The sequence below is a fragment of the Meriones unguiculatus genome, chromosome 11, assembly GCF_030254825.1.
Source record: "Meriones unguiculatus strain TT.TT164.6M chromosome 11, Bangor_MerUng_6.1, whole genome shotgun sequence".
In the NCBI taxonomy this organism is placed as follows: Eukaryota; Metazoa; Chordata; class Mammalia; order Rodentia; family Muridae; genus Meriones; species Meriones unguiculatus.
The window spans coordinates 18,328,311-18,399,305 of NC_083359.1; the positions used below are offsets into that span (position 1 = coordinate 18,328,311).

The window sequence follows — 70,995 nt, forward strand, 5'->3', positions numbered from 1 at the left end:
ACAGGTGTGAGAAAAGTAACTAATCGGATAGGCATTGCCAGTCCACAGCCTGCAGCTCTCGGCACCTGGTTATCTCCCAGTCACAAATCCAAGACAGAAGGCGACGGGCCCAGAAGGCAGCAGAGGGATTGAAGAAGCTGCAGAAAAGAATCAGGGCAGGTGAGCATGTGACTTGTGGCCTGAATTGTGATCTGCTCCCTACCGGCTGCCCAGCCACGGGTGCTGTTGTGGAAGGCTGTGGAACCTTCGGAACCATAGCGTTGCTGGAACAGCTGGGCTACCGGATGTAGACCTGGAGGTTTTACATACAGTCTGGCCCCACTGTGAACTGTCTGTCTCTGCTTTCTGTCTGCAGAAGCTATTAGACCAGCCGCCTCACACTCCCGCCAGTGTGCCTTCCCCACCTTGAAGGGCTATTCCTTGTCATGACCATGTTTCAGCCATATGCATCACAGAAGTTGGTCAGCAGGCACCCAGCTCTGTGTGTGTGTGAGAGAGAGCGAGACCAATGAGTTTAATGAGTGTTATTACAAGAACATAAGTAGGGGGTTATTTACAGGAGAGGAGCATGGGCAACTTACAGCAGCTAGGCCACTGAAGAAAAGAATGTCTCTCCCTGCCTCCTGCAGCCATTATCTTTGCCAAGATTATCTTTGCTGAGGACCGGATACCAAAAACCTCTCCCCATGGAGAAATACGTCAGCCATCAGAGTCCTGAGCAGGCCTCAGTACTGTCACACACTTGTGTGGTGTTAGTCACACCATAAACCCACACCTGGAACTGGGCCGGAGCAGAACAGTCAGACTGAGTCCTGCCTCCTCCCATGGGTGAGAATACTGAGTCTGTCATCACCATAGTCCACCAAAACTCATTCTCTTCATCTCCGACGTGAGACCTGGGCACCCGGGCTCCAGGAAAGAACAGGATCATCCCACAGGCTCAGGCCATCTCAGGCTTGCCTGCTGGCCCAGCCACCTCAAAGGCCTGTCCCTCAATCATAGAGCCAATCCTCAAGGTCACGTGGGGATCCACACATCCTCAGTCTCTCCCTGCGTCTCTCTAAGGAAGCAGCTGTTCTCTTCATGAAAGCCAGTCAGCATCGTCAGCTGAGGCCAAGACACTTCTCAAGTCCATGGTCGTCCTCCACCCACGGTGGAGCCAAGGACAATTTGAGGGAGAATAATGAACTGACGGATCCCAGGCTTCTCTCAGGATTGGGGAAAGAAAGAATGGACCTGGGGGGTTCCTCTGTATGCCTGTCTGTTGTATACTTCAGTTCGCAGTGAAAGCCAGAAGCTTCATTCCAGGAGCTGGCAGAAATGCGAAAGCTCCCCTCTTCCTAAAAAAAGGAGAGGAAGTTTGCGCCATGGTGTAGTCACACTTCCCTCTGCTGGGCAAATTTGGTATGACAAGTGGGGCCTGCTTCTGTGGCCATTAACCGCTAACCAGAACACAGTAAGTGCTCTTTGTTGCTGTCTAGTTATTAATCATGAGCCACCTCATGAGCACCAGAGAAGGGGGAAGGCAGTTTAAGAAGCTGAGAAAGGCAAGGAGAAAGATGTTCTGAGCCAGGCCTAGGAAATGGCCAAGATCAGGCAAGGCTGAAGAAAAGAGGGTCTGGGCCCTGGCAGAAGAGCCAGAGGCACACACGCCACTTCCTGTTTGAAGAAAATGTGCGTGGTGGATGGGGAAGCTGCAGCCTGTGCCCTGTGGGCCCCTCCCACTGCCACGGCAAGGCTCTAGCCAGTCCCATCACCCCAGAGCAGACCCTCTGAGGTCCCAACAGCTCCCTCGCTGTGACATCAGCTCCTCTGACTCAGCTTGACTTAAGCTACAGTGGACTGAATCCCAAACGAGCCAACATGGCCTTGCTGTTTTCAGTTCCATCAAGATAAGAAAACACCACAAGAAGCAATTGACAGGGTTAATAATTTAACAATGCAATAGACCTTGTAATTATTAAAAAATGATAATAATAATAATAATAAGCTGAAGGAGGCCACCAAGTGATTACAGCTCGTTTCAAGGGCCATTCACATCAGAAGTGCCCCTCACTGAGTCAGAAGAGAGAAAACGTAGAGTGGGGCCCGCTAGGGCCCAGGGAAGACCATCGGCCACAAGTGTCACTTCTGGGCCATCCATACACATCAAGTACTGATGGCCAGCCCGGGCTGACATCTTTCTCCCCAAGGCACTTAGGAACTGCCCCCTGTCCCCTGTCCCTTCTCCCTTTTCTGGGAGATATTCTGAAATATCTCAAGCCTCAGCCCCACCCCCTTTTGGAGCCTCGGATCCTTCCCTACCCGGGGAGCTTTAGTGGGCATTATTGAATGGCTTTCTTGTTTTACGCACCACGACGATGAATAGCAGTGTTCTCCTCCCAGGCCTACGTTCATGCCCACTCTCGCAAGGGCAGAAGGTTGTCTTAGAGCCATCACCCAGGTCACGGCCCCGTGGGGCTCTGGGCAAAGTTTGCTCTGTCTTCGTAGGGCCAGCACCAGCCTCCCGTTCTACCCTCACAACATCCCCCCGGGCCCAAGTATTTGCCCCCGGAGGCTCTCAGGAATATAATTTCCAGACCTAATAATTTTCTTTCATTTTAATGCACCAATGTCCGTCATCTTCATTAATCCTGGTTATCATAGCACAGATAGTCTCTCCCTAGAAATAACTATCCGTTTTCTGACAAATCTAAGCTTCTCCATGCAAGGCACCGTGCATACACGTATCATCCTGTCACAAATGATGGAGAAGAGGACCGAGTGACACAGCAGGAGGTACCGGGAGCTGGGATGGGCAGCAGAGCAAGGAGCAAGGTACATTCCATACCAAACCCCACACTGATGGCTTTTTTCACCAATGTGGCCAATACAACTCCCTGTATGACAGCCCTGCCTGCTTTTCCTTTTTTATGCCAGAGCCAGAGGGCTCAAAGACTACGGCCAAGGAAGGAAAAAGAGGTGTAAATATACAGTGCAATGAGGATATCTCTGCAGACCTAGCAGCCTCCTGCAGCCTGAGGCAAAGGACCTTTCAGAGACCTCCCCCTTCAACAGACATTGAATTTTCAGAAAAACAGAACACAAGAGCCATAAGCCCAGTCCTGGTTCCTGCCCCAGTGTGAGGGAGCTCAGGACACAGGAAAGAGAACTACTCCTTCATACTTTCTAGAAACCTACCCACTGGCTCAGCAGTTAGGAGCATGTTCTACTCCTACAGAAGACCCAAGTTCGGCTCCCAGCACCCGTGCCGGGTGGCTCATGTACGATGCCAGCTCCAGGGGATCCATGCCCTCTTCCAGACTCTGTGAGCATCTGCACTCATGTTCACATGTGTAGACCTGTATGTATGTGTATGTGTGATTAAAAATAAATCTTACCTGGGTGCAGTGGCACACGCCTGTAATCCCAGAACTGGAGAGGGAGAGGCGGGTGGATCTCTGAGTTTGAGGCCAGCTTGGTCTACAAAACGAGTCCAGGACAGCCAAGGCTACACAGAGAAACCCTGCCTTGAAAAAAACAAAGGTATATAAATAGATGATAGATAGATAGATAGATAGATAGATAGATAGATAGATAGACAGACAGATAGATCTTACAGCAAGAAAGAAACCCGGAGAGAGACTGATGGATTTTGCAGATGCTGAGAGACCATGAAAGGAGGGTGCAGCCCTGAGCAACCCAGAGATAGGACCTAAGGGATACACCCAGGGCTACAGCAGGCTCTACCTCCTCCAGCTTAGACAGCTGATTTTCCGGAAGAGGAGGGAGAAAACCAGAGACTCCAGCACTCCAAGCTTTTTCATCTTTTCAGCTATGTGTGTGGGTTTGGTTTTGATTGGTTTCTTTGTTGTTGTTGGTTTTCAAGACAGGGTTTCTCCGTGTGGCTCTGGCTGTCCTAGACCTCCCTCTGTAGACCAGGCTGGCCTTGAACTCAGAGATTTGCTTGTCTCTGCCTATGCCACCATTGTCCGGCTTAGGTCCAAGCCACGGAGACTACTTTCAGAGGTGGAAGGACTAGGTGATGCTAACCAGGGCCCCCTCGAGGCAGCAGTCCCTTTCCAACTCTGTCCGCCCTTGCCCTGTATGTGTAACTCAGCCCAGGGCCTGGCTCAGTAAATGCCTGCCGCATGAATAGGCTGCCTATGGGTTCCTGGAGCTGGAGAAAACGCCATTACTCATTACTCTGTAGGTACAGTGTGTCTGAGTGCCAGGCTCTGTGCTGGTGTTTGGCTTGGCTGGAGCCACCTTCCTAACGAGCTCAAAGACATCCCTTCTGGGCCCCTTCTTCTGGAAGACTGTCGATACACAGCTACGGGCTTCCTGCAGGCCCAAAGCCAAGACTCCAGTTTATGTGGTAAAGACTTTCAGCAGTAAAGCATCCCAGCAGGCCATAGAAAGGGCTGCATTCCCTCCCACCCACAGCCAAGCAACAGGCCAGCCTCGGCTTCCTCGATGTAAACAGAGACAAACTGACTCTCTTTGTCGGCAACACTAAGGCCAATGACTTCTTCAGGGATCCCAAATAACCTTGCCACCAAAGACCATGTGGGAGAACTGCCTTTGCTTGGGATATGACTGCAAGAGATCACACACCCACACCCCAAGCAGCCTAACAAGGCATTGCATTGTTGCTCATGAGGACCTCACTCAGGCGAGGAGCCAGGGAGAGCTGCTAGCTCTGCCTCATGCCTGTCTCAGCTTCTCTACCAACACATGGTTCATTTTTATCAAGAAAGAGCCAGCTAAAAGGGGTTGGCCAGGATGCTGGGAGGTAGCTCAGTTGGAAGAGCGCTCGCTTAGCATGGTGCCTTGGGCTTGACCACATAAACCCAGCCAGGAGGCGTGGGCTGGTTGTGCCAGCACTTAGGAGGTAGAGATAGAAGCAGTAGGATCAGAAGTTCAAAGCCATCTTTGACTACATAGAGACCAGCCTGGGGTACCTGCCTCAACAGAAGGGAGGGAAGGGGGATGAAGGGAAGAGGAGAGGGGGAAGAGGAGAGGAAGGGAGGGGAGAGAGGTCTCTAGCTCTCATGGAGCATAGCCCTTCCACCATAAACAGTTATAAAGTAGCCAATGAAACGGTTTACAGGAAGAGACACTTTTCATGCAAGACTGGAGACCAGAGTTTGGTCCCTGAAACACACACAGAAGCGGACAAGGCGAACCAGTTGCAGAGCTGCCTCTGATCTCCACACACGCCTACAGCACATGCACATACGTGTGCATGCATGTAAACAATAATAAACTAATTTTTTCTGGTTTTTCGAGACAGAGTTTCTTGGTGTAGCCCTGGCTGTCCTGGAAATCACTCAGTAGACCAGGCTGGCCTTGAACTCAGAGACCCACCTGCTTCGACCTCCTGAGTGCTGGGATTAAAGGCAGACGCATGCCACCACCGATCAGCAACAAACAACTAAAAACAAAAGTAAGCTGGGAAGCAGTGGTGGTGCCCACCTTTAACTCCAGAACTTAGGAGGCAGAGGCAGGTGGATGGATCTCTGTGAATTTGAAGCCAGCCTGGTCTATAAAGTGAGTCCAGGACAGCCAGGGCTTCACAAAGAAACCCTATCTCAAAAAAAAAAAAAAAAAAAAAAAAAAAAAAAAAAAAAAAAAGAACAAATAAAGTAGAAATAAAAAATAAACAGAGCTTACAGGACCCATGAGGGACATGAACAAGCACTCTGATAGAGGCATTATGGAAGCCCCAGAACCAGAGAGGCAAAAGGGAGAGAAGGAATATTTGAAGAATGACCAATAGGTTCCCTCTCTAAACTGAGAGTGTGAACCGGCTGGGTGATCTTTTATCTCAGTTCTCAGGAGGCAGAGGCAGGAAGATCTCTGTGAATCTGAGTTCAACCTGTCTACATAGCAAGTTCCAGAACAGTCAGGGCTACATAGAGAGGCCCGTTCTTAAAAGCAACAACAACAAAAGAAAATTTAAACCATGAACCCACAAATCAAGTCAGCAGCTCACCAAAGTCCAAGTAGGATGAACTCAGGAGGTCCTCACCATGACCTACTAGAACCAAAGTATGAAAATCCAAGGATTCTTGACTTTTTCTTTTTCTTTTGGTTTTTTGATTTTCTGAGACCAGGTTTCTCCCCTCTCTTGGAACTCACTCTGTAGACCAGACTGGCCTTGAACTCACAGAGATCTGCCTGCCTCTGCCTCCCGAGTGCTCAGATCAAAGGTGTGCGCCACCACCACCACCTGGTGCATATTTATTTGTTTTACGCTACTTTATTGGGGTCTTATACCTCTACCTCCCTTCCAATTCTTATGCACCCTAATCTCTTCCAACCTCCCAACACTAGGTAGGAGAGAAAGAAGGTTAGAGAGGAAAGGAGGTGTCGGTCTCTTTATATACTACTTACAGCTCATTAGGGTGGCTGATTCCTTGGGGCAAATCCAAATCTTCGTAGTCAGGTTATCTCCAACTTCTTCTCGTCAAACTGCAGACAACAGCAGCCAGGAGCAACATGGCGAAGCAATAGCCGCCTTCTTCAGAGCCCCGCCCCCAGCCCCTCTCCAAACTCTGGCAATCGTACCCTCTCTAGAATCCCCAGAATTAAACCTTTGCAGCTGGCACACATCACAGCCCTGACAAAGCATGAGACACATCGTAGTCAGCTGCTGTGGACTATCCGAAGCAGCCCCATATCCCACATCTGGGATCAAAACAGAAACATAGTCACATAACATAACTGGGTGTTTAAAGAAATTATCACCTCAAAGGACCTTGAAGAGGCAAAGCAAATCATCACACGCAAGGGGTCCCTGCAAGACCACGGCCGGGTTCTCATCGGAGACTCGGGAGACTGAAGACAACGCCACGACTGAAGTACCGAAGGAGCTGCTTGTGGACACACGTCTATAAATGCCAGCACTTGAGAGGCTGAGGCAGAAAGAGTGCTCTCAGGTGAACGTCAGCCTGGGCTACCTGGTGAGCAGAAAGACAGCCGGGCGGGACTGCATAGCCAGATCCTATGCTCAGGGCTAAAAGCACTTCCAGAGAAGCCAAGTTCGGTTCCCAGCCCGTACATCAGGTGGCTCACAAATGCCTGTAACTGCAGTCCCAAAGGCCTGGTGTTCTGAGTTCAATCCCTGGGACCCATATGAAGGAAAGAAAGTGACTCAGAAAATTTGTCTTCTGCTGTCCAAAAATACAAACACACAAAATAAAATAAATCTAAGGAAACAAAAATAGACTTTTTTTTTTTTGTCTTAATAAAACAAATTGAGAAAGAGAGAAAGGGAGGTACAGAGGGACAGAGGGAGGGTGAGGCCCAAGCTAGCCTTGAACTCTCAATCCTCCTGCCTCAGCCTCCAACATACTAGAATTTGTCATATGCCACAAACCTTGTAAACCCTTTTTAAAGATGTTTTAACTTACTATTTTGTGCGTACAAGTGTTTGCCTCCATGTTTTTAGCACACGCATGCTGGTTCCCACAGAGGTCAGAAGAGGGTTTGGATCCCCTGGAACTGGAGCTACAGAAGCTGGTGAGCTGCCATGGGGGCGCTGAGACTCGAACCTGAGTCCTCTGAAAGAGAAGGCAGTGCGCTTAACCACGGAGCATCTTCCCAGGCCCATTCATCGTAACTATGTGTACTATTTTTAACTAAGTGTGTCTGCCTGTGTGGGCACAGGCGCCTGCAGAGTTCAGATGAAGGCATGGGGGTCCCTGGAGCTGGAGTTCCTGACAGCTGTGAGCAGCCAGGTGGATGCTGGGCTCCACCTGCAAAAGCATTAGGTGTTCTTACCTGCTGAGCTGTCTCTCCTACCCCAGTGGAAGACACTTGCGTTCCGATATGCTTATCGTATACTGAAGACGTGTGTGTATGACAGGGAATGCATGCCATGACATGTGTATGGAGGTCACAGGATAGCTTTAGGGAGTTAGTTCTTCCACCGAGCAGGTCTTAGGGATCAAACTCAAGTTGTCAGACTTGACAGCAACCACTCTTACCTCCTGAGCCACCTCCCCAGCCACCACTGAGCTTTAATACTCTTTCCCCATAATCTGCAAGTTGAGTATCCTCATATGTTACCAGCATTAGAAGTCTTACATCCTTTCTTTTTTAACTAATATTTTTATTTTATGTGTATGGGTGTTGTGCCTACATGCATGTCTGTGCACTATGTGTGTGCAGTGCTGGTGGAGGCCAGCAGAGGGCATCCGATCTCCCAGACCTGGAGTTACATGGACTCTTGTCAGCAGCCATGTGGGTGCTGGGGACTGAACCCAGAGGAGTAGACAATGAGCCATCTCTGCAGCCCCGCCTTGCATCCTTTCTACAAGCCACTTTCTTCATTTATTTGAACTTAATTCTGCCCTAACAATTAAAGTATGTCAAACATTAAAAATAAGGACATAACCACTATAAACAGATGTAAACCAAACAACAGAGTCTCAGAACGTATGAAGCAAACTGGCCCTCAGACTTACAGGAACTAGACAGCTCTGTAATGATAACTGGAAACTTCCATAGGCCACATCACAAGGAACTAAAGAGAAGAGCAGAAAGTGGGCTGGAAGATGGCTCAGAAGATAAGAAAATGGACTTCTTAAACCAGCGTAATGCCTAACTACATTCTAAGTGTTTATCCTTATAACCACAGAAGTACCCGTCCCACTCTCTTTTAAGAAACACCTCCTAGCAACAGAGGGAGACCATTACAGAAAAGCCACCACAGATCAAAATGCAGAGGACAAGTGACTGTGTGGTGCCCAGCGAGGGTTATCAGATTCCCTAGGGCTGAATACAAATGAAGCATCCACAACACAAGTCCTGTACCTAAGGCTCGATGATGACTGTGGGAAAGGGGCACATTCCCCCTCATAAAAGTTGCTGTGGTCACAGTGTCTCTTCACAGCAATGAATCTCTAAGACAGGGCGGAAAGGCTGTAAGAGCCAGAAGAACAGAAAGTTTGCTCTCAGGTTGTACCTCCTAGAAATGTCAGAGAAGCTACACTTGAGACTCTTCATCAACATGGCTGCCTAAACATGACCCGAACAAGGATTCATGAATAGACATGCCAACGTGGAATGGGAAGATCTTATAGGGCCTCAAGCCTAAACAAAGAGCGACAGGCAACTAAAGAATGCTGAGCTGGACAAATACGTCTCCCCAAGTAATGGCAGGATGTGTGCATCTGAGAGCAACGCTGGCTCAGCCCTCACTCCCCGAGGAGAGGGCAGGCATGCTGTACAGCCTAAAGTCAGTCTGTGTGTGTGTGTGTGTGTGTGTGTATCTGTCTGTCTGTCTGTCCCCCTCCCCGTCCCCCCCTGCCCTTGGCCCCCTGGCCTTGTTTCAGGACAAGGACAAGGATGGAGAAGAATGAGGTTGGAAAGCTCTAGAAAACCTGTCATCACCCAGCAGGGCTACACATGCCTGGAAGGCTCAGCACAGACCTAACCCTGACCAGCTGTGCGCCTCAGAGGAGCCCCTGGGAGCTGGAAGGCTGCCCCAGGACTGTAGGCCGTTCCTGTACAGTTCCCCAGGGAACTGTGGTGGATCCAAGACTTGTGCTGCCGCTTCTGTGGCCAATGACATGGTAAGAAATTTCTCCATCTACAGAGTCCCTTTGGAAAGATTAATCCATTTACTCTTCACAGCAGTCTCTGAACTACTCACTTACCCATCTCACAAAGCAGGAGGCTGAGAGACAACTCAAGATCACCCAGTTCTGGCTTTAAACAACACTCCTCCTTTCCCTCCCTTCCTTCCTCAGTCTGAATTCCCAGCAGACGAGCCAAGAGCAGCATGGACCGGGACTCCCTCGGCTCCAGCAAGGATGGAACATTTAAGCCAGCCCTTAAGATATCTCTTCCTCCCAAGAAACAGACGTGAAATGTGTTTGAGTCTCCCCAAGACTTTGAATGGAAGGACTCGGGCTGGAGGATGTGAGGGAATCTAATCCAGGCCTGTGACTCCAGGGCACACGGCAGCTCCCACGCAAAGGGTGCTACCTCCCCGGGGAGTCTCAGGTGTCAGTGCTCTCCACCTAGGCACCAGGGAGTGGCACAAAAAGTCCCGAGAGAAGGGTGTCGGGACAGGACAGAGGTTAGCAGAACACAGTGTCCCCAGAGTTCTCTACAGAGAACAGGACTAGGTCTCACTACAAAGGTATGTGAGCAGTGGTTCTCAACCTTTCTAATAGCTATAATACAGTTCCTCGTGTTATAGTGACCCCAACCCTAAAATTATTTCCATTGCTACTTTCTAACTAATTCACTGTTACGTAATGTAAATATGTTTTAGGTGACCCCTGTAAACAGGTCGTTTTACCCCCAAAGTGGTTGAGAACTGCCATATTAGGGCAACAGATGGAGCTGTGAGCGGGGGCTTTAAAAGGCCACTGAGAGCAGGTGGCAAATGTGTCTGGGCTCTTTAAGGGTTACAGGAGCATTTGGCGTAGAAACTGTTGCTTGCCTCAAACCAGATCTCTGCGACACAGACAGCAGTTAGCCACAACGGAAGGCTGCCGAGCCCCATCGGAACAGCCCCCACTCCAATTCCAGTGTCTGTCGGGACAACATCCCCTCCTAAGGGAAAGTTAAAAGCGAGTGCAGCCCGAGTTAAAGATTGCTATGCCGCATATCTGACGGGGATTCCCCCAGTTAGGCCACCAGAATGGTACAAGATGCTCCAGCAACAGAGCAAGCTAAAAAACCAAAGAGCACACACACACACACACACACACACGCATTCGTGCGCACACATGCACAAAAAGGGGAGAACTCTGACGAGATCCAAGTATCACTGAGGCTCCTCCATCCCCGGTGCATGCTTTACCTTCCCACAGGACTGTAACAGTTGCTCCTCTGCAGGCTGGTTCTACCCACCCAGTGGAGAGGTGTGCCCTGTGTGTGCAGCTGTGGTAGACTAAGATGCCAACCGTATGATCCTGGGAGGAGCCAGGGGCTGCCTTGCTCCTAATTCCTCAGACACTTTATGGAAAAGCTTAAAGGGGTGTGGGAATGGCCGGGTTGAAGTGGAGGGAAGTAACAGCCCCTTCCTGTCCCAAACTCAAGTCTGTGGGACAATCCACATGATCAGTCCCTCACCCCAAAGAACCCCAGGCCAGTCAGGGCTGGTCACACATGACAAGATCCAGTCTCAAAAACTAAGACATACAACAGCCAAGCCAGGCCTGCACATATTCACAAATGCCGTTTCTACCCGCTTAGCAGGCTTTAACACATGCCTCTTAAGCTAACAGAGAGGAGCTCAGTAGTGCCAACCCTGGACAGAGGTTCGGGAAGGCCAGTCTGGAAGGGAGCAGATCACACCCACTTGGATCCATTAGTGCTACAAGATCCAAATGTGGAAGGCAGGTCCCTCGCCCATCAGGGCTGTAGGCTAAAATGTGAAAGGCAGGTCCCTCGCCAAGCAGCGCCAGTGCGAGTCAAGCCTCCGCAGCATCTTCCACTTATGTGTCACCTGGTAATTGCCAAAGTCGGAGGCCACTCGAAGACAGCGCCTTCAGCAGTGACCACCACCAGGAGGTCCTCCAGAAGCCCAGGTCTCCCAGGTTTGGGCAGCTTCACACACAACGAACCAAGGCCTGGAAAGCACATTGTGATCACTTGCGAGCCTCCTTTTCTTGCCATTCTAGTTTGCTAGAGTTGGCAGATGTGGGCACAGAAACAAACTGGACCTAAGGGAAAAATTGGAGGGTAAGGGCCCCTGAGTTCCTCAGCTGAGCAGGCCTAGGAACAACGGGGGGGGGGTGTCACTTCCTCCCAGCACAGACCCCCTGAACCCATCCAACGTCAGCACTGCAGTGAACACACTGGCAAAAGCACAGATTTATATGTTTACCATTTATTTCTTAAAATCTTATTCAAAATATTAAATAATACAATTTCAGATATGAAAAAAACTACTGCAATAAAACAGTTCAGGTATATTTCACTATGCTGCCCTCCCTTCGGACAGTCAGCTGTGCCTGAAGGGGGAGGACAGCACTGTTGCTTTCGTGTCCACACGGGGACCGTGGCTGCTGGCTCGGCCTGCTGGCTCGGCCTGCTGGCTCACCAGGGCTTTGCTGAGCACGCAGTAAAGACTATGCTTTCTGGAAAGTTGTAATGAGGCCTGGTAGTTAACCATTGTTCAAATCACACATTTACACTCTGATCAACTCTAAAAAAACAGGCGGTAAATAAAATGCGGTAAATAATTCCAGTTGCTGAGGGATGGGTCTGTGGGGGAAGAAGCAACATGATAAAACATGGCAGGGAGTCCAAAGATCACTGTTGCACAGATCTGTGTGTAAACTTTTTTCAGATTACCGTTTTAACTGCAGGACTGAGACACACGATCAGTTAAGTGATAATGGCCTCAGTGATACTTGGATCTGGTCAGAGTTCTCCCCTCTGCGTGCGTGCCTTCAAATTGACTGTGCAGCAAGGAACAAAGTGAAAAAACTCTGATCTAAGCTTTAAATTCTGCTCATCATCTGAACCCTTGGAACTCGTGCTAAAATCAAGTGCTGACTAAAAGTGCCTGCTCATGGGTTAAATATTCTCTATCCTAAACCTCAGTCAGTAATCCAAACCGAAAGCTGGTATCTACCTAACGTTTCAGTGCTCACTGGGAACTTCAGCCTCTTTTGCCAGAATTCCTAAACAAGCCTACCGTGACTGGCAACGCAGCAGCCACATTATCATACACGTGTTTCAAGTGCCTAAAACATCCAAAGCGGGAGGGGGGTGTTACCACACGCATTTGCTGTGTGTATGAGCCTGTGTGTGTAGGTACACAAATGCCATGGCACACGTGTGGAGGTCGGAGGACAACCTGCAAGAGTTCACTCTTTCCTTCTACCATGCAGGTCCTGGGGATCGAACTTGGGCTGCGAGGCAAGGCAGCAAGAGCCCTCACTATGTGTGCCCACCTCACCACCTTTCAGCGCAGCTTTCCAAGAGAGGCCAAAGCAAAGCATTATATCGCCGTGTCCCCGTACATTAAAGTTTGGGACCACACAAAAAACGTTTGAAGAAGATGGTATCTAGAAGTAGGTGAGCAGCCACACCTATATACCACCACTGAGAAGCCACGGCAAGAGAACCAATGGTTCCAGGCCAGCCGAGGCTGCTGAGTGAGACTTTATCGCAACAAGTAGAAACAGAATAAAGGAAAGAGGGAAAACAGCATTTGGATGGCAGCAAGTGATGAAAAACAGCAGTGCTGTGTCCCGTGAGACTTTAGCTCTGGTTTGGGGTCTTTCAAAGGGGGCACTGCTGCCAGAGGCACAATAAATGGAAAATAACAACTACACAAAAATATACGGTAATGTTTAACTCACATTACAGATACCTGATTGAATCTAGATCTAAAGAACAGATAAAAAAATTATATACTTATTGTTTGTGACATTTAGTTCCCAAAGCACCAAGGCAAAAGAGAGCGCCCTCTCAGTTAAGGACCGCTTGCCTGTGGCAAACATCTGCACATCATATAAAAGTCAAGCAAATTAAATGACATAATAAGCAAACTCCAATCACAGCGCTTTAGAAAATATAATCGTTGGTGATCTTCAGAGAAGGCATGGCCTCGTTCACGTTCTGGTCCAGACGATGGTACTCCACAGTTTTGGAACACAAGCCATCACGCCACTTCCTGCTTTGAACTAGGAGGAAAATCTGAAATAAAACAAAACAATTAGACAAGCCGGAGAGAAAACTTAACTGGTAACAAGTAAACTCTATGACAAGCGCAGGATCTTGTTTAGTTGGGACATAAAAGCTAGTACTGGCGAAGCCAGCACCCTTCTGGAGCTTGTCAGCAAGGCTGCACGTGCTTCTGAGTGGGCGAGGGGAGGAAAGCCCTCCCACAAGCCTGAGCGTCCTTTAACAAGTCAGCCTGGCGGTCTGCCTGTGCCTTGTCACTGGCTCACCGACACTTGAAGCGGGAAGACATTCTGAAATTACCTGGTCCACCTCGTCCTTTCTCAGGTAAGAAAACTAAGGCCTCAGAGAAGGAAGGCAGCTTAAATGACAAGATGCGCTACAGGAACCAAGTCCTCAAGAGCGTGCCTGAGCACCCTTCAGAATTCAGAAAGGCTCAGCTACTCAGCCCCATGCAGTGACAGCCGCCCAGTAGCTTATGTCTCCCTCAACCCTGGAAGCTAACAGGAATGGTCATCACTGTGCTAGCTCTGGGCCAAAACGTGGAATCGTCTAACTGTCCAGAAGGAATAGAGCACAATCAAGTATGCAGGCATTAAAGCACATTTTCAAATAATACAGTATAGTGCCACAGTGGACGGTGGGGGGGGCGCGCTCATGAGACCTCAACCCTACACAGAGAAATACAGGCAACTAAGGAATGCTGACTGCTGGGGAACAGTCTACATCAGGGAAGAGCATGACAACTGGCTATCTATAACACTAAAAGGTCAAGCATACACATAAGTCACATTACGCAAACTGAGCAGGTTATATCTAAGAATATATATTCATATTTAAGAACATATAAACACCTAAGAACAATTAATGGAAAAAAAGCGGCCGTGAATTTGAAAGAGCAAGGAGGGGTGGGAACATGGAAGGATTTGGAGGCAGGAAATGATAGAATTATATTATAATCCCAGAAGTAAAAGAAAAAAATGGAGGGGGGAGAATACGCTGGGTAATGTGCATAATTTGTTCAGCACAGCACAAGTTATTGGGGCTGGAAAAGCGGCTCAGAAGTTAAGTAGGTACTGCTTTGGCAGAGGGCCAAGAGGACCCAGCACCCACCTCAGCACCTCACAACAGCTCTAACTCCCTCTCCAGCCTAGCTGGCCCTGAACTCACAGGCACAGGCCCACACAGACACATACAATCAAAAACAAAGCAATAATAAGTAAGATACTGGGCCGCTGGGACGGCTTCTTACACAAGCATAGTGACCCAAGTTCAATTTCCAGAACCCAGAAAAACACGAGCAAACAACCCCACAAAGTTGTCCTCCGACCGACACACTGTGGTATGTGCCCTACACCCACAATTTAAATAAAATTTTATAGCAAAATCCAAAGTTTTACATGAGATAGCATTCGTTTAAAATCACAGCATGTATATATACATATATATGTTTGTGGACCAGGAATAAACGAAAACATAATTCAGTACTCGGAGGAGCCGCATAAATTTTCTTTTTTCCTAAAGTCTTGAGATTTCTAAATTCTCTACATTAAACATGTTGGGGGGGGGGTCGTTTGTAACCAGATCCCCTGGAACTAGAGTTACAGGTTATGAACCACCATGTGGGTCCTAGGAATTGCAAGGCAGCCCCCTGCAAAAGCAGCTAGTGCTCTTAACCACGAAGCCACGTTTCCTAGCCCGAGATGTCTGTTTATTTTTGAGACACAGTTTCATAGTCTAGGCTGGCTCTACCTCCCAAGTGACAAGATTACAAGCATACCCCACCACACCTGGCTAAAAGTCTTTTTTTCCTTTCCTTTCCTTTTTCTTTTTTTTGGTTTATTTGTTTGGTTTTTTGAGGCAGGGTCTTGAATATACATCCCAAGCTACCCTGACTCTAATAACCCTGAATCTCTGACCCTCCTGGGTCCACCTGGGGTTACAGAAATGTGACCATGCTCAGCTTTACATGGTGCTGGAAAGAGAACCCAGGGCTTCATGTACACTACGAGGGAACTCTACCCACACACCCACATCCTCAGCCAATCCTTGTATAAACCAGAAAGTAGTGTTACTGTCAGACCAGTAAGTCAATGCATAATAAATTAAGCTAATATTCTTTTTCCACAAGTATTCCCAATGAGGTGTCATTATCAAATTAAGAAATGCAAGCCAGGTGTGAGGGCTCCCACCTCTGACCCCAGCACCTGGGAGGCAGCGACAGGTGGGTCTCTGTGAGTTCAAGCCAGTCTGGTCTACAGAGTGAGTTCCAGTACAGCCACGGCTACACAGAGAAACCCTGTCTGAAAAATAAGTAACTTGCTGGACTTTGGTCTCATTCATTATGGAAAAAATTCAAGTAATTTCCTAGAAGCACATGCAGCATTATTCCTGATCTGTCTAATGTACCAGACTCGTAACTTCATCAGAAAATGTCAACATTTTATCAGCACTTTAAACCTGACTTAAAAAATGTATACAGACACAAGTGAGACACGAACATTGCAGAAAGGACTGAGATGCCGACTTACCTTCCTTTTGTTGTGATAGGTAACATAAACAACAGCTGCACAGAAAGAAAAAATAAGGAGATGAAAAAAGAAATGGCTGTCCTCTCTATTTGGGGGCTGCAGCTTCACGACCTTCACCGAGTCCTCAAACTCCCTCAGGCGCCTGCTCTCTTTGTTTAACTCTGTGTTTATGTTATCCTCGGGCTCCTCGTCCCTGGGGTTGGTGGTCCAGTCGTAGTCTGGCTCTCCATAGTCCCCATTGTCCAGAGTGTCTTTGGCTGTGGACGGGGAGCTGTTGAGTGCCAGGAGGTCCTCCTCCTCCATGCTGGGGTCTTCATGGCTGTCAGCCTCGCCCTGGGACACAGAAGGAGCAGCGGAGGGGGTGGGCGCTGCGGAGGTGCCTCCACTTTTCTCTGTACTGGCTGGGGGCGGAAGGGTGGTGCTGAGATTGAAGACAGGCTTTTCAGTGTGGTTTCCAGGTGTCAGCTCAGCTTTAGGAGAAACAGCAACACTTTGTGAAGTATTCTCTGCTTTAGCTGAAAAACAAAAGCACCAACATGAGAATATGTTGGTGTTTTAAAATTGTTTTAACATATTTCTCTAAGAGAAAACCATATTTACTGAATTTTTCACTAAGCATTTCTCTTCAGCATAATAAATTTCTGTAGCTTTCTCTTAGATCTAGTTAAGTCTCAATGACTAGCAATCAGTTACGTTTCTTCTTGGCCTGTTAATCTCAGGTAATAATTTCTTTGCTCAGTAACAACTTGAATAGAGCACACTCAATAAGCAAGCACGAGTTTTCAGGTCAGGCAAATGCCACAAAGACCCCATCCCACCTCTACTGTTTCCCTTTACCAAAGACTAGACCTCAGCCAGCCTTGTCCAGACTCCACCTCACGCCCCAGCAGAAAGGGAACAGAATAATCCTGGGTCAAATCGGTCTGCAACTACACCATAAAACAGACACTTTTAGAAACTGCCTTTGTAGCCGTGCACAGTGGCACACGCCCAGGCAGTGGCAGGTGATTGCTGTAAGTTCGAGGCCAGCCTGGTCTACAAATCGAGTTCAGGACAGCTACACAGGGAAACCCTGTCTTGAAAAACCAAAACACAAGAAAGAGACAAAGAGAGAACGAACTTGACTTTGCTAAAAAAAAAAAAAAAAAAAAAATTACTGAATCCTCAACTGGAGCCCAGGAAATGACTGAGTACAGGCTAAAAGCCTTCATCTTGTCTGTGGCCTGATTCCCTCTGCGTGTTGGTATATTAAGTACTCAAGGAAGTGTCTGCTTAGTCAAGGAGGTGTCTGCCTATTTGGGGTCATCTCCCTTCAAGCCTGCAGGCAGGGAAATACGCTGCTGTCCTAAACCCGCAGGCACCCTGATTCTACAGAGCAGACCCTCCAAGAAGAACAGCTATCCATCGGGGAGAGGGGCACCCTGGCACATCTCCTCCAGCAACAGGAACTTCTGATCACTTTGCAGAACCAAACTAGAGACAAGAGTCCCAGACCACACCCTGACCAGGATGCTCACTGATGCCCAATCCTCCCTGGCCCGTGCTTAGAGTCAGGATCTCCTGAAAACAGGGCGATTAGCGGCCACTAAACCCCCTTCTCAGATTCTTTCTCTCCCCAGTATGCCCAAATTTATTCTCTGCTTTTCATCATTCCTTGAGTATAATTTGAATATTGGGGATAGGTAGCAAAGCCTAGTTTGTGGGGGCAGCCAAAACCCAGGCTTTTACTCTAAAAATTTGTTTCCAACATATAACCAGTATACAAAATTACAAACCAGCTGTAGCCAGCATTTCTATGTGATACCTGAATACTCTTTAAAAATAAATAACAATTTTAAAACACCAAAATTCTAAGGGGCAAGAACCAGAAACTAGAACTTGAAACCTAAGTGACAACAACATATTTTGAAGATTGGGAAGGCAGACCCCGGATGAAAAATGACGCCAAATGCTTGCACAATCTTCTAGCCTGAGCCTCTACCTCCTCAGCGAAGTTTGCTCAAGTACAGCTAAGACTGTTTACAGAACTAACTCTGCCCAGCAGGAAGAGTCGATGGGGATACAGCCTACAGAGGAAAGCTGCTGGAACTGAACAGGGTTTCTAATCTGTACCTGAATGGAACTCTACTGAAGAACTGTAGGGAGGGACACCTGTTGCCTATATAATAGCCTGTCATGTCTGATCTAAACCCTCAGTCTATAAAAACCGGCCACAGGCCTTCACAAATATGCCCATGCACAGGCAACAACTCTTCATATACACTCTAATTTAGATAGCACAGTTGACAATTACTTTGCATACAGAAAAAGGAGAGGGTCTTGGGCAGAAGTCTCCCAGAAAAGTAATTTCTAACAACAACAAAAATTGGATTGGGGATGCAGCCTAGTATATGTGGGATACTAGGTTTGATCCCTAGCAGTAGAAAATAAATAAGTATTAAAAGACAGTAAATCAGAGCCAGGCACAGCAACACACACTGTAATGTCACCACTGGAGCAGTGGAGGCCGGAAGCTCTAGAGTTCAAGGTCATCATCAGTCTACACAGCTAGTTTGAGAGCACCCTGCCTCCAAAATAAACAATCAGTCTTCCCTAGCTAACTTTTTGGATAGTCTCTAAAGGACCTGAGCTGGGAAGGGCAGGAACCACTACCAAGAAACCCTCTGCCAGGCCCTCCAGATCTCTTCCCATGCTTCTCTGTTGATGGAAACAGAAATGTGCCTCCCTTCTAAACACGCCAGCCCTGCAGCCCTTTCCCTCCAGACCTGGTTTCTCCCCCACACCGCTGAACAGACTGAAGGAGCAGCACAGCCCTCCACCAACTAGTTTCCACTCTTCTCGGCAAGGGCCACGGGTCTGGGGACACACATCTCCCCTGTCACCAGCTTCTCCTCTAAGGCTTCAGCTCCTAACTGCAGGGCTCTCACTCATCCAGAGAGGACCTCCTATCCAGATTTCAAAATCCATGACCTCTCTCCAGCTGAGCCAGCCCACCCTACCACATCAGCCACCTACTCCATTGCTCAACTCTCCCACGAACCCATCTGCCTGGAATGCTGGCCTCGCTTTCTGATTCAAGTGCTGGTCTTCTCAATCTGTTAAGACTTACTCCCATCCTCACTTCTTCGGCCCTTGTCAGCCACCACCAAATCCTGCCGATACACTCTCCTCTCTTTACCAGAGTTCAACGATGTGGCCAAGCACTCTAATCCCTCTTGCAGTGATATCCAATGGCGGCCCACTCACACACTACCTCACTCGACTGGCAAAGGCTAAATCAAACCCTTTATCCCCAAGTGCATCAGCAGCAGCCCACAGCGGGGAAACAGCCATCCCACTGTTTTCATTTCATCCGAAATTCAATGTGGCAGCTCCTACACGCTTAGTGCTTATGCTGCAATTTCCTAGTCCGTTTCCCTTCCTACTCCCTGAAGCCTCCTCAAAACTTCCAACCCCTTGTCTGGCACCCCCACTTTTCACCTGGTGAAAACCACTGACATTGTCTAACTTCTCTCAGAAAAATGATCATTGGAAGAGACCTTCCAGGAACCACCAGAACTCTGCTCATTCATCTGCCTCAGAGAAGTAGCCTCCTCTGCCACACACGTGCCTCCTACCTGACACACCACCCCCACGTGACGCAGGGCATGGACAGAAACCCCTGAAACAATGGGCAATGAATCCTGCCCCCTCTAAAGCCTTCTCAAGTTCTCTACACCAGCAACAGAGTAAAAACGGACCCCACTGATGAGGCTCCTGGGTTCAACCCCCAACCCAGACTTGAGGGAGAGACTGCAGGGGAGTTGCTGCTGCTTGTTCTAGGCTGCATGCGTGACAGGATGTTTAAAGCCCATCAGTGTAAGCCCAAACACACCACCAAGCCAGATGAACCTAGGTTTCATGCCTTACACAAACATTAAGCCTAAGTCAGGTAAAATACAAAATATTAAAAGAAAAATACAAAGGCGAAAAATCTATAAAATCTGGAGCTGGAAAAGTTCTTATATCTTACAAAAAAAAAAAAAAAGCAAGATGTACAAATGCTAGTCTTCAAAAGGCAAAACTATTGCTCTGCCAATGAGCCTCACAAGATAAAAAGACAAGCTACAACGCAGAGAAACTATCTGCAAGTCCCATACCCAACAAGGGATGTGTGCCTAAAATAAAGAACTCTCAAAGTTCAAAAGTGAAGAAAGCAAACAATCCAATTGAAACAAAAGACATGGAGGTAACAGAGTGGACCCTAGGTTCCCTCTGGCCTCCACAACAGCATGCAACACCCCATCCCACCCCACCTCTGCCTCCAACACACACACACACACACACACACACATACATTAATGCCCATACCTCGCACCAAGAAAGTCAAGAAATAAAAATGTGGAAGAAATACACAAGTACAGTACAGGAAAATAAGCTAAGACTTTATCTGAAAGATTCTGATGTGAGGATGAAGGGAGAACTGAAGTCAGTCTACTCGGACTTGATGGACTTCATGGCTGCGCTTCATAAACACAGGTATCGCTGAGACTGCTAAATGTTCCTTCGGCACCCTTTCCTAATTGGTACTACCTCTATTTTAAAGGTAACATTTGTGTGTGTGTGTGTGTGTGTGTGTGTGTGTCACACAAACTTGGGTGCAGCACCCAAGGAGGCCAGAGGTGTCGGATTACTCCTCAAACTGCAGTTACAGTTGCTTTAGACGATTAAATGATCAAGAAAATTAGGCCGCACCCTCCAGGGAAATCGTTACGTTCTACCAATGATATAAGAGCCCTGGAAACGCCAGTCTCCCCACCCCCATCCCCGCCCTGACCCCCCAGACTCCAAAACCCTCCTAAAAGGTAGGGCAGTCAGGTGCCTGCCTTCAGTGCTGCTCAGGAAACACTGTATGCAACCCAGCTCTGTAAAAAAGGACTGTGTGTGATGGGCTGGACAGTGGACAGTCCCCCTTGGCAAAGAAGATAATTATCCCAGTTCCCACTATTTTTCATTTGGAAAAAAAAAAAAGCTCAATAAAGACTCGTAAAGAGAATGACTGCACCTTGGACAGAAAGGAAAAAATGTGACTACTCAACAAGATGAAGCTTAATCAACTGTTAAATTCTTAATAGTAGGGTTTTCTCACTAAATCTCTGCCCCAGTTTACAGATTTCTTAACTTTCAATAAAGGCTTTAATATCCTGATTTGTGTTGTAACGTTCGCGAGAAAAGAAAGTCCATCTCAAATACTACAAATCCATTAAAATGAAACGAGGGTGCTCTAGTTTAAATCTCAGCTCAAGGAAGGGTACCTATCGACTGACAAAGACTCTTCTTTGTTCCTCAACTCCACTCCTCCTCATGCCCCTCAGCAGTCCGACGCCCCTGGACTCCGCCTCTATACCAAAACCCCTCGGAACCTCAGAGATGGAACCCCCAAACAGCTCCCCCACCTCTTCCACTCTGAACTAGCCAATCAGTTCAGTCCAAACACCGGGTCACTGCCCTTACCTTTAGCTCTGACCTCACCTTTGCCAGCGTTAAACAAAACGAAAACTTGTCTAGCCTCGCTCGTCCCCAGTCTCAAGCCTCTCTCTAAACGCCACTCCCCCCCACCCCACCCCGGCCACCACTTCGACCTGCCTCCCGTCCCACCTGCGAGATCTCTCAACTCCCCACTCCCAAGCCTCTGGGGGACCTCGTGCAACAGCGAGCCCCCTTCCTCCAGACAGCGTATTCTTAGAGACTCTGTCCACGCCACGGCCACTTCCCGTACCCGCCCACCCACTCGGGTCCGTGAATCTCACGAGCCCACTTCCCGGGCCCGGGGAGACCGCACTGGGAGCGCTTCCGATCCCGGGCTCAGCTCTGGCCGCGGGCACTCGGCCGAGGGGAACCACTGTGAGTCGGCGGCGCTCGGTCCCCGTCGGGCCCGGCCCGGCCCGGCCCCTCGTCGTTTCCCCGCGTCCATTACCAGTGGACAGGACGGGCGCGAGCAGCAACGCCAGCACTATGGTCCGCGCCACCGCCCCGAGGCCCGGGGCGCCCGGTCCCGGCGGCAGCTTCTTGGCTCGTGCGGCCCCGCTCATTCTGCCCAGGGCGTCGGCGGCCATAACGGATTCGGCCCCGAGCCTGCGCTGTTGCTAGGTTCTGCGTGATGACGTCAGATACGGGTCCGAAGCAGCTACGTCCCGACGTGATGACGTCGCATGCCAGAAGTTTGAGGGAACGGGCAAGGTTAGGAAGGGTTTGAAAAGAAGGGAGCTGAGAAAGGCGAATGGGGCGGGTTTATTTTCAACTGATTGTTGTTGTTTGCTGCTGCTGTTGTCTTTGAGACGTTATTTTAGGGGCTGGAGAGGTGGCTCATCCCCCCCAGAGGACCTGGGTTTCTAGTCCCAGCACCTATGTGAGGGCTCACAGCCATCTGTAACCCCAAGTCCCAGGGGATGTGGTGCGCTCTTTGGGCATCCTCAAACGCCAGGCATGCAGCTGATGTTGAGACATACAGGCACGTTTATTTTTAAAGATTATATGTGTGGGGCTGGAGAGAGGGCTCACCTGTGGAGAGCGCTCGCTACTCCTGCAGAGGACTGGGTTGGATTCCCAGCAGTCAGGCTAAGTAGCTCACAACACCTCTAACTCCAGCTCCAAGGGATCTGACCCCCACCTTTGGCCTCCACAGGCGTTACACATATGGGGTACACATACATATATCAAGCGGTCATTTCTAAATTAAAAATAGCCAGGCATGGTAGTGCACGCCTTTAGTCCCAGCACTCAGGAGACAGAAATAGACGGATCTACGTGAGTTCAAGACCAGCCTTGTCTACAAAGCGAATTCCAGGATAGCCAGGGCTACACAGAGAAACCCTATCGCGATAGATAGATAGATAGATAGATAGATAGATAGATAGATAGATAAACAGGAAAGAAATGTTAAGTGCAAGTGCGCCAGAGCTACACAGAGAAACCCTGTCTCGAAATAAATAATAGATAGATGAGTGGATAAGGAAGAAATTGTGTGAATGAATAATAAACAGAAGATGGATGGATGGATGGATGGATGGATGGATGGATGGAGAGAGAGATAGGAAGGAAGGAAATCGTGTGTAAGTGCACCAGGGCTACACAAAGAAACCCTGTCTCAAAAAAAAAATAGAAGGATAAATAGACAGATAGGATAGATAGATAGATAGATAGATAGATAGATAGATAGATAGATAGATATTTGTGTGTCTAGTGCCCCCGGGCTACATACAAAAACCTTGCCAAATAAATATGAAATTGTGCGTGTGCCCTCCATGCCAGAAGAGGGGGTGAGATCCCTGGAGCTGGAGTTAACAGTGATTGTGAGCCACTCCCTGTGGATGCTGGGAACCACACCCTGGTCCTCTGTGAGAGCAACAAGTGCCCTTAACTGCTGAATGATTTCCCCAGAGCCCTTTTTGGTTTTGGTTTTAAAAACAAGATCTCCTGTAGCCCAGGGTGGCCTCAAAGTCCCTTTGAATAACTTGAACTCCTGTGCCCCGCCCCCACTTCCCAGGTGCTGGAATTACAGGCGTGAGCTGCCAACCTGGCTTTTCCCTTAGTATTTCGTCAAATATTTAACACTTCTCCATACTTAAGGGTGCGTCGATAAACAAACTCAGTAAACTCATGCCAGCCTTTGCAGGATTTGTTTTCTTGTGAGGGACACTGTAAGAATGGATAATATTTAACAGGCCAATAGTGTTACAAAAGAAAAGCAAGAAAACTGGCTAGAAAATCAGAATGAAACATTGCCATTTAGAATGGGCTCAATGTTCTAAAGATATACTTCAATTGCTTCTTATATTTTATAAAATAAAACATTCAGTATATGAAAATGTAATCCAGCACTCGAAAGGCAGAGTCATGAGGATTTCCAAGTTCAAGGGCAGCTTATTCTACAGTTCCAGGACACCTAGGGCTACAGAGGAAAAAATAAATAAATAAATAAATATATATATATATATATATATATATATATATATATATATATATATATATATATAATGGTTTGCCTAAGGCCTTAGTACAGAGTTCCTATCTGTGGGCATGTTGTATGAATGTTTTCTATACAGCTATAGGTTTCAATCACATACTTCCCTTTTCATTTTCAGGAAAATTGCTGTGGCATAGAAGCTGGCATTTCTCATGCCCACCAACAACTTCTCTGCCATCTGTGACTCCTTCCCCAGAGGCAGCTAAGCAGCCTCCAGAGTAGAGAGGGGCTTGTGTTTTCCCAAATCCAATTTATCTGGCTCTGGACCAGCTCAAAAAACAGACTGTTAAGAAAATGAAGAAGCCGTTCACCGTTTCAGTCTGCAGCAAATCCTTGTATGTGGAACAATGCCCATACCATCCAGGTTAGCAGAGGTCCAAGACCCCCAAAGCTTTGCTTCCTGGATGTTTAGAAAATAGCAGTGTTGAGAGAATAATCTCAGTCCTAGCTTCTGCCTGTTTTAACAGTTTTCAATTGGCACCCTCTGTCCTCCCTAATCTACTCTGTTCTTTCGTCCTCACTGAATTCATTTTTCAGATTCTTTTAAAGTATGTGAACGTCTTGTCTTCTGGGGGTTATGTATGCGAGTAGAGTGTCATCAGAGACTGGAGGACAGCATCAGCTCTCTCCTGGAACTGGAGTCGCAGACAGTTGTGAGCCGCCATGTGGATGCTGGGAACCAATCCCAGGTGCTCTGCTTCGCCATCCAGCCCCACTACTGAATTCTTTTTACTAATGAGATGTTATAAACTCAAGGAGATTTTCACTGATGTTCCATCCAACACACTGCATACTGTAGGTGGACATGTACTAAGTAGCTGGTGAATGAAATCCCTCATACTCAGAGGGCCTTCTAAACACTTCTCAGCATTTACTGTGCCTGGCCCTTGACTACAGAGACCCAGAAAACCCTTTTCCAGAATCTCTGCATTCCTGAGGAAGGCGATGTGACCGACAAGCCTCAACCCGCCAACCTGTTTCGCTGCCTGCAAACTGCAGTGTGCTCCGGGTGATGGCCATGAGCTTTCTTTTACATGTTTTTAATTTACTATTTGAAGAGGCCGTGGCTCAACAGCGCTTGATGCACTCACAGACCCCGGTTCAGTTCCCGGCACCCTTGCCAGACTGCCTGTGACTGAAGTTGTTTAGAACCAGCACCCTCTCTAGCTCCCTGGGGCATCTGCATGCACACAGTGCATATAAATTCCGCACAGCCTCACACACACACATTTAATAAGCTTGGGTGTGGGGACAACACCCCCAGAGAAAGCGCTCACCCAACAGCTATCAACCAAATAGTGCCCCAACCAGGGCACTGAACCCCTCAACTTTTCTCTTGACAGATCTCACTATATATCATTGTGCCTCGGTCTCCAAGGTGCTGGGATGTGCCGCCACACCCAAACACAAATGCTTTTTCTTTTTCTTTTCTTTTTTTTTTTTCAGATTTATTTTTATTCGTGGGGGTGGTGGTGTCACATGTGTGTGGATAACTAAGGAGACAGAAGAAGGAGCCAGATACCCCAAACCCAGAATTACAAGAGGTTGTGAGCAGCCTGGGGGCTCACTACAGGATCGGGAAGCATTCGTAACCCCCGAGTCATCTCTGCAGCCTTCTGAGTGTTCTTTTCTGCCATCAGGGGAGTGGACAGAAGAACAGAAGTTAATATTGGTGCTTACTGCAAAGGAACAAAGCACAGATCTAAACCGATGCCCTGGCCATTCATAGTTTTCTTAGCAAAAGCAACAGGAGGATGAGGTTTCAATATTTTATTCAAGTTTTATTTTTTTAAGTGATGTTAATTACAGCATTTGAAGGGGAGGAGCTAATTCCACACAAAATGGAAGACTCTATAATGTACCCATTAAACTACTAAAAAATAGAGTGGTGAGGCTATAACAGAAGTCAGTCTACATCCCTAGTGTTGTCAGGGTGTGACCACAATCACCTACCCAGCACAGAGCTGGGAAAACCGGAAGCTATTTCAGACTCTGGTGCAGTGGCAAAAAAAAAAAATAATAATAATAATAATAAAAGAATTAAAAAAAAAAAAAGAAGAAGAAAGAAGAAAAGAAAACCACACCACAACACAAGGAAGGATTAAGTCCTGAATGACTGGCTCCGTCATGCCCACCCTCTCCACCCTAAAATGGCACAAAAGAAATAGCTAACCACACCCCGAAGACTACTTTTGGTGTAAAACAGGTAACTGATGGGCTAGGATGGGAACGGGGCGTGACGACGCTCTGTCTAAAACGTCCGTGTGACATAGGCGTGCACATGCTTCCCAGCAGTGAGGATCGGGACACCGGGGCTCGGTGCTCGGGAAGTCACAATGTCATCTGGGGACTTACAAAAGGGCCCGCACATTCCCAGCTTGCTCTTGCTGCCTGGCTCCTCCCCAAGCCGAGCCCACAGCTGAAACGACCCTGTCTGGAATGGGGTTTTCTGCTGTACTCTGAAATGGTAAACACCTTAAAGCCGAGCCATCCTTAGCCTGGAGGTCTAACGTGGTATTCATCAATTCTCGAATCCCCAACATACAACATTGAAAGGTACACTAAATTCTGAAGGTAGCTATGCTGCAAAATAGTTTAAAATTTAATGATTGTACAATATTCACTTATGCTTGAAATTCCAGTCCTAGACCAAGCTTGTGGCCACCCGCATTGACGTTCTTGCCATCCAGCAGGGCTGACAGCGTCAGTTTGATACCTGTGGGGAGGGAGGGGTGACAGGTCGGAGGCAGGAAGAGGAAGAAAGGGGAAAGAGACAAAGGGAAGAGAAGGGGTTAATACCAAAGTCAGACTGTTCCAAGTGACCTGACTCCAGGCTGCGTCCTGCTCTACAGCCCGACCTGCTGCTACCCTCAAACGAACACAGGCAACGGCCATCACTGGCGCAGAGCAGAGACCCTGCTGGAACCTACTTCCGAAATCCAATTCCCTTTCCCTCTCATGCCTCCCCCCATCACAAGGCGCGTGTCGATCCGGGTACTACTCGGTAAGCTGCTTGAGCAGTGTTGCCTCGGAAGTAAACCCTGTCCTGTGACAGCCTGAGAGTTACAGTCATCTTCATGACATGTACACACACACACACACACAAACAACAAACTGCTGTTCCTGGGACTTACTTATAATTTTAGACCAAATGGGCTGATTTTTTTCCCCTGGAGGAACTTGATTCTCATATCACATAATCAGCCTCGAGGGTTCAAAAGAACGACAAGCCCCCGGAGCCCTCATACAACAGTGAGTGGCTGGGATAGCCATGCAGAGCAGACCCACCATTCCTACACCCTTCTCTTTCTATAGAGAAGATGACTGACAACAGCCTGGAAATAACTATCAAGTATCACTCACCGGGGAAAGGATGGAAGGAAAAAACCAGAGATGTAACCCGAGTTAGCCCAGGCATTTTCCTTCCAGCTTTCTATCTTTCACACTCTCTTTTTCTTTCTCTAGTGACCTCACAGCTCCTTTATAAACATCTACGTATAATAGGTTACATTGAAAAAAGTTTATATATGCTCATTTACAATAGCAATAGCAGAAGTAACAGAGCAATCAGCAAAACGTGACAGAGAACGAGCTTTGCACACAGCCAACACCTACCTGGCTTCAGGGTCTGAGTGTACCCCAAGCCAATCAGGCTAGAGTTGTTCACTTTGGCCTGAAAGGAAAAAAGATAAATGCAGGTGAAAGTGTTGTCCCTCGTTCTTGAAAACAGTATCCCACATGTCTGCCTCCTGCTGGTATAATGTTCTTTTGGAATGTATACACCTTACCCTTGTTCATTCAAATGATGATTTCTCTCCCCCACTCTCTGGTTTCAATCCAGACATTGCATTGTGATACTTATTCTAAGCATCACCTGTCTCAACTTTGTGTAAACATGCCAAAATAAAACAACTAGCCACAATGTTGAGCAATGGAAAGGAAACAGGTAGAGAGGGAGGAGCCAGAGGAAAGGAAGGGGAGGGCAGAGGAGGAAAGAAGGGCAGGAGAGAGCTCAGAGAGCAGAGCTGGAGGAGAGGTCTTGGATCGACATGGAGAATGAACCGGACCTAACATTTCACAAAAATCAAGTATAATGAGTGAATCTAAATGTTAGGAAACTATAAGGGCTTGGAGGTTTAGGATGGAGTAACTATTGCCCAGCATTGTGTTCTAGGTTAATTAAATAAATCATAGTCTCTGTGTGGTGATTTGGTTATACAGTTATTTAGGATTAATAGCAGCATTACTAAAAGATATATCAATATTAAATATTAATCGCCACCTACAACAACCTCCAAAACAAGTGACAGCATCTTGCTCAAATCCCAGGTGTCGGAACCATGCTGTGCCTGTGCGTGGCCATCTTATAAAACTCAGCATGAGATTCATCAAATGCTTTCCTGCTTCTGCGATCTCCCAAGGATGGAGAGCAAGGAGAATGAAGGCTCTTGGCAAACCGTGTCCCTTCTAACTGTTCCTTGATGCTCCCAAAATCCCAACAAGGAGGCCCCTGGTCCTTTGGTTTACACGCATGCCTAATGTTGAGGGAGCCAAGCCCAGTTCCCAGGTCAGGAGACTTGAAACAGACTGAGTTACACCAGCCAACAGAAAGATTCTGCAACACGATACTTCCTCATTCCACACCAAAAAGCTGGCCATTCACAGTGTGACAGCAGAAGCCAGCTCAACTGTGTTCACCACAAAACTGGTACAGTTTGGGGCCCCTGATCAATGCTGGCTGACCAAGTCCCTGTTTTTGTCTCTCTAAAGACGTGATCTCACTACACAGCCCAAGGCTGCCTTTTTAAACTCTTCCTACATCGGAGCCACTAACAGCCTTGAACTTCTGATCCTCCTGCTGTGCAGAGGCTTTCTGGATGCTAAGCTGCTAAGCACTCCACCAGTTGAGCTAAATCCCCAGGCTTGGTTTGGTTTGCTTGGGTTTTTTTCTCCCTAAGTAATGTGGCTGAAGCCCAGCCCCTTGCACATGGTGGACAAGTCTGTACTCATTGAACTACATCATCCTGACCATTGGTACCTTAATGTAGACTGTAGGTACTGAAAACAAAATAAAACATTTAAGGGTGCCAGGTGCAGTGACACACACCCATAATCCCAGCATTCAGGGAAATCAGAGGCAGACAGATACTCTGTGAGTTCGACGCTGGCCTGGTCTACTAATAGAGTCCGGGACAGCCATGGCTACACAGAGAAAGTCTGTCCCAAATAAAAAAAAATAATAATAATAATTACAGTTCGCATGATGGGACAAGGACGCGCTAGAGTGGCTCAGTAGCACAGCAGTCTCCTCAAAACCAGGTCCCAGCACTGTGTGCCTTTAAGGACGTCACCCAGCCAACCTCCAGAAGCGTTCGGCAGCTCCAGCGTGAAAACATCAACAATATAAAAACCATGGAGGTGCCAGGCCATGGTGGTGCACTACGTTAAGCCCAGCACTCAAGAGACAGAGGCAGGTGGGTATCTGATTTCAAAGGCCAGCCTGGTCTACAGAGCAAGCTCCAGGATAGCCAAGGAACAAAGAGAAAACCTGATGGGGGGGTAAAGAGGCAGGTGGATCTTTGTGAGATCTACCAAGTGAGTTCCAGGCCAGCCAGGGCCACACGGTGAGACTGTCAGAAAAGAAAGAGAGAGAAAGAAAGGAAGGAAGGAGGGAAGGAAGAAAAGAAAGGAAAGAAAGAAGACAGGGAGAGGGAAGGAAGAAACGAAACAAAGAAAATTTAAGTGTCCGTCTCAAGCAGAATTAAGCACAAGCATCGCCTTTGTCCAGTGATAGAACATCTAGGTGGAAGCACAGAATCTTTGCAATTGTGAGATGGTGATTCTCGGGTACGCACCGAAAAGCTGGCATCAGGGTCGACCTGATACTTGGCTGCTATTCCAAAGCGAGTGTTACTATTTCCTGCTGTCCAGGCGAGGTTGACAGCAGTCTCCAACTTCTTGTTCACCTTCTGGTAAATGGAGCCACCAAATTCTGTCCCGTCATTCCTGCAAGCAAGCATAGCAACAGGTGCCCAGCTGTCCAGGGAGGTGGGCTGAAACCCAGGCAGTCACCACCAGTTCTAACAAGAGTGCAGGGATGCCAGAAATGGACTGAACCAAGCCAGGGTATCAAGACCAAGGCTCACAAAACAAATACTGAAATCGAGGAAGCCCAAAAAGAGTGAGACAGACACCAGTCCGAAAATTCCAGAAGATAAAACATCCCACCTATCACCGGGAACTCTCAAAGTCATCCCTGGCGACTACTAGAGCAGCACAGAATCTCAAGTCTGCTTCCAAATGCTCTTTAAAAATGAAGGCCAGTGGGACTAGAGAGATGACTCAGTGGTTAAGAGTTCAGGCTGCTCTTCCAAAGGACCCAAGTTCAAATCCCAGTGCTCACACCAGGCAGCTCACAACTGCCCATAACTCCAGCTCCAGAGGAACCAACTTCTTCTGAATACCATGGGCACCAGCACACATGCGACATACACACACACAAAAATACACACACACATCAATAAAAACAAATGCTTTTTTTTTTTAAATAGAAGCAAAAACTAGAAAATTAGAATTTCATAGAGCTTTCCACTTTCTCCTCTTTGTGTCTTCACTTTTGTGAAGTCTGTCAGAGAGAGCTGGAGGGAAGCAAAGGAGAGGAGACTCGGCCAGGTGGTTAGGAAAGCTCTGACCCCACATCAGAAGGTAAGTGATGTGGATTTGATATGAAAGAAGAGAACAGACTCCCTTATAAGTTGTTCTCTAACCCCCACATGTAAACTGAGGCACGGCTCACAGACACAGACACACACACACACACACCAATGAATACACATTCTTAATTGTTATTAATAAAACACAATTTGTTCAGAGCATTGTTGGTCTGAGTTTAAGAAGTTATTAATTTACCGCCCTCTAGTGCAAAGAACAGATTAGCGCTTCGTGAAACTAACCCAAACAAAATTATCTTTTCTTAAAAAAAAAAAAGGTTTTTTATGTGTGTGTCGGGGGGGGGGTCCCTTCAGAGCCCAGAAGAGAGCGCTGGGTCCTGTGGGGCTGGCGTTTCAGGCAGTTGTAAGCTGCACGTGACCAGGTTGCTGGGAACCAAACTGAGGTCCTCTTCCGAGAGCTGCGGAATGTCTCTGGCAAGCTTCCCTCCGGCCCCAGGTAAGATTCTTATGATTGAAGTTTTTTGTTTCCCTCAAATCAGTGTCCTTCAGCCTCCGTGTCCCTGCACGGATCTCTGACCTAACACCGCAACCTCTCTGCCCACCGCCCGACTGCCCAGCGGTCAGTAAGCTGTGAGCCGCATTAGCGGAGAGAGTACTGTGCGCTCCTGGTTATTCTCCCTGTGATGGGAAACAAAAAAGCTGACAGGCCGCGTGGCTCCTTGACCCAAATGACTGAACACTGAACTTAGGGAAAAAAAAGAAAAGCAACCACCCTAGCCACACACACACACACACACACACACACACACACACACACACACACATAGCCTGTGTTGTCATGGATGAGACTGGGCCCCATTTGAATCCTTGGTCCTCAGCTGCTCAAACCGTTTGGGAAGGATTAAGAGGTGTGGCCTTGTTGGAGGAGATCTGTCAACTCTCCTCCTCTCTGCCTCACAGTTTCCGATCAGGATATGAATTCTCGGCTGTTCCTGCTGCCGCACCTTTGCTATGCCATCATGGACTCTAACACTAAAACAGCCCAATTAAATGCTTTCGTTCATAAGTTGTCTCGGTCATGGTGTCTTGTCACAGCACTGGGAAAGTAACTAAGACAACCCCCGCCATACACACATACACATACACACACACACACACACACACACACACACACACTTACACGTTAGTATGAAGCTGGAATTCGTCCGTCTTATAGCCAACTGCAAAGTTGCTCTGGGTCACTCGGGACTTCGCAGTCTCAAAATTCATCTGGTAGCCAGCCAGCCAGCCCTCGTAGCCAAGCACCAGAGCACCCCGGATCGAGGGGCCAGCGATGTCAAAGTCCACGTCACAGCCTAGGTTGATATGCTCCCTCTTGTACCCTGTCTTGATTTTAGCATTTTTTTTCCTAAAAGAAGAAGAAGAAAGAAACAGTATTAATGCCAAGCTAATTCACCCTGACACAGTCACGCTAAGAACTGTAAACACTTTGTCTGATCCCAGTTTGTGTAGGGGGCAGGGAACAGAAGTGAGGTCGTGGCCAGCTGCCCCTCAACAGCTGCTGAGCCACAAGCAGGACCCAGCTTCTCCTGAGCTCAGATCCAGTCTGCAAAAGGCCAACACCGTGCACACAGCGGGAAGAGGCCAGGAAGTGAGTGGCAACCACGTTCCTTTTCCATCCTCTCCCTACGCCTAACCCAACACCCTACACAGGCATCTACTGGGCATCTTTGCTGTTCTCCAAGCCTACAGAAAAGAGGCACATATCTCAGAGCTACCCACACAGCAGTGTGAGGGAGATGGCCATCTTTGTGGCTCAGCCAGTAGGCAGTGAAAAAAGGAAGAACAGAGCCCTGGGCTGAAGAGACTCTGAAGTGAAAAGCGCTTGTGCAGATGACTGAGCGTCAGTTTCTAGAACACACACTGGCAGCTCCCAACTGCCCTGTAACTCCAGTTCCTGGGGACCTGACACCTCTTCTGGTCCCTGCAGGTACCTGGTCCCCCATGTGGTGCATATACATTCACTCAAGGATGTTGGGAGTTGTTCTGATGTTTTATTTTGATGCTAATTATCGGCCCTCAAGATCCAGTGACATCTATCCTTGTTTTGTAAACCTGCCTAAGACATTTTACCTGATTGGTTGATTAAAGGCCTATCACTGAGCAGGGCAGAATGGGGTAGGTATGGCTAAGGTTCCTGGGCTTTTGAGTTCAAGAGAATCACGGGAAGAGAGGAGGAAGAAGGACCCCACGATGGGTTAGTGTGGAGAAAGAACCACATCGTGAGCCAGAAGGACTCCAATAAAGGCATGAAAAGGCCCAGATGAAGAATAAAAGCAACTATTCATTCATAAGATTATGGATGAAAGGTAGCCCAGATACAGCTGGTTAAGGCAGATGGCACTGGATGGGGGCTGGGAGATGGATGTTGAGGTTGTTGAGACCAAGTAGGTGGAAATACCTTCCTGGCCCAAGGTAATAAGGCAATTATAAAATCTAACAGGTGTCTGTGTCTTATTATTTGTGATAGTGGGTTAAATATATAGGGCAAATAATAATAATATATGGCCCAACACTCATTTTTATCACCTACAACACAAGGATATACACACACACAAAAAAAATTAAACATCTTTTCCCTGCTTAATGAACACACCAGGAGAGCTTTTAACACCATAGTCATGAGACCCCACTGAGTTCACAACTGAGAGTCCTGGGTTCTGATGAGGAACCCGAGTCCTTCAGCCCAGTGATACTCAAAGTGCATCTAAGAGCAGTTAGTCCACTGTCAGCTATTTCTCAAGACCTAGTGTCCCTCAGCCAGGGTGGATGAGTCATGTCACCTGCCAACATCTATACAGACTAACATCTACCCAAAGCAGATCCCAGAGAATAAGAGAGCATCTATGGGGCTAGGTAGATGGCTCAGTGGGTAAAGTGCTTGCCAGACCTGAGTTCAAATCTCTAGAACCCAGTAAGGGCTTTATACATGGCAGAAGCCTCTATAATCCCAGGAAACCTCTCTCTATAGAGAGATGGAACAGAGAGACAGAAGGCTCGCTGAAGCTCAAAAGCCAGCTCGCCTGGCATATATAGCACTGAAAGAGAAAAATCCTGCCTTGGGGCTGGAGAAATGGTTCAGTGGTTTAGAGCACCAGCTACTCTTCCAGAGGACCTGGGTTCAATTCCCAGCACCACACGTCAGCCCACACCTGCCTGTAACTGCAGTTCTTGGGATCCAACACCCTCACACAGACATACTTGTGGGCAAAACGCCAATGTGCATAAAATAAAAATTAATAAGAAAAGAAAAAAATCCTGCCCAAGAAGGTAAAATGTGAAAACCATTCCATGACCCCACAAGTGCACTGTGACATGGGTGCACATGCCATATACACACAAACTAAAATTTAAAGAAATGTTAAAGATCAACTGTATCAAACAAAACTACATCCCATGCTTGCAAAAAAGATGGCTTCCTGGACAACTGCTTTCCCAGCCCAAACCACAGAAACCAAGTCTCAGAGCTCCAAAAACACCACATACTTGCCCATTCCTGGCCTTATTGACAGTGACATTAAAGATTCCCCTGCACCATGTAGACCCTTACAGACCTGAACCCATTCCCAGATGAGGTTCTGCTGTTTCTTGGGAAACGGCCAGTTACAGGTCCAGGGCAGCAGACATACAAAGTAAGCCTGATGCAGCTCTGTAAGCTTCCAGGAATTAGGCAAACAGATCTAATTGCTAAAATAAGAAGGTTCCCACCCCAGGGCCTTAAAAGATGGTACAATGTGAGCACTGGTAAGACCAGTATTGGCAACAGACTAAAATATATCAAAAAAATGTTTAGTTTAGGGCCAGAAATATGGCTTAAGGTACTGGCACTTGCTGCCAAGTCTAATGACCTAAGTTCAGTCCCCGGGACCCATATGAAAGAGGACACCTCCCAAGACTGAGGCAAGAGGATCAGAACTTGGAGACTAGCCTCGGCTACACAGTCTCAGTAACACGTGAGTGGCACACACCTGGTCATGGAAGCAGGATGATCAGGAGGAGTTCAAGGCCAGCCTCAGATACATAGAAACCCAAGGCCAGACTGGACTACACGAGACCCTCTTTCCCAAGACAAAGCCAACAAAAAGCTGCCATTAGCCACAAAGTGGTGCCTATGGCAGAACCTCTGAACAATGGTGGGTGCCACCACATCAGTCTGCCTAGCACCTCCACTCACTGCCTCATGGGATTCTAGCTAGGAGTCCAAGCACCCCAAGAAAAAGGACAGAGCACGCACGAGCAGTGACTCAGACTCCCCCTGGGTTTCTGCTCCTAGCACAGCTATGGAGGTTTTCCTTTCTCAAATGTCGCTACTGCTTAAGCAGTGGTGCTAATCTGACAAGCACTCAAGAGAGACACGACACACACTGGTGGTCAGCAAGTAGTCTGGATGGCAACACTTGGGTGGGTGCTAATCCCCGAGGGGGGGCTGCCGTCCCACCCAGCCGTGGCCGATGCTTGGTGTAGGGTGGCCAGCACTCTCCAGGCCTCCCCAGGGCTTCAGAAAGCCAGTGCTCATTTCCAATGAGACATCAAAGAGCCATCCAAGCTCAGTCCAAGGAGCCAGGGCTCCCCGGAAAAAAGGCTGACAGCAGGACTAGGGAAGAAAGAGCCTAAGATGAACACCGTATGACTTCCAAAACCAGAAACACAGATGAGCTCAAAGAAAGGGCGGGGAGCTCCCCCCAAAAACCCACACATGTCAGCCTGAAGGAGCTCCAAACGGTCACAACTGGGACAATGAGAGCCATGATGAAAATGATGCAACTGAACAGGACTCACAGGCTCAATCTCCACGTGTCTATACTAACATAAAAAAATGATTTGGGGCTGGCAAGGCGGCTCAGCAGAATCCCTGACACTAGCCTGGAAAAAGAAGGACAAACCCGGCAAGTTGTTCTCTGATGCCCGCACGTTCACTGTGGTATACATACACACACACATATGTATATGTATATATACACACATACAAATTTGTACGTGTATGTTGTAGTTTTTTAAATACTAAGGAGCTGGAAAGATGGTTCCGCAGTTAAGAACACTGGCTGCTCTTGCCGAGTTCCATGAGTTCCATTCCCAGGTGCTCACAACCCCCTATATCCCTAGTTCCAGGGGATCCAATGCTGTCTTCTGACCTCCATAGGCACCAAGCACACATGTGGTACACATACATACATGTAGGCAAAACACTCATACACATAAAGATAATACAGCAAAATAAAAACTAAAACAGGTTAAATAAGTGAAGGAGTAAGACAGCCCTTTCCTACCGTAAAACCCCACGAGTGAGAAAGGAATGACCAGGTGCTGGAGAGATGACTCAGAGGTTAAGAGCACTGGCTGCTCTTCCAAAGGACCTGGGTTCAATTCCCAGCATTTACATGGCAGCTCACAACCGTCTGTTCCAGGGGATCTGACACCCTCACACGGACAGACACGCAGGGAAAACACCAATGTACATAAAATAAAAATAAATAAATTATAGGAAGGAAGCCCAAAGCATGACGAGAGAGAGCGTTTGCTGTCTCAGTATCTCCCTGCACATCTACTGAAGACAGAGCCAGAGAGTAACAGCTTTACTGTGAAAAGAGCCAGCAGATGCCATCTTCATCACACACCCGAGGCTGGTATCACCGGCCAAGACACGTGATAGCGGTCTTCCCGACAGCATGTGTCGTGAACACCAGGTGCTGCTTCTTCAGCCGCCAAAAGCAGACAACCCAAACGCAGTCAGGAGGAGGTGTCGGACCGATCCAAGCAGAAGGGCGTTCTGCAAAGGATTCTCAGCCACTCTTCACAAATGTCCAGGTCACGAGAGACAGGGAAGGATGGAGGCTGTGTCCAGGGAGAGGACCCCAAGGAGAGCGGACAGCCTGATGCAATGGAGGATCCAGAACAGGGCGCCGCGCCAGAAAGAAGCTATGAGCAGGGCAGCAGTTACCAGGGTGGTGCCAACGTTCGCCTGCTGGCGCTCATCTCTGTTCCGGTCACAATTGCTTAATGACAGGGACTCATTCTGAAAATCGCATCGCTGGGTCCTTTGGTCATTAAGCAAATGTCACGTGTCACGGGGTGCCCTCACAGAAACCCAGATGGCCACAATTAGTCACTCAACCGTGGCCTCCCAGGGTACCCGAGGGATAGAGCACACAGGAGATGCCCAAGGCAGGCAAGGTAACACGGCACATGGGTTCACGGTAAGTGAATGAACACACTTTAAGAGGTGAGAAGCAGAGTGAGCAGACAGCCAGTCACACACTGGGCCCCCCCATTACCAAATACTGTAACATGGGCAGAACGGCACATGCTAGGCTTTTATGGGGAGATAACAGAGAAGATGGTGTTTGTGTCAATTATCACATGCTCAGGAAATGCACTGTGCCTCGATGGCGCTAGCGAAAGGAATTCTTCAGCTCTGTTATAATATCAAGGGACCATGGTCCCATATGTGCTCCACAGAAACATTATGATGTACTGAATGGCTGTACGTTACCCATTATGTGCTGTGTTATATGATGTGATGGTAGGTATAAAATTTCACCAACAGAGAGACCCAGGGGAGAAAGAGAAGGGAACTCTAGATATTACTTTTATCACAATCTTCTACACAGAAACTGTAAAACTATTTCAAAGTAAAAGGTCAAACGGAGGGGGCTAGAGAGAGGACTTGGCAGCTGGAAGCACTGGCTGCTCTTGCAAAGGGCCCAGACTCAGTTCCCAGCGCCCACACGGCAGCTCACACCTTTTGTTCCTGCCCTGAGAAGGCATAGGCAGGCAATCAAAAATGGAAGAGGAAAAAAAAAAAAAAAAAAAGCACAGAAACACAAAAGACAAAAACTGTGGACGTAAAAGAGATGATGGAGATGGTAATTTTCTCCATGAATTGCCAAACTGGACACCTGCCAAACCAAAAACTGAAGACTTGAAATTTAGTAAAAGCTTTGTCAGTGAGCAAAAAAACAGCCTTCTTCTGATTTAGGAGCCCCGCCACTCTGAGAACAAAAAAAAAATCACAAGAGTGTAGAATGTTCTAGAAGGAAAGAGTTTCCTCTAGCCCTGTAGGGCACTCAGGACCAGAGGCAGACCAACTTGCTCTCTTTGTCCTCTGATGTGTCAACAACCAACAAGCCTGAACTGTTTGTGGCCAGGGGACCTGGCAGCCCCAGGAGCCACCTTGTGGTCAAGCTCTCCAGATCTCTGTCTCAGAAAACTGGGAGAAGAGCCCTCCACACCTACAGAATAGGCTGGCAACCCTGCTTCTTAAGACCACCTCCGCCCTTCAGCGTTGGCCACTTCCCTTACCGGTGGCCTTGTATGAAACAGATCAGCTGCGACAGAAAGCCTGCAGCCTTTCTGCAGGGAGGCACACGAGGGCATTGTGGGATCTCAGCAGCTGAACAGTGTAGTCTGCAGCCTCAGGACAACCCTTACTCAGGCTGGAGACATAGCTCCATGTAGCTGTAGAGTGCCTCACTGATGGGATGCCTTCGATCTTTAGCACCCCAAAAACTGGATATGGTAGCACATGCCCGAGATCCTGGAGAATCAGTTTGAGGTCATTCTTGCCTTCATAATGAGTTCAAGGCCAGCCTGAGCTACAGGGGACCCTGTGTCTAAAGGAAAAGGGAAGTTCTTTGGGGCAAATAGCATCCTAGCCCAGGCACCCTCAGTTCCCCAAATGAGCACAGGAGCACACAAAACCATTTGTTGGAGAAATGCATTTCCAAATTGAGGAAGCTTGCTCCAGCGCAGCCTATTAACAGATGGATCTATGCGTCCTGGCCAGAACACGGCCACAGAACTCAAAGGTACAGAGCCAGGACCAAGGCGGCCTTACTGTTTTTGCTGGCTGGCTGGTTTTTGTTCTTTGACATGGAATCTGACTACACAGCCCTGGCTGGCCCTGACCCCACCATCCCTTCTGCACCCTCCCCCCCCCAGCCTCCCAGCTTAGAGGCTACCTTTGACATGATGTCAGTCCGAACACCAAAATCCTTTGTCTCGAAGGACTTCCAAGGCCCACCTCAACCCAGAATGTCCTCTCGGGACGAGAACGAGAGCCTTACCCAGTGTTAGGCGAGAAGGATGAGTCAAAGGTCAGCTTCAGTCCACGAGTGAGCTGCACGTGAAAGATAAGTGACAAAACTTAGCCGAGGGCAGGACCAGCGCAGCGTGGCGGAGGGCAGGGCCGGGGACGCCGCGATGGGGATGAGCGAGGCCAGGGTTCCTGGCCCGAGGGCCTTACCTGGTCTTCCACGGTGATCTCCGTGCCCAGGGTGTTGTCCGTGTTCCACTTCTCCGTAAATGTCAGCCCGTACTCGGTCCACCTGTACTTGGTTTCCAGGCTGCCGTTCACCTTGGTGGTCTCTGTGTTGGCCGAGCCTGAGCTGGTAAATTCCTTAAAGGAGAGAGAGAGAGAGAATCAGTCTTGGCCTACAGTCCAGTCTGCCCTTGGTACCTCTCCAGGCCCTTAAGCAAGAGTCCCCAACGGGTCCAGGCAGAACTATTTCTTCAGTTCAAGTAGATACTGAAAACTCGAAGGATTGGAAGAGCCCGCTGACTGGAGGGATCTTCTGGAAAGTTCTCAGTTGGAAGATAGCTTCCTTCCTCCCCTGGGGCCCTGAAGCACAGACAGGAAACCACCCCACTTCCACGCTGCCACCAGCCTCAGCCAAGAGGGAACCATTGCTGACAGAGCAGAATTCTAAACCCCCCTCCCTTCCCTCCAACAACTGCTCTAGACACAATCTAAGAAGAACAGGGACATTTCCTAAATAATAACGAAACATTAAGAACATTGGCAGGCAAGGCTAGCCTGGTCTACAAAGTGAATTCCAGGACAGCCAGAGTTATACAGAGAAACCCTGTCCCACCCCACCCCACCCCACCCCACCCCCACAAAAACAAAAAAAAACCACGAAAGCCATAATCCCAGCACACAGGTGGCAGAAGCAGGTAGATTTTTGTGAGTTTGGGGCTAGCCTGGTCTACATGAGTTCTAGGGCAGCCAGGGCCATGTAGAGAGATCCTGTTTCAAAAACTAAAACAAGCAAACAAATAATAAAAATATGGCTCAGTGGAACTGAGGAGATGGCTCAACGGTTAAGAGTCCTTACTGTTCTTGTAAAGGACCTGAGTTTGAGTCCCAGCACCCACAATGCACTTCCCAGTGGCCTGTAAAACTCCAGTTCCGGGGGATCTGATGCTCTCCTTTGGCCTCCCCAGGTTCCTACATGCATGAGGTACACACAAACTCCTGTGGGCGCACACATACACACATACACACACACACACACACACACACACACACACACACACACACAGAAATAAATAAATCTCTAACAAAAAAAAAAAAGAAAGAAAACAACATAGGTCAAAGTTGGGTGTAATGGCTCACGCCTTATCACCCAAGCACATGGTGGGCTAAGCAGGATGGCGGCTGTGATTGGAAGCCAGCCTGATATACTATAGAGTAAGAATCTGGAGAGAGAGAGAGAGACAGAGAGAGAGCAATTTTAAAATAAAGAGCATGAAGGATGGATCAGGTCAGAGGTTTAGGCCAGTGGTAGAGCACTTGCCTACAATGTGTTAGGCCTGGAGGAGTTTGATTTCAAACACCACAGAGTAACTTGTAAAGAGACTTAAAAGCCACCATAGTCCCAGGCCACCTATCGCACAAGTAAGTAAGTGATGATGGGACAGGCTGAAACCACCACAATCCAAGAAGGCAACTGCTCTGGGCTCTGCCAGCCAGGCCTCAGCAGCCCCTACTAGTGGGGAACAAATACAATTAATGTCCTGTGCAAGTAGGGTAACTTACCAATCCATTCTCGGACTTCGTTTTCAAATCGAGTTTTATTAAGCCAAAGCCTGAGGAAAGAAAAACAGCCAAACACAGGTTAACCAACCACGCCAGGAGAGTCAAAGGCATACCTCAGTGGTAGAATGACTGCTAGCGAGCTCAAGGCCCTAGGTTTGATCGTCAGCACTAGAACAATAACAGTAAAAACTTGAAGCTGGGACACCTCTGCCTTCCTCCTGGCCGTCTGGAAATGCTTAAAGAAAGCTTGTGCAACAGTGGTGTGGCAGAGTGCAGGCTCATGCAGGCCCTGAGGGAAAGGTTCCCCAAAGCTGGCTGGCGGAGGCACAGTCACCAGGCCTGGTGGACCCATCAGGTGACGCTGGAGCTTGCAAGAGACTACATTGGCCTTGTCTTGCAATGCCCGAGCCTCACCACTGGGTGGCTCGAAGCTGCAGGAAGCTCACCCTTTTGACTGGGCATGCAAGCTGTCAGCTGTGCAGTGACCACCCCCAGGGCTCCAAACATGCCAACCCCGTCAGCGGGCGAAGGGCCTTCCATGACCCCTGACTGCTGTAGCACTCACCGTAGCCTTTGGTGAAGACATCCCTGGCGGACTTGCCAAGATCGGCGTACGTGGGAGGCACAGCCATTTCTCTGCCACAACAAAAGAAGCCCCAGAGTGAATGAAATGAAGGCATTGCTAATTATGGAAATTAGCTTCCCACCAATAAAAGTTATGTGATATAATTAAACCACCACTAAAGAGCACCCAGCTCCGAAAGTCCCGGGCATCTCTTCCTGCCAGGTGTGGGTGCAGGGTGAGCTGTCTCACCCTTCCTTTGAGGGCAGAGCTAGAGAGGTTTAGTGATCCACCTGGCTTTAGCAGCTCTGGGCCACACAGTCAATGTTGATGATGAATGAATGAATGAATGAATGAATGAATGAATGAATGAATGAATGAACGAACGGCCAAAGACACACTCCCAGGAGCCAGCCACCTCACTGAATTGCAGAACTCTTGCCAGGAAGACCTCTCTCCTTACAAAAGGCCGCTGTTCGGCCGGCAGCTGCTCAAAGAAATCAGTTTCCCGTGGCGATCGATGCCCTTTGCTCGCGGCTCCGATTTCCTTCCCTCAACAAGTGTCAGTGGAGCGGGTACCTTCGCCACCAGGAGCCCAGCTTTTCACAGAACTTTCACAGTCTGGGAAACCACTTGTAAGGTATTAAAAGCTAGTTAGGCATCTCCTCCTGTGAAAATCAATCCGACCACACCCTACCAAAGAGGAGAATCCAGAGCCAGCAGGACGGCTCAGCGGCTCTTCAGCCACTGGCTACCAAGCCTGGGTACCCGAGTTCAGTCCCTGGGACACGAAATCCAGCAAATCGCCCTCTGATCTCAACACACACACACACACCAATAACAACAACTAAATTTTAAATACTGTTACTTTTTCTTTGTGTGTGTGTGTGTGTGTGTGTTTGTGTGTGTGCACGCGCACGTTTTTTTCAAAACAGGGTTTCTCTGTGTAGCCTTGGCTGTCCTGGAACTTGCTGTATAGACCAGGCTGGCCTCAAACTCAGAGATCCACCTGCCTCTGCTTTCCAAGTGCCAGAATTAAAGGCTTGCGCCACCACCGCCTGGCTTCTTCGATTTTTTAAAGATGATTTGTTTATTTTTATTTTACATGCATTGGTTTTTGCTTGCATACACGGCTGTGTGAGCACATAGGATCCCCTGGAAGTGGAGTAACAGACAGCCTCAGGCTGCCACGTGGGTGCTGGCAATCAAACCCAGATCCTCCAGAAGAGCAGCAGTACTTTCTCAGCCAAGCCGTCTCTCCAGCCCCTTATTTTTGTTTTATGTGTTTCCGCATGTACATATGTGCACCCTGTTAATGACTAGTGCTGGGACATCTGTAAGAGCAGCAAGTTCCTGTTGGGCCACTTCCAGCCCCAATGGGCCTTTATTTTTAAAAGCAACTATCAAAATACTGTCTGGGGAGCTGAGGGGAGTTAAGTACAGGGGTAGCCACCTGCCTACAGGGCCTCACAAGTACCATCTTCTTTATTTGTGTGTGTAGGTGAGTAGGCACTCCTGGGTGCAGGTACCCTGGGAGGCCAGAAGAGGTCGCTGGTCGTTACACATAATTAAGTCCACCAACAAACATGTTTTAAGCATCACAGAAAGAGAGTAACCCTGTTGGTCCCTGCTCTAAGGGTGGCGTTACATTCCTGGGAGGTTTTTATGTTGACAGGCCGTACAGGAAAATTAAAATCCTACCCTGGGAGAGCTCACACTGTGACGTCTGTCCTACATGAAAAGCCGCCCCAGAATCATTACATTCACTAACCAGAAGAATGCCTCCTTCCTCTCTCTCTCTCTCTCTCTCTTTCTTTCTCTTCCTGAGATAGGATCTCAGGTAGTCCAGGTTTGTCTGGAACTGTCTATGTAGCCAAGGATGACCTTGAACTTCTAATCCTCCACTTCCCAACTGCTAGGATTACAGACATCACCACCACACCTAGTCTGTGCATTGCTGGGGTCAAATTTGGGGGTTCAAGTACACTGGCAGGTGCTCTGTCAACTGAGCTAGAGCCTTGAGTGGTTGCCTTCGTTTTAAAATGCTGTACACCTGCTGAGGGGGGGGGCACGCCTTCAATCCCAGCTCTCAGGAGGCAGGGGCTGGCAGATCTGTGAGTTTGAGGCCAGCCTGGTCGGCAAAGTGAGTCCAGGACAGCCAGCGATACACAGAGAAACCCTTCGGGAGGAGGAGGAGGAAGGAGAACAATCAAATAAATAAACGAACAAAATACTGTACACCTAAATTATCAGACTGAATCTGCATACAGACACATGTGCCCATTCACAAACATCAGCATGCCGTCGAGGATTCCTGACTAGCGGGAGCCCACTGGGAAAGACGTCACGTGATTCCACATCAAGCGACCAAAGTCTGAATCAAAGAAAACGACAAAGAGCCCACAGCAGGACCCTCGAGATAATTCAGCAGATAAAGGCGCCTGCTGCCCGACCTGGCAATCGGAGGTAGATCCCTGGAACCGATATGGTGGGAGGGGAAAACCAACCCCCAAGTTATCTGGTGACCTCTGCATAATAAGTCAATCTATCAATAAAAGACATAATTAAAGAGAGCCTGCAACCCAAAAACCATGGACTTCCAGTGTTAGCTGGACCCGCATCTGGCCACAGTTCACATTCTCGGAGCCTCTGCCACTCTGTTCTACTTCTGTTGTTGCCGCTCTTACTTCCTGTACACCAACAGGCCGGAACCACGGGCAGACTGGCCCACGTTAGGGTCAGGACACAGGGAAGAGGGCAGGGGTTTATTTGCCTGACACTGCTCTTGTCCACTCTTCCAATACTAGAGGCTCTCCTCTTCCCACTGGCCCTTTCCTTCCCAAGTAACCACCCCACTCCCCCACTCCCCCCCCCCCCCCCCCACACACACACACACACACACACGCATGGACCCCAGGGGGCAGGCAGGAGGCTTCACACTCAGGCCTGGAAAAATGGCACACACCTCAGGCCAGATGGGCCTGGCACTTCCTAAGAAAAGTCCACACCATGTAACCCTGGGCTGAAAGACAGCCCAGCCTAGCAGACCTGCAGAACGTCTTGGCGGAGAGCCCAGAACATTCTCCATCTCTGTCTGGATTAAGAGCGATCCGGGGACATACAAAAACAAAGGGCTCGCTGGTCAAGATCACTTGCTGCTCTTGCAGAGGTCTGGGGTACAATTCCCAGCGCCCACATGGTGGTTCACAACTGTCCCTAACTCCAGTTCTGGGGGACCCAGGGAGCATGGTGCGCATGTACACACATGCAGACAAAACTCTTACACAGAGAGAATAAAATAAACAGAGAAGAAATTAACAAAACAAAGCAAACAGAAAGCACCACCTGCAGACAGAGCTGGCCCTCCCCAGGAGGCAGGAGCAGAGGAGGAGCCGCTCGTGGGCAGCATCCAAGGTCGCTAAAGCCCCCTGAACACCACCTATATTTAAGATTTCACTTTATTTTTGTGTGTGCATCTCTGCCACGTGTGGGCAGGTGCCTGCAGAGACCAGAAGAGGGCACCAGATCCCTTGGAACTGGAGCCACAGGTGGTCGTGAGCCACCCAATGTGGGAGTTGGGAACCAAATTCAGGTCCAACGTTAAAACATCAGTGCTCCTAACCCCTGAGCTGCCGGGATAGTACACACACAAACACACACACACACACACACCTTTTTTTTTTCCTTTTGAGGTCTTATATAACACAAGCTAGCCTCAAACTAGACAGGAGTGGCCTTGAACATCTGCTCTGCCTGCCTCCATCTGAGAGTGCGGGAGCACTACCATTCCGGATGTGTGCGGTGTTGTATGCGTGTGTTTTTTGTATTCGCGCAATGTTGTGCGTGTGCAGGCAGGCGTTCTCCCAACCAAGCTGCGTCTCCGGCCTGTCAGAAGCCAGGTCTTGTCCTGCTACACTTCCCTGACCTCAGAGGAGAGACAGCCCCCAGGACCCACCCTGCAGGAGTCACCTTTGCATCGAGGACCAGACCCCACCTTGAGGAAAAGACACAGCATCCTTTATCCAACGTTCCCCAAAAGCCGTGTGCCAGCCCTAATCCCCAAACCTAATACGGAAAGCCACCTGTCGAAAAAGGGGAAAAAAAAGAGAAAAAAACCAAAACCACCACCCACAGCAAACAGCAGCTAACGCTCAGCACTAAGGAGATTATTATCCGGGACATGAGTCGGATGCCAGGGCTCAGGGCAGGGGCCAGGCCCTGTGAGGCTCCCTGATTTATTTACCATTCCACTCCGCTACCTTTATTTGGCCCCTGCTGCACGGAACAGAACTTGCAGCGCACAAAATCAGCCGTAACCGCCAGCACTTTGCATCAGCCACCGTGGATACCAGCTCTGCCACGTGCAAGCGACACCCTTTTCTTAAGTCCCATAAACAGAGAGGGGAACATAACGTCCCCGGTCTGGGCCCTCAGGTAACAGGCCTGTGCACACCCAGGCAGGAAGGTGTATTCTCCACCTTTCCGGGCAGGCCCAGTTAAATTCTTTCTTGGGCCCGAGGCAACACCCCCATCTGGCTCAGCTCTCATCGCTCACCAAATCCCCCCACTGCTAGATTCCAGTAGCTTCCCCTTCTGCCCTTCCGGGACCCACTTCCTATGATGCATTTATCTAGCAGGATTAAGGGCAGCCTGAGGCAGACCAGGGTTCTGCCTCTCCCGAGCTCAGTCTTCTGACGAAAATAAACAGCACCCAGAAGACACCCATTCCCACACCGTTCTCAGACCTCCCTTCAGAAAGGCCTCCCCGAGCAGGACCGAGGCTCAGTCTCCTCAGGCCGGGAGTGAGTTGAGATGGACAGGTCCCCTCACTCACTCAACCCTGCCTGGAGGTAGAAGCCTGACAGGAGCCCCTCCTGGGCCTTCCTTGCACCAGAACATTGGTCACCAAGCACTATGGATGCACAGAGGCCCCCACACATCACCCTCTGCCTGACCCAGGCAGGCAGCAGGCCCTGCGCACAGTCAGATGGTAGGGAGAGGGAAGAACGCAGAGGAGTGGATGGGTAGGAGTGAGGTGGAGCAGACCAGCTCCGATCAGGGATGGCTCTGAAGGGGCCCAGCAGGTCACAAATGACAGGACTCCCCGATAACCCCTCCACCGTCCGCCAGCCTGCCAGCCCAAGCCTTCCCTGGCTGACCTTGAACAAATTATGCAAACAGCACTCCAGCCTAAGGAATGGACCATACTGGAAGCTCTGAGGGGAAGGATTGTATATCACCTAGCAGGCCACACAACACACTTACATAACCTCCAACTTGGGCCTCGGGGCGGGGGTTGGGGGCAGGGAAGGGGCCGGAGGAGGACAACATCTTCCCATCTTCCTGACTCATCAACTACATGGCAGTGACAGCTGCTCACTCACCGTGCCCCCACCCTCCGCTCCTCCTCCCACACCACACCCCGAACTCCAGGCTCCTCAGAGCCTGTCGGGCGTTATGTTTACCCAAATGTCTATAAGGATGTCAAGGCCTGGCACGTGACGGGCACCCGTGAGCGAGTGGGCAAGGAGTACCGCACATTACAGCTTTAATTGTGTGGATTTGGCGAGCCCGTGCGTACCATGGCGCGCCTGTGAAGGCGAGGGGACGCTTGCAGGAGCTAGTTCTCCCCTTCCAACACGCAGGTTCCGAGGGCTCAACTCGGGTCTTCAGCGCTGGCGGCAAACGCCTTTTTCTGCTGAGCTACCTCCGCGTCCCTGCCAAGTATTATCGCAAGCTGGGTTCGCTTCACGCTTTCTGCCGCAGCGGCTTCGGAGGCTGAGGCCGGAGAATAGCTTAAGGGCTGGGATGAGTCTCAGTTGGCATAACGCTTTCTGAGCATGCACAAAGCCCTGACTGCTCTGCCCAGCGATGAATAAGCCAGGCTTGGTGGCACCTGACTACAACCCCAGCCCTCGGGAGATGAGCAAGAGGGCCGGAGGTTCAAGGTCAGCGTTGGCTACATAGAAAGTTCAAAGCCAGCCTTAGCTACGTGAAGACGCTGTTTTAAAAACCAGTGGGGAGAAGAGGCTGGAGAGATAGCGCAGGGGTTAGGGACACTTGCTGTTCTTGCAGAGGACCCAGATTTGAGTCCTAGCTCCAACATAGGGGCTCACAGCTGTCTATAATTCCAGACTTCTGGCTTCTGTGGATACTAGGCACACATGCTGTGTGTGTGTGTGTGTGTGTGTGTGTGTGTGTGTGTGTGTGTGTGTGTGAAAGCAAAAGACTCATATACATAAATTTTAAAAGAGAAACGAAAAAGGGCAAAGGGCAAAGAGGGAGGGGTGGAACCAGGAGAGGAGCGGCTATAAGGCCAGCTCCTGTCAGTTTAAAAAAAAAAAAAAGAAGAAGAAAGAAAAAAGTGTCATTGTAACGAATAGAGGAAAGTAGAAACTTGGTGTCTGACAATGGGAACAACAAGTAAACTACAATGTAACGAAAAACAGGTGCTTGCTTCCCCTACAGCTGGAGAAGAGAGGAGAACAGGAGAGCCCAGAACAGCAGCCGCTCTAGGGAAGAGCTGAGCTCGGACTTAGGGGTGAACACTGGCTGCTTCGGGCCTTAAAACCAGCCATGGATTCCATCCCAAGAGGCGCCATGGAGTGACAACCCCAAGACTGGTATGGCAAGGCTGAGATCCAGAAAACCGAGTTTGAATCCAGTCCACTCTTTTAGATGGCAACTGAGAGACAATTAACTCAACCTTAATCCTACACCTAGGAACCCCACCTACTACGTGTCCTAGGCACCCCAAAATCGACAGAAGCATATTCTCTGCCCCACTGCCTGTCACAGAGACCTACAAGTGACCAACGTGCCCATCGTTAGGAAAATGAATGACACCAACAAAGTAATAGCAGTCAGCCAACAAAAACTATGGGATGAGGAGGGTATGGAGGCAGAGGCCTATAATTCCAGCACTTGGGGCAAGGAGGCAGGAAGTTCAAGGTCATTGCTGGCTACATAAGGAATTTGAGTATCCTTGGTTATGAGACTATCTCAAAACAATAATAGTGGTGAATTTACATATGAGAACATAGAATACTATCTATGCACACATGAACGAAACGAGAAAGCCGAGCTGACCGTGGTAGTACACGCCTTTAATCCCAGCTGTCAGGAAGCTGAGACAGCCAGATCTCTGTGAGTTCAAAACCAGCCTGATCTACATAGTGAGGTCCGGGACTGCCAGAGCTGCATAGTAAGACACTGTCTCAAAAAAATAAATAAATAAAACGAATTTAAAAAAAGAGTGAATGAGTGAGAGAGAACAGGAAAGATGGGCCCCATCTGTGCAGGATGACTGCCTGAGGTCTCTGGAATGGAGGTGTGGAGTTCAGATGGAGTTTCCATATCTTGTCTGTTTGTTTCTTGTTTTGTTTTTGTTTCGAGACAGGCTTTCCCTGTGTAGCCTGTGTAGCCGTCCTGGACTCACTTTGCAGACCAGGCTGGCCTCAGACTCACAGAGATCCACCTGCCTCTGCCTCTGCCTCTGCCTCTCCGAGTGCTGGGATTAAACCACGCCCAAAGTGGTTTCCGTGCTTTATTCTGCTCCCTTATTTAAACGTTGTTGTGAAGAAGAGAAAATATTGGAAGGCAGCCACGTGCCAACAAGTCACTGCAGCCAAGATGCCAGGGGCTGCAGAGATGGCTCAGAGGTGAAGGGCACTGTCCGCGCTTCGCAGGATCTGGGTTGGGTTTCCAGTGCCCACATGGCTTTACAACCACCTGTAAGCGCAGCCCCAGGGGCCGCAGTGCCCTCCCCTGGCTTCTCAGGCACTGAACACGGGGGAGGCACATACGAACAATTGAATGACAAATCTTTTTTTAAAAAACAGAAGGGCCTGGAGAGATAGATGGCGGTTGATTAAGTGCAACAGCTGCTTTTCCAGAGGACCAGGGTTCAACTCCCAGTACCCATGTGGTGGCTTACAACCATCTGTAACTCCAGTTCCTGGAGATCCAACGCCCTTTGAGGACATCAGGCAAACACCTGGTGTATGTATACATACATGCGTACAAAACACCCACTGACATAAAGCAAAAATGTTAAGATGCAAGCCAGGCGCGGTGGTGCACACCTGTAATCCCAGCACTCAGGAGGCAGAGGCAGGCGGATCTCTGTGAGTTCGAGGCCAGCCTCGTCTACAGTGAGTCTAGGACAGCCAAGGCTACACAGAGAAACCCTGTGTCAAAAAAAAAAAAAGATGCTGGAAGGAAAAGCTGTCTAAACAGTGTCCATACTGGTTCTATGAACGGATTCGCCAACATCTGGGCCACTCTGCCCAGACGGCAAGAGCAGGGCAGAGCTCATAACTTCAGTGTATGTGAGAATTGCAAGGACAGCTGTTAAGCAGCCTGGGAGCAGGTAGCAACGGTCTACAAAAAGACCAGGCTCACTCTGTACCCAGCACCTACCAGAAACCCCAGCCAGACACAGACTCTGCCTGTGGGTGACAACAAGCAGGGGCCGAGAGAGGGGTGACAGGTCTCACATCTGACCAGGAAGTAGAGTCTCCCTGTTAGAGGTAACCCCTCCACCCTCCCCCTCCCCCCCCCCCCAGTGAGCTCAGACCTCCCACCTCCAAAAGCAAGAGGGAACCAGGAGGCACCCTGCCATGCCATCTCCCAGACCATCCAGGTAACTAAGCATAGTGATTATGGAAGGGTCATCAGGCTGGCAAGAAGACACCCTGGGTGTGAAAAGACCCGTAGTCCACCCGCCCGCCCTTTCACAGGTACCCTGTACCCTGGTCTCCTCTTTGCAAATGCCTCATTACACTGAATGCAGCCAGACAACAGTACACAGCCAAAACAACCTAGCAACCAAACTCTTCCATCACCATCACAGGATTCCCCTCAGAATGAAAGTCAGGGGAAAACTTTCAGCTCCACTATTTCTCCAACAGTTTTGGGTAGTTTGCCAGGGCAAAAATAGACCATCATATCTGAGACGTATCAGGGGGATGAAGAGCTGTTTCAGCAGTTAAGAGCACTGAAAGCTTTTACAGGGGGTCCAGGTTTGGTTCCCTGCACCCACGTAGGGGTTCAAACCCACCTCTGACTCTAGTTCAGAGGTCCAGATGCTTTTCTCTGGACCCTGTGGGCATTGCATGCATGTGATATGTATATATGTCCAGGGACAACATTCACACATATTTTATAAATAAAAAAAATTTAAAAAAAGACACCAGATTAGATCACAGCAAAAGTAACGCCCTATCCACCAACCCTGGGGACCCCTCCCAGAAAAAGGCAGCCCCAGCTCAGGGGCTTCACACACACACACACACACACACACACACACACACGAGTACACATGCACGCACAGAGCGATTTCTTTCCAAGCAAAGGCTTGGCCTGTGGTTCCAGGTGCTGGCAAGGTGCTGGCCCTCTGCTCTAGAAGCAGGCTGTGCTCCCAAAGCAGATGCCGTGCCCCCCCGCCCCCCAGTCTCACAGAGGGCAGCCTGGCTTTCCAGGCTCTGCTTCTATTTTAAAACACTCTGGAAGCTGGGCCAGCAGCAGCAGCAGCAGCAGCAGCAGCAGCAGCAGCAGCAGCAGCAGCAGCGCAGTCTTCCACAGACTCAGGGCAGCCTGCCTGCCCACTCATGAACCCGGGGAGAGAAGGCTGCCAGCACTCCAGGGTCTAGGGTCTAGTCAGGCACACCAGAGCTCCAACAGAGCCACAGGCATCTCAAGAGCCCGAACAAGGCGCAGGGGGGTTGACACAGCCTTGGGAATCAGGTGCATCTGGGCCCACATCCTACTCCCTCTTTAGGTAAAAGACCTCCACAATTAGTCTCTCTGACCTCATTTTCCCTCAGCATAAAGCACTTGATGCCGTGGCTGGTACACACAGAGGCATGAAACAAACAACCAGAATTCCATCAAGATGATAGATGACAGGCCAATTTGTTGATTGAAATGAGCGGATGATTGGGGTTTTTGGTGGTGATGGTGGTGGGTTTTTTGTTAGATTGGTTGTTTGGTTTGTTTCTGAACGGGGTTTCCCTGTTCTCGGGGTAGCCCTGGAACTCACAGAGACCCAGCTGTCTCTGTCTCCCAACTGCCAGGATTCAAGGCATGGGCTGCCACCACCCAGCTTGTTTCTGTTTTGACTTGGGGTCTAACACAGCCCACAGTGAGTCTCAGACTCACTATGTCATCAAGGAGTCAAGATGGCCCTTAAACTTGATCCTCCAGCCCCCACCTCAGAGCGTACGCCCCAGTGCACGGCAGTGCCGGAGCTAGAACCCAGGGCTTCCTGTATGTGGGGCTAGCACTCTGAGTCCCAGGCCCAGGACAAGAGCTTCCCTCGTTATATTTGTGCGTAGAGATCTAAACAAGCCCTACTTTTGCATATTCACTATTATAATAATGGTTTCTGAGCACCTTGTCAAAGGCTCACTCTGAACCACTGGGGTCCAGAGTCCTCCCCACCCATAAAGAGGTATTGTTTAGCTGGATATTGTCTGGCCAGGTCCAGAAGAGCACCTCCCGCCTCTCACCCCAGGGAAAACTAGCCCTTCTTCCGATCAGCTCCAAGCCCCTTGCTGGAAACAGGACTGATTTCTCTGAGCACCATCCACCAAAGACGGCCAACAGCGGCTCCATACCTCTCTATTTCCAACCAGATCATAACTTCTACTTCACAAAGACACTCAAAACACAGCAGCAGTGCAGTGTGGGGATACCAGCAGAGAACTGGTGCCCGAGCACCAAGCGCACAGAGCAGGGTCACAGAACACACACCAAGTTCCAGAATGGCCGACAGTAACTCCCGGTGTGATGGCACACACCTGCAGTCCCAACAGCCGGTGGAGACACAAGGATCAGAAGTTGCCTTCTGACCCCCACTGGAGCTACCCACACCTCCAAACAAACAAAAGTCAAAACCACTTTGTAACAAACTAAGACGTAAGAGAGCTACTTAACCTGAGTCAGACCCTGTGGCTCTCCTCAGTCAGATTGGTAGTGAGAGCGCAGGCTGCCCTCTGGGGCGTTTTCTAACTCAGCTCTAGGTAAAGTGATGACAGTGAACTGGAGGGAGGCCCATGCCTGCTGGGCATACCCCTGTCATCCTTTCCTGGTGACCACCACAGGAACCTGGGGAAAGGCAAAGCTACACACCACAAGCTTTCTGGAATCCTGGGGGCTATCTTCCTGACGCTGGCGGTTCTCAGTCACCACTCCTGGAGGTGTCCGTCATGCTGTGGGAAACTTCGTCCAGAGCAAAAGGCCGCAGAGCGCCTCAATGATGGGGGTGGGGAGCAGGGTTGCCCTTACCACCAGCGGCTGGAGAGTCCAGAGTCTACGCCTGCCTCAGGTCCAGCATGAGCACTGTCCCAACAGTGCTCATGCTGGACCTGACTAACCCCGCATTCTAGACATCAGAGATAAAACAATCACCTATGAACACCAACCTCTACAAGTGGGGCCAGACACCTTACCCAAAGCCACCTGAGTGGAAGCTGACTCGCTGACACACACAGACACATACACACACCCGCGAACACACACCTGTCAGAAAGCAAAGGTGCAAGAGGCCCAAGGCCTTAGCCGGAATCCTGTTCACCCATGTCACTCTAGCGTCAAGCCCAGAAACACCAGTTTGACAAGTTCCCCCGGGAACTTGGGAAGTTGTGGGATGTCAGAGCTGTTACTTTTGGTCTCTCGTGGCCACTAGCTGCAGTGTGCCACTATAGCCCTTCAAACAGATGTGACTCTGCTAGGGCAGGAGAGCTTCTAGAAGCAAGTGAGGTGGCCTACAGTCTTCGGACGGGAGCTTAAGAGGCTACGGTTTAATGTGCACTCCATGTAGTGAGGAGTGCGTTGGTGGGGGTGGCTTTATTGGGCCTAGGAGTGCTTACTGCTCTCGCTGAGGAACCAGGCTTGATTCCCAGAGCTCCGTGAGGCAGCTCACAACTGCCTAAAACTCCAGTCCAGGGGATCCTACACCCTCTCCTGGCCTCTGAGGGCACCTGCGCTTACGTGCATCAACACACACATTTAAATAGACATCTTTATAAACAGATTTATCCCCACCTTACCCACCTACTGCATGCCAAATGGTTCCACCCAAGACCCTGGGGCCTGAGCTTGGCCCTACAGTCTTGTCAGTCCAGAGAAAAGCAGGCAGGCCCTCAGTAGTCATGCATGGCTGGGTAGTTGAAAAAAAAAAAAAAAAAGACTAGGTAAAGGAGAAGACCTTGACCCATCTCTCTGGTCAAGGGAGAAGGGCTCTAGATGGTGCAGGCCTGGGCTAGGCCCAGCCTCTTCCTGCATTCCAGGTCTGCCTGAGGCTGTCAATCTATAAACGGGACAGCGTTTCGTGAATTATCCTCCAGTTACTCAATACCTGCTGCTGCACAAACGCTTGTCACGAATGGAGAAAGAATGGATTGAAAATAACAGAACTGTAGAATTTACGGAGTCCCTTCCAGCACACCATGTGGAACAAAAAATATATTGGGAGGCGGGGGTGGGGGGTGAGAGGAATAAGTTCAACCCTTCCCAAAAGCTCCTAGGTAACTGTCAAGGTTTCTAGGGTGTCCTTGTGCAAGCCCCAAGGCCTCGTGTTAATCGGATCATTTTCTTCTCCCAAACTCAGTGAAGTGTATATAATTGCTCCTGTTTCGCAGATGAAAAAGATGGAAGTCTGAAATCTTCCTACCGGTGTGACCTTGGACAAACCACGGAGAGTTGTGGCCCTCCGATCTGCTGTCAGGCCCTGAAAACAGTTCCCAGAATGCACAGTCGCTTTTGACGACACAGAACACGGAATCCGTCCCTAAGACCCAGAAGGCCAGGCATACGGCTTCCTGTGGGGTCTCACTTCCAGACCAGGCCCTAAGTCCACTCACAACAGCCCGTTCTGCCCGGGAGAAAGCATGCGCGGGAGGGATCCGGCGCCACCTACTCCGGGCGTGGGCCCGCTAGGGCGTATAGGGGCCGGGGGCTCCAGGACATGGCCAACGCCTGGAGCTCGTCATTTCGGCAGAGAAGGCTGGGTTTGCACAGGCCCTCGGGGCTGGCGTGGAAGGGCTTGGGGCCTGGGAGGGTCTCTACCAGATCAATGCAGACCGGATCTAGAGCCAAAGGGCGCAGCCGGGGAAGGTCACCTAGACCCGCGCGGCCCGCTGGGCCTCCACGCGGTCGCCCTTGCCCCTTCCGCCCGCATGTTCGGGCCGCCCCTCGCCTCCAACTGCAGGCGCTCTGCATGCTCGGGCTGGGATCTCTCCCTCCGAGATCCGCTCGGCGCCCGCCCTCCAGGCCTCCTCTACCCAACCCGCTGACCCTCCAGGCCCTAGATGATCGGCCCTGGTTCACCCTTCCAGTGGCCAAGCTTCCTAGGCCCCGCGCCCTCGCCGGATCCTCCCTCCATCGCCTCCCCAGAGGCGCCCCAGGAGCGCGGCCCGAGGCCCCCGGGGACTCCCGCATGGCCCAGGCCCTACCTCGGAGGCGGTGGCGGCGGCGGCGGCGGGAGCAGCGGCAGCTACGGCGGGGGTGGCGGCGAGCAGCCGGGGAAGCGCTGGGAGCGGGCCGAGGGCGGGGCGGGGCGGGGCGGCGCGGAGCGCAGCGGCGTGTCCACGCCCCAGCCGTGCGCGCCCCGCCCCCTGGAGCTCCGCCCCCGGCTCCACCCCGGACGGCGCCCAGGTCGGCCCGGGGAGGGTCCCCTTCCCACCCGCGAGCTTTCGCCCTCGCCCCCGACGGTACCGCGGTCCCGTACGGCCGCGCGCAAAGGCCTGCGTGCGCGGTGGCACGGGGGCGGCGGGGAGGGCGTGGGGCCGACGTGCGCGAGGTGTGTGCGTGCGCGGGGACACGAGGGCCAGTGTCGCGGCCTCCGGGCTGCTGGAAGCTTTTGGGGGGAGGGAGCATCCGGCGGAGGGAGGCCCAGCGGGGACGCCAGGCCCCGGAGGGGGCGCTGCTCGGGCCCAGGGGCGGCTGCGGGCGTCCTCCGCGCTGCAGCCTCGCCGCGCTCGGCTTCCGGAGCCGGCGACACGCCCGCGTGCGTCAGCGGCCGAGCTGCAAGTTCGACTCCTCCCGAGAGCCGGCTCTGTGCGGCGCGTCCGCATGCAGCTCTCCCCCCCTCCCCCCGTGGCGAGGCCGCCGGGCGCCACTTCCCACTCGTGTGAGAACTCGGAGAAGGCGAAGTGAGTTTCGTGAGCCTCGCTGTGGTCTCCCTCCCCTCCCGGGCGCCTCCCAGCCTTCCTCGCTGAGCCAGACCCAAACGGGCCTGGAGGATTGGGGAATCGAGGCTGGATAAAGACTGCACACCCCTTGCCTCCGACCAGCAGGCGTCCTGGGAGAAGCCAGGCCTTTAGGGACCGGCGGAGGAGGCGCCGGGGATGGCTCAGGACCAGCTGCGGCCGAATAAGGCAGCGCGCGCGCGCGTTTGATTTGGAGGGCTAAGCCCAGACCTAACTTGGACTGTGAGGGAAAGCCCTTCGGGATGGAACTTGCTTTGCCTGAGAACCGGAGCTCGAGCCTCAGTTGGTGTATAGCTTCCCGAGTCTGCAGATCTACCTGGCGACCGAGACCCAACCCACTCCCCGAGTAAAGCAGGCAGGGAAAGCTGTTGAGTCACAAGAGAGGCAGAGTCGGAAGGACCAGACCTGGGGACCCAAGGAAGACCTGTCTCCAAGAAGCTTAGGCTCGGCCCTGAGCCCTGATGCCCGATGTTCAAGGTCCCTTCCCCTCCCCTCCCCCCCGCCCTCTTAGGATCACCCCAGCATCCCTTTCAGGACCCTCAGCCTGGAGGCTACCGGTGGCCTTCTCTGTCTACCCCACTCCCTCCTCAGCCGCCCTGGGGATGATTTACTATGATCCCCAAGATATCTCCGGGCCACATTTGGCTGTGTGGCCACGGGTACGCAGTCTGACTTCTCAGATCCTCGGCTGGGGCGTTAGCTTAAAGCACGTGGGTCGGTCTGGAGAGGTGGCAAAGGGGTAGAGCGCTCAGCTGGGTGAGCGGTTTGTGTCACTTTTCCTGGGGTGACATGAACGACTATTTCCTGCAGAGGGGCCACGAATGACAGACTAAAGAATTCCACCCAAACCAATGAGTGTGTTGAAGTGATTTGCAAGATGAGTTAAGGCAGCTGAAAAGACCACCCAACCGAACATAGCCCACAGCTCACCAAAGCTGCAGTCACTGCTTAAGGTGGTTCAACTGAGGGTCTTCTCTCCAGCAACTGTTGGCTATTTTGGAAACTGTGAGAGGGACCTCAGGAGTCTGGTGAATTTCCCAAGCCATACATCTTTCAACAGCTTCCTGGGTTTCATTATTAATATTACTCATTTTGCATCCCTATGATAATCCACCCTCTCTCCCTAGTCCTCAGAAAGGGGGAGCCATCCTCCCTTACCAACTGGCCCCAGACTATCAAGTCTCTTCAGGACTGCTGTGTCCTCTTCCTCTGTGGCCTAGTAAGGGTGCCTTACCCAGAGGAAGTGATGGAAGAGCAGGCAACAGGGTCCATGTCAGAGACAGCCGCTGGGCCCCTTAGTAGGTGACCTACAGGGAGACTGAGTTGCCATTGGGCTACATCTGAGCAGGGGGCCTGGGTCTTCTCCATGCCTGGTCCTTGGTTAGTGCATCAGTCTCCGCAGGGCCCCCTGGGAGCTTCCTGGGGTTTGGTTTGGTTTTGTTTAACTTTCTGGAACATACAAGGTAGCCTTCTGACTTTTGTGAATCTCTTTCCTTCCAGAAGGGAATGTTTCAACTCCAGGGAATTAGCTGTGCAAGAAAGGCAAAGAAAATCAGCCAGAAGAAGGAGGGGACCTGGGGTTGAAATCTTAACTACAGTAGAAAGACGATTCATTGATCCTTCCCAGTCACAGCCTTTAGGGAAGGATAACAACAGGCCACTTTTTTCTTTCTTTCTTTTTTGGTAGGACTCTGCTCAGCTTCCCCTCCACCCAGCCTGCCAAAGCTGATTGGGCTGAGACAGAAAACCCAATTCAACCCTGGCCAGTCAGGTTCTTCCTTGCAGATTTGAACTAACCAATCCCGAGTCTGAAGGAAACAGGGCAACGTCCTGGAGTCTACAGGCTTCTCGGGCATGCTTGGCATCAGTGTCGGCCCTGAAAAGCAAGCAGAACACAGTGGGGTTGCAAGAGGCGTTGGACCCATTTCCTCATGGACCCCACCCCCTCCTAAGTTTGGGTTCCCCAAAGCTAATTCAGTTCCATGTGAAGTCCTGCTGACTTATAGGGGACAGGCCAGCCCTAACCCTAGTTTCTCTAAGGGTAAAGGACCCCATTTCACTACGTTCAGAGCACATGCCCCATTGCAGCTGACCCCAAGGGTAGTGCCACGTGACAGCCATGCTTTCCATCTCCTGACTCTGGGGAGGAGTCACTGAGCCCCTGGAGTTCTCCAGCTGTGGAAATAAACTAAAATCAAAGCTGGGGCGGAGCTCAGCTGTGTGGCTAGGGTGTGTCTGCATCTGTCATCTGCTGCCTCCCAGTCTCTAGGTTCCTCCTCCTGCTCCTCCTCCTCCTCCTCCTCCTCCTCCTCCTCCTCCTCCTCCCCTGGTTTGTTGACATTAGCCATCCTCCTTCACACAGAACTAAGTACATCATCCAGAGAGGATGCAGCTTTCTCTTAATACTGAAGTGGGTTATGAGTGTAAGACTATTATTTAGAGGCTGCATCAGAAGTTCACTGTATCCTTGGCTACATAGTGAGTTCAAACACAGCCTAGCTTACATGAGGCCCTGTCTCAAAAAAAAATGTTTTTATTTTCATCTTAGGGAAGTTCTTTCTTATACTGTCTACTTTCTAAATACATATGTATATTTATTATTTTAAATGTTTATTATATATGTAATAAATTTATATTTATATATATTTTAAAGTTTTTATTTATATGTGTGCACAGATTAAATGACAGCTTGCAGGGGTCAATTCTTTCCCTTCTCCAGGTGGGTCCTGGAGACTGAGGGAACAAAACAGTCCTCAGTTCTGTCCCTCCCCCATCATCTTCAGCCTGCTAAGGTGTTTCAGAGGTTTCTTGTGGAGCAATCTTCATTCATAATGCTAATGGAAGCAATCATAACGCTAGCCACATTATTGTAACCACATTACTGACTGCAGGCAGGTTATGGCAAGCCAGACAATGGTGAGAAATGCTTCCCCTATTCATGGGGCCCTTAAGGCACAGTCTTGGTGTGTAGCTCAAGCTGACTAATTCATGGTAATCCTCCTGCCTCAATATGCTACGTGTTGGGATTATGGGTATGTATCACCATACCCAGCAAAGACTGTTAATTTTTAAGATTTATTTACTTTTATGTAAGTTGCCTCTGTAGATCTTTATTGCCACATGTAAGCCTGGTGCCCCTCTGGAGGTCAGAAAGGGTTGCTGGATCCCTTGGCATTCTGGATGGGTGTGAATCATCACGCAGGTATTAACAATTATGAACCATGCAGGGGCTAAGGATTGAATCCAGGTCCTTAGCAAGAGCAATCAGTGCCCTTAACCACTGGGTATATCTTCACCCATCAGCAAGGATGTTTTTACTTTGTTTGTTTGGGTTGGGTTTTTTGAGACAGCGTCTCTCTACATACTCCTGGCTGCCTAGAGCTCACTATGTAGAACAAGCTGACCTCAACTCACAGAAATCCTCCTGCCTCTGCCTCCTGAGTCTTAGGATTTAAGGCTAGTGAAGTATCTTTTTTTTTTTAACCTATTTTCCTGGGGCTGGAGATGGTGAAGAGTTCGGTGGTTAAGAGAACTTCCTGCTCTTCCAGAGACCTGAGTTCAGTTTCCCCACACTTGCATAGGGCAGCTCACAGCAACTTGTAACTCCAGGTGCAGAGGATCCAATGCCCTCTTCTGGTCTCTGCAGGTTCCTGCACACATGTGGCATTCATTCCCAACCACCTCCCCAACACACACACTCATGAAATACATAAACAATACAAAATATAAATAAAGAAATAAAGAAATAAACACCTTCCTGAAGTGTGTTTGGCATATTAAAAGCTGTATATGTTTAATACACAGATTTCCACAAGTTTGGACACAAACGCCCAGAAAAGCACCACTGTCCACAAGATGCTCAGATGGCAATCACATCCCCTCCTTTTCTTGTCATGACTCTTCTTATGGATTGGAACGGTGGCTCAGCCATGAAGAACACTGGCTGGTCTTGCTGAGCACCCAGCTTCCGTTCCCAGCACCCACAGGGTGGCTCATAAACTGTAAGTTCAGTTCCATGCAATCTAACACTCTCCCGGCCTCTGTGTGCACTGGGAAAGATTTGGTGCATCTACCTGCAAGCAACCGCTCATACGCGTAACATAAATCTAAGTGAATCTTTTGAAAAACGATTTACTTATTTATTATTAGCGGAGAGAGGGAAGTGCAGGAAGCATGAAGAATGAATGAGAGAAGAGTGTCAGCTCTTCTCTGTAGGTTCCAGAGACTAGTCAGGCTTGCACAGCAAACATCTCTGCTCACTATACAATCTCTCCTGCCTTTTTAAAAGGGTGTGTGTGTGTGTGTGTGTGTGTGTGTGTGTTTTGTCTGTATGGACGTCTGTGCACTATCTACATTCATCGCTCATGGAGGCCAAAAGAATGCACTGGACCCCCTGAAACTGGAGTTGAAGAGCATTGTGTGCCTCCCTGTGAGAGCTGGGAACTGAACTGTGGTCCTCCATTAGAGCAGCAAGTGCTCTTAACTACTGAGCCACCTCGCCTCCAGCCTGCTTTGGGGAAGTTTTTAATTCACTATGTAATTACTATTAGTCGTAGAAGTGGCGGTATATGTGAACATGAGGGAAGCTACAGCAGGATTTCATGTTCAAGACCAGCCTAGAGCTGCATAGCAAGGCTCTGTCTCAGCAAACCGAAACAAGCAAGGTTTGGTGGTACGTGCCTTTAATTCTAGCATTCTAGAGACAGAGGCAGGTGGCTCTCCGGGTTTTGAAGTCAGCCTGGTCTACAGATCAAGTTCCAGAGCAGCCAGGGCTACACCCAGAAACCTTGTCTTGATAAACAAAACAATGGGTTGGAGAGATGGCTCAGAGGTTAAGAGCACTGGCCGTTCTTCCAGAGGTCCTGACTTCAATTCCCAGCAATCACATGGTGGCTGGAAACCATCTATAGTGAGATCTGGTGCCCTCTTCTGGCGAGCAGGTGTACATGCAGGCCAGGATACTGTATAAATAATGATTAAATAAATCTTGAAAGAAAAGAAACACAAAACAACAATCAAAACAGATCTATCATCACAGCTTGCTTAAACTTACAATACACCACTTATATCGGTGACTTTTCTTCTTACTGAACACTGTATCTGACAAAAGCAATTCAAGGATCAACAGGTTTACTTTGGCCCCGGATTGGAGAATGCAGTCCATCCAACCAGGAAAGGCACAGCTCCGGGCACATGAGGCTGCCGATTCCTCGGCACCCGCAGTCTGCCAGCAGGGAGAAATGACAGCTGGTGGCTCAGCTTCATCTCTCCTTGTTATTTAGTACAAGCCCATGAGATGACCCCAGCCATCATTTGGGTGGGCCTTCCCTCAATTAGCGCACTCTAGAAACTCCCTCGACAGGCCCAGGTGATTTAAAACCCAGCAAATGGACATGATAGCAACCGGCCCAGGACTGTTAGCCACCCACGCTGCAGCAGGTAGATCTAGGGAACTTACGCAACTTGAGTAACTGAAACTTTGTATCATAAGTCACCTCCCTGTCCCTTGAGTAAATGATACTTTGTATCACCAGTGGCCTCCCTGCCCCTTGAATAAATGAAACTTTGTATCATTAGTCACTTCCCTGTCCCTTCCCCCAGACCCTGGAACCCACTAGTCCTCCCCCTGTTTCTATGGGTGTGACTTTTTACTTTCCACATATAAGTGCAATCATAGCCATGTTAAAGATGGTGACATAGAGATGTTGCCTGGGTCTTTAAATCTTTTCTTAGCTGGGCATCATGGCTCACACCTTTAATCCCAGAACTGGGGAGGCAGAGGCAGGTGGGTCTCTTTGAATTCAAGGCCAGCCTGTTCTACATAGTGAGTTCCAGGAGAGCCAGAAGTAGTGTGACCTTGTCTCAATAATAATAATAATAATAATGAATTAAAAATTGTTTTCTTAATAAAGACAGAGGGTCTTTCTGTGTTTGCTGCATTGAAACGATTATGATTCGGGGTAAACACAGTCGTTTCTGCTATTGAATGGCAAACCCAAGCCTCCACCTGCCTTGCCCTGGTAGCTGTGAGGTTCTCAGACATGAGTGTGGAAAGTAAAATTGACAGAGGCTGCATTCTTTTTTTTTAAAGATTGATTTATTTATTATTTATACATTATTCTGCCTGCATGTACACCTACATGCCAGAAGAGGGCACAGGATGGTTATGAGCCACCATGTGGTTGCTGGGAATTGAACTCAGGACCTTTATGGTAGAACAGCCAGTGCCATGAACCTCTGAGCCATCTCTCCAGCCCAGAGGCTGCATTCTTACCAGAGACCTTTGAGCTGATGGCACCCCTGAGCTGGGAAGCAGGCCAAAGTTTTTCCTTCGCTCAGCAGGTTCTGGCCAGGATGTGTAGACGTGTGTGTGTGTGTGTGTGTGTGTGTGTGTGTGTGTGTGTGTACGTGTGTGTGTGTGTGTGTATGTGTATGTGTGTGTGGGGGAGAGATGTTATCTTTGGTCAAGATCCCATTCTGGTGCAAGGAACAGCATTACCTTCTTCGTGAATAGATGGGGTTTGCCCTAGAGATAGAGCTGGACTGGCCTCTGTCCCTTGACTTAACAACCCAAGTCTTTAAGGACTTGAACAAGCGTGACTTCATTTTTGTTTTGTTTAGGTTTTGTTGTTGTATCTCTGGCTGCCCTGGATCTCAATACATAGACCAGGCTGGCCTTGAACTCAGAGAAACCCATCTGCCTCTGCTTTCCAAGGTGATCTTCTCCTGGATCAAAGGTGTGTGCCACCACACAGGCTGTTTTGTCTTGTCTGAGACATGTTCTCATGTAGCCCAGGCTGGCCTCAAAAGCACTATTAGTTAGCCAAGGATGTCCTTGAACTCCTGATCCTCCTCTCTCCACCTCCCAGTGCTGGGATTACAGGCGTGTGCCACCCCTCAGGGTTCATGCAGTGCTGTGGGCTTCGTGCATGTTAGCTGCTAAACAGACTGCCAGCTGCCCAGGAGTGGTCGCTCACTCCACTCCTATTCAAAGACAGGTTCTTTCTTCCATGTTCTTCTTTTTAGCTCAGCTCTTTGCTTCCTTCGTGCAACCAACTTCCTTACTGTGTTGTGCCCAGTTTGTGAACCCCAAAAGACTAGGAATAGATAGACTCTGCTGTAAACACAGGAGGTTTTTTTATTACAAGTTACAAGCTGCAGCTTGGGCCCACACCCCCCACCGCCGAAGCAGTGAGAGCCCTGTGTTCAGGTTAGTTGGGTGATTTAAAGATTCCAGTCCCTCCCAGCATGCCTAAAGCAGGGGCGATTCCTGCCTGGCAATCATCTATTGGGAGAAAGACAAAAGGGATGTTGCATTTTAAATTGATTGGCTATAGGAAGGTCCCCAAACCATTAATGATCTGGTGTCCCTCCCTAGGGGGATGGGCCAGTTTCCTAGCAACTTTATTATCTCTAGTGGGCTGGAAAAGAAGGCAGGGCATGACTGGATATGTCTCCACCTAGCTAGTTCAGGCCTTAAACATTAAAATAGCCATTTTTAAACTTTTGGTCTCTCAACTGGAATGACCACTGGCCGGGGCCAGGGCTGGCTCTGGCTTGTCCACACTGTCCCCCTCTCCAGAGCACCGTTACCTGGTTAGTGGCTCCACCCACCAGCCCTGCCTGGCAGGTGACCCTCAGCATGAAAGAGGGCAGCCAGTCCCCTGGGCTCCCTCCTCCCAAACTCACGCCACTCTCCATGTGGATAGCCTAGCCGAAGACCATGCCTGGAGGGTTTCAGTCCTCCCATGTTGAGAGCTGGTGGGTGCCAGGCAGGACTCCCTCTGCGGCGGACAGCTCCTTGGGGATCCTCCTGGCCTTGCCCACCCCACTCTCCCCTGGGGTGATTCTTAACAGTGACTATGGGATGGCAGGGATCCCAGTGAGTTCTTAAATATGAGGGTGCCTTGGGGACCCCTAGATTTGCGATTGTTGTCAGCACAGAGAGGGTATGGATATGGCCTGTTCCGTATCTTGACAGTAGGGTCTGTACAACCTCCAAGATGGCAGCTCCCTGCTGCCACACCTCTATGCATAATGCACACGCGCGCGCACGCGCGCACACACACACACACACACACACACACACACACACACTGTATTGCCTGCAAAGTCGGGATCCCCTCAGGCATCTCCAGCTAGGGGGCCCTTGTGACCTAGTAGCCCCTCCTAAAATGCCCCACCCTCTGTCCCTCTAAGAGAGATCTTGGCAGTGACAGGTACACTGATAATAAATCAGCAGCCAAGCTGGCTGGCTTCTAGGTACCCTGGAGGAGGGAGACAGGAAAGTGACCTTCAGAGCTTGCTCTGACATGCCGTAACTTCTTCATCCTAACCCATCAGGTTCCTCCTCTCTCTAGAGCCACCACAGCCCAGGTGCAGGGCATATACTTTGGAGCCCAGACATGGCCCTTCTTGCCAGAGAGCTCAGCCTCAGGTGCCCTTTCAGGATCAAAAGTTTCAGGTTCAAAGCTAAAGTTAGCAGCTCTGTCACCCAGGGGTCATGAACCAAGTTCATATCCATGACTCTTACATAAGCAGGTCAGACCTCTGCTCCTCCCTCAGGCCCCCAGCTCCTCCCTGAAGCGTTTCCATCACTATGCCAAAGCTTTCTCTGTCAAGGACGCCTCCCCTTTCCTCCATACACAAAGCCCCAAACAGAAACTTGATAATTCTATCTGCCAGTAAAGTCTTTCAGACAGACAGAGAGAGCAAGAGAGAAGCTGAGTCTTGGGATGAATGCCATATAATCCTGCCCAGCTGGAGAAGACTGGACCCCCTACCCAGCCTGCAGAAGGAGACATAGAAGGTTGCTTGTTCCCAAAGTGTTCTGTGAAAATAAAACCGCAAAGGCCCTGTGGAGGTTTGAATGGCCCCCATCGGCTCATAGGTTTGAATGCTTGGCTCCCAGTTAGTGAACCTGTTTGGGAAGGATTAAGAGGTGTGGCCTTCTTGGAGGAATCGTGCCTGGGGGTGGGGGGAGGTAGGCTTTAAGGTTTCAAAACCCAAGCCTGGCCCTGTAACCAGCATTTTTTATTCTATGAGTCCCTCTTTCTTCTACCCTTCTCCACCCCTATTCTCCCATCCTTTCAACCCCCTAACACTAGAAATGGGAGAAAAAAGGATAGAGGGGAAAGGGGTCAATAGCATTGTGAGACTACTTCCTGCTGAGCATGGAGCTCCTTGGGGCAAGTTTGATCTTTGCCACAGGATATTTAATTTCCTTTTTCTTCGTTAATTAATTTATTAAATCACTTGCCAGCTTGCTCTAAGCCCCCTCTCACCTCTCCTCCCACACATACACACCTCTGCCCCCACTTCCCCATTCTCTTCTCAGCGGGGGAGCCCCTCCACCATGAGTATCATCCCACCCCAGCCCATCAAGTCACAGTAGGACTAAGCACATCCTCTCCCACTGAGGCCTGACAAGGCAGCCCAGCTAGGGGAAAGGGACCTAAAGGCAGGGAACAGAGCCAGACGCAGCCCCTGCTCCAATTGTTAGGGGACCCACATGAAGAACAAGCTGCACATCTGCTACATATGTGCAGGGGGCCTAGGTCCATGCATGCTCTTTGATAGTTCAGTCTCTGTGATCCCCCATGGGTCCAAGTTGGTTTTACTCTATAGGTCTTCTTGTGGCATCCTTGACCCCTCCAGCTCCCTCAATCCTTTCTCCCACTCTTCCACAAGACTTTCAGAGTTCTGCTTACTGTTTGGCTGTGGGTTCTTCTTTTTGTTTCTTCTTCGAGCATGGCTACTTAACAAACTGTAACCAAGATCAACCAACAACAAACAACAGCAAACAACCAACAACCCACCCAACCTCTCGGGACCCTAGTGTTTATCTACCCTTTGAAAAGTTCCCAGAATTCCAAACGTCACACACTTACAGAAGCTATCTACAGCTGGCAAAGCCATACACCCCCAGCTAGAGCACGAGGCAAATCATAGTCACTTGCTATGAAGCAGCCCCATAGCCCCTCTCCTAGGATTAAAAGGAAAATGTATTCTTTAACTTTTCTGGGTTTTTTTAAAGAAACCAAAATTCCAAAATTCTCACTATATGGCTCAGTCTCTCTCTCTGCCAGGTGTCCTAAGGATCAGGATGAAAAGCCCTCAGTTACTGCTCCAGCGACATGCCTGTCTGCTTCCTACCGTGATCATGGTAAATGTAAATAATCCACAAAGTAAATGCTTTGTTTTATAAGAGTTGCCTTTTTCCTAACGTCTCTGCACAACAATAGAAAATTAGCGAAGGCAGTAAGTACCCTAGAGAAGCTGGTTGAAGACAATCGCAATTTGAAGCCAGGCATGGCCATGACTGTAATCTCTGAGTCAAGAAGTTTGCAAAGCATTTTAAGCCATCCTGGGTTACGTAACAAGTTCCAGGCTAGCCTGGGCTATGGAATGAGATGCTATCTTAAAGACAAACAAACAAACGGAACACATGCCAAGGTACAGGCAGGAGAATCAGGAGCTCAGCTTATCCTGAGCCACCAGTGAGTCTCAGACCAGCCTGAGTACCCTGTCTCAAAACAAAACTAAACAGTCCCAGTTTTGTGTTTTGTCATTGATACTGTTTCTTTTGTTTTGTCTTTGTTTTCTGAGACAGGGTCTCAGTACGCAGCCCTGGCTGGCTTGAAACTCACAGGATGGCTCTGAACTCACTGAGATCCGTCTGCTCCTGCTTCCGGGATGTTAAAGGACACCATGGCCAGCTTGGCGGAGAGAAATGACGAGAAGTTGATTCTCAAAAGGGTGTCTACCTGGAAGAAGGCTGGGGAGCTGCAGGTGGACCTCAGCCCAGGTTGAGGGGCTCCCCTTTTACTGAGGAGTGTCTTCATCACTCACATTCCCCACACATACCGTAAAGAACCCAAGAACAGCAGGTCCAGAGGAAAGCGTGCCCTTAGCAAGGGAAGAGGGAAGAAATCCTCAACTCCATGTTCTGTGGTGTTCTCTGGCGGTTTAGCTATTAGAGCCCCGCGTCACATTAACTGAGGTTGACCTCCAGTTTGTGGCAACCCTTCTGCCCCTCAAATTCTGAAGTGTTGGGACTACCACACCCAACCAGTTTTTAAAAACAGTTCGTAACCTTTTCTCCTTTCTTTTCTTTGGAAACAGGGACCGCTCTGAACTCCAGGGCCATTTTGAACTTTGACACTGTCCTGCCTCAGGCTCCCAAATGTTGTGATTACAGACATCTACTACCATTCTAAAAGGACTACATTCAGGACATTAAAAAAAAAATTTAGGCCAAGTGTGGGTGGGGGAGGGTAAATACACACCTTTAATCCCATCACTTGGGAGGTAGAGGCAGAGGCAGATGGATCTCTGTTAAGTTCGAGGCCAGCCTGGTCTACAAAGTAGAGACTGTCTCAAACAACAATGAAACAAACATTTTATGGGGTTAGAGAAATGGCTCAGCAGTTAAAAGCACTTGTTGCTCTTTCAAGGAACCAGGTTCTGTTCCCAGCACCCACATGGTGGCTCACAACCATCTACACTCCAGGTCCAAGGGATTTAGTGCCCTCTTCTGGCCTTTTCAAGCGCTACATGCACACACGGTACACTTATATACATGCAGACAAAATACTCACAAAATTAAAATAGGTAAATATATTTAAATAGTGTGTGTGTGTGTGTGTATGTGTGTGTGTGTGTACCATAGCACAAGTGAAGAGCAAAGATAGCTTGCGAAGTTGGTTCTGCTCTCTCCTTCCATCGTGTGACTCACAGGGATTGAACTCATGTCAGCAGGCTCTGCAGCAGGTGGTTTTTATACTCGGAGACATCTTACTGGCCCAGACCCTGTTTGGGGGATTTTGTTGTTTTGGATTTAAAAACCTGTGTGTATGTGTGTGGCTATGTGTGTGTGCACATGAGAGCAGATACCCACTGTGGTCAGCTTTTTTGGAGCTGGAGTTACAGGCAGTTATGAGCTGCCCAGCACGAGTGCTAGGAACTGAACTTGGGGCCTCTGGAAGAGCAGTCATCAACCATAACCGCTGAGCCATCTTTCCCGCCCCCAGAATATTTTTTGGTTGGTTGGTTGGTTTTTTAAAGACCTGGTTTCTCAGAGATCCACCTGCCTCTGCCTCCCAAGTTCCAGGATTAAAGGCGGCCGCCGCCACCACCACCACCTGGCTCCCATGGGATGTTTTTATTCACATGCACCATTCAGTTCATCCGTGCTATACCTGACTGGGTACGTTACAATAAAGAGAAGTGGGTGGCTCACGGCTGTGGAAGCTGGCAAGTGTCTCAGCAGCACCTAGTTCCCTCCCATGATGGGGGCACCTCACATGATGGAGGGGTGAAGGTTGGGTGAGCAAGAGAATGTAGCTCCTGCCACTCGGGCATTAATCATCTCATGAGACCAGAGGTCTCGTGACCTAGTGGCCTCTGTAGCCACCTTAGCAGCCAAGTGTCCACCTCACTCTTGGAGGGCACAACCAATGAATTACAGCCCTTGTCTTGGCTGTTTCCCTATTTCTGTGAAGAGACACCGGGACCAAGGCATCTCACAAAAGGAGCTTGCCTACAGTTTCTGAGGGTGAGTCCATGACCGTCACAGTAGGTGGCAGGGCATCGTGCAGGCGTGTCACTGCAGGAGCACCTGAGGGCTTCCATCCTGACCTTGGCAAAGCCCACCCCCAGGGACACACCACCTCCACCTAGGCCTGCTCCTTCCCAAAACAGTTCACCAATTAGGGACCAAACATTCAAACATACGAGCCATAGCCCCAGGTGATGGCGTAGGCCTTTAATCCCAGCACTCAGGAGGCAGAGGCAGGTGGATCTATGAGTTTGAAGCCAGCCTGGTCTACAGAGTGAGTTCCAGGACAGCCAGGACTACACAGAGAAACCCTGTCTCAAAAAAAAAACATACATATGTGTGTTTATATACACACATATATAAATGTATACATGCATAAATTGTGTGTGTGTGTGTGTGTGTGTGTGTGTGTGTGTACCTATGGGGGCCATTCTCATTTAAAACACTGCAGTCCTGTGTCTTCTTCAGGATCAGGGACCCCAACCTGACTCCAAGCCTGGGCGTCTCTTTACCTCTCAGCTCCTGTCCCTCCTCCTCCTCAGAGGTCCTTCACTCACCCAGTTTCCATGCACGTCTTGCTCCCCCAGCACTAAGAACTGAGTCAGAATAGGATGGGAGAGAAGCGAGCATTGCTGCTTCCCTTGTGGAGCTAATAATCAAAGGATTAGACAGACCTTACTCAAAATGTCATTGGCGTCACACAATGAAACCCTGTTTCAAGAAGAAAAATAAATTAAAAAGGAAACTTCAGAGAGGACCCCAGCAGCCTCCTCACCCCATTTCCCCCAAGCAGAGATGCCACAAGGGATGTGACCTATAACAGCTCCATAAGAGATTCTAGGCCTAGCTGAACACCCAGCGGACACTGCGGCCAGCGTCATGGGAGACCAAAGTACAGTCCAGGGGAAGCAGGACTTAGAGCGGGCCTAAGACGAGGGTGGCAGTGGGTTGGGTCAGCTAGGTGAAGCGGAAATCAAGGGCGTCACGGACTGAAGCTGTGGTGGACAGCCACGCTGGGTTGGGAGGGCTGGAGGAGGCGTGGCCTCCAGGGAAGCCGGCGGAGAAGATGGCTGCTGTCTGTGCCATCCTCCCGGTTCCCACCGAGCCTGGGGGCAGGGAACAGCCTCTACAACGCCCACCAGTCTAGCCAAGGGAAGCCGTATCTAGGCAAGTAGCCAGACGTGATGCTAATGCCTGGGGCCCCTTCTCTGATGGGAACACACAGAGCCAAGCTTATAGTTAGACCTACTAAGGAAGCTGGGTCCTAGCGACCACAGGAAAAGGGGGAATCGAACCAAGAACAGGTTTCTTTTCAGCATCACCGTTTGAGGATCACTCTGCCTGGCTTTGCTTGGGAATCCCTAACAGAGGGAGGTCCTTACCAGCCAGCCCACCTGGCCACAACTTGCTTTCCCTCACCCCCGGGCTAGTCACCCAGGATGCACCTCCACCCTCTCACCAGCAGGTGGCAGTACTCCCCCGCGTTGCTTGCGTGGAAGCCTACGCGGTCTCTTTCCCTGCAGGGAGTAAGCATCAGTCGCTCGTGTTGACTGATGAGAAAAGTGGGTAAGAAAACGATTGGCAGCTCGTCCCCCCCCCCCCCCAGCCCCCCCAGCATGTCCTGACGGCTCTCTGGCCTGGTTCCAAAGGAAATTCAATCCTTGCTTCCAGGAAGTGTTCTGCCGATCCCTAGACGTTATTTTTTTTTTTGGATTTTCACAGGTCGGGAGTAGGAGGCTGTCATGTCAAACTGCCTGAATTCGGGATCACCTAGGAAACACACCCCTGTGTGTCTGTGAGGGCGGATGCACGGGTGGATGTACCATCCCCCGCGGCTGGGGCCCAAGACTTAAAAGGGAGGAAAGGAAAAAGCTAGCTGATCCCCAGCATTCCTTTCCATTTCCTGCCTGTGGAGGCAGGGTGGCTAGCCTCCTCACATTCCCGCCACCACGCCTTCCCCACAGCCTCAAACCACGAGCCAGAATAAACCTGACCTTCCTCAAGTCAGTTTTTAGGTATTTCATCACAGCACCAGAAAAGTAACTAGGATAGGGGAGTCACTGGAGCAGTGGCCGGGGTGCTACCAAACGGCCACCTAGAGCAGGTTTCCACCCAGCGAGACCGGGAGACGTCAGTTGATCAGATTCTCAAGAGCCGCAGGCTGAAAGTGACAGGGCTTCCCACAACCTCCCTCAACCTCATCATCCCACATCCTTCCCTCACAGCCATCTCCAGGGAGAATCAACGCACAGGGCTGAGCAGAAGACAGAGGCAGGCCGCTGCGCCGGACCCGGGAGGGAGCAAGCATGCAAAAGCCTTTGCCTTCCTTCCAGAAGCCCAGGCTACAGGGAAAGTTAACGCGTTTAAGTGAAAAAGTATGACAGAGGGGACGAGTGAAGGGACGGACTTTATCAAGATGAGGGGGTGTGGGTGAGTTCATACAGATGAGGTCCTTGCTCCTGAAACGATGTCCTCACGTTTATGTGTATTCGTTAACTTTTCTGTTCTGTCCTTACAAGGGCTGTTTTTTTGAGTCAGAGGGTGCTACGTGCTTTCCTGAGAGCTATTATGCGCCTCAAGAAACTGTAGCCTTCCGTTTTTGTCTTTCCCAAAACTTTTCTGGGTTCTGAATTACCTCAGGAATCATCTCAATCCTGTCATGTATTTTTAACACACCCGCCTTAGAATCCTCAGGAGATTTCATTGCCGTGCCTGTTACAGACAAAGCGAAAGAAGCAGCTGCCGAGAGCACCCGTGGCGTTGTGGTAGAGGAAAGGGATTGCCCACAGCCAGTCCTAGGAAAAAAATAGCCAAGGCTGCAGATTCTGCCACAGCAGTCCTTGGCAGGCCTACAGGAGCTTCTCCTCAGGCGCTTCCCACAAGCAGAGCCCTCCGAGAAGCGCTCAGACACTGCCTTTCCCTGGAACGGAGCCTCG

The 70,995-nt window shown here is 49.7% G+C and overlaps 2 protein-coding genes across 2 annotated transcripts; both read right to left on the reverse strand.

Moving 5' to 3' along the window:
* Positions 1–11,820: 11,820 nt before the first annotated feature.
* C11H5orf15 (chromosome 11 C5orf15 homolog) lies at positions 11,821–22,314 on the reverse strand. Its single transcript, XM_021638889.2, has 3 exons — positions 22,129–22,314; positions 16,173–16,687; positions 11,821–13,656 (listed from the first exon to the last, which is right to left on the reverse strand). Exons 1-3 carry the CDS (start codon positions 22,265–22,267, stop codon positions 13,525–13,527), a joined length of 786 nt encoding a protein of 261 aa, XP_021494564.1. The 5' UTR covers positions 22,268–22,314; the 3' UTR covers positions 11,821–13,524.
* A 3,623-nt stretch (positions 22,315–25,937) lies between these two features.
* Vdac1 (voltage dependent anion channel 1) lies at positions 25,938–54,875 on the reverse strand. Its single transcript, XM_021638885.2, has 9 exons — positions 54,745–54,875; positions 41,291–41,361; positions 40,726–40,775; positions 39,151–39,303; positions 38,972–39,024; positions 32,029–32,256; positions 30,033–30,183; positions 27,793–27,850; positions 25,938–26,893 (listed from the first exon to the last, which is right to left on the reverse strand). The coding sequence occupies exons 2-9, from the start codon at positions 41,355–41,357 to the stop codon at positions 26,802–26,804; spliced, it is 852 nt and encodes a 283-aa protein (XP_021494560.1). The 5' UTR covers positions 41,358–41,361; positions 54,745–54,875; the 3' UTR covers positions 25,938–26,801.
* Between the last annotated feature and the right edge of the window lie 16,120 nt (positions 54,876–70,995).

Excerpts from the sequence above, each read along its gene's own strand:
- C11H5orf15 (XM_021638889.2), bottom strand. The coding sequence starts at position 22,267 with ATGGCCGCCGACGCCCTGGGCAGAATGAGCGGGGCCGCACGAGCCAAG. Across the intron at positions 16,688-22,128 it reads CGCGCCCGTCCTGTCCACTG|CTAAAGCAGAGAATACTTCA; the intron begins GTAATGGACGCG and ends TTTGTTTTTCAG. Across the intron at positions 13,657-16,172 it reads CCTATCACAACAAAAGGAAG|ATTTTCCTCCTAGTTCAAAG; the intron begins GTAAGTCGGCAT and ends GTTTTATTTCAG.
- Vdac1 (XM_021638885.2), bottom strand. The coding sequence starts at position 41,357 with ATGGCTGTGCCTCCCACGTACGCCGATCTTGGCAAGTCCGCCAGGGAT. Across the intron at positions 39,304-40,725 it reads CGAAGTCCGAGAATGGATTG|GAATTTACCAGCTCAGGCTC; the intron begins GTAAGTTACCCT and ends CTCTCCTTTAAG. Across the intron at positions 30,184-32,028 it reads TTCCAGCTTCATACTAACGT|GAATGACGGGACAGAATTTG; the intron begins GTAAGTGTGTGT and ends GCTTGCTTGCAG.